Source organism: Chiloscyllium plagiosum, unplaced genomic scaffold, assembly GCF_037043375.1.
Source record: "Chiloscyllium plagiosum isolate Xiang-an unplaced genomic scaffold, Cpla_swu_hap1 HiC_scaffold_16, whole genome shotgun sequence".
NCBI lineage: Eukaryota > Metazoa > Chordata > Chondrichthyes > Orectolobiformes > Hemiscylliidae > Chiloscyllium > Chiloscyllium plagiosum.
In genome coordinates, this window is record NW_028270154.1 from 28,938,239 (window position 1) to 28,999,186 (window position 60,948).

Sequence of the window (60,948 nt, forward strand, 5' to 3'; positions counted from 1 at the left end):
TATTGTATAATATTGTTCTGTTCTGCCCTTTGTCTCCTTAAAATCACAAAAATTGGAAATCAGTGAAGAATTTCTTCTATTAATATAAATGATTAATATAAAGCCATTTACAAGCTTTAAATGACATTGTTAAGCAGTCACTGGTAAAATAATAAACTAATGATTTCTCTATAAAGATCCTTTAATCATGGTGAACATCTCATCATAGAATGACACCATAAACTGGTGTGGCTGCACTATTTGTTTTTGTTGCCCTTTCCTAACAATATCCATGATGGGGTAATGTATTGAAAACATTTCCATTTTAGCTTTTATAATCTTAAATTATTATTCTTTTTATTGATTGTATTTGCCTCCCAATAGGAGCAAAGGTGAAAGATTAATTGATAATCTATGTATTCAGGTCGATGAGGTTAAATTGAATTTCTGTGTTAATGTTAAAACCTTATTTGCAGACATTGCATACTACTGTTTCAGTGAAAGACCACATTTTTAAATATAAACAAAACAAAATACGATCTATCAAGCTAGACTTCAATCTGTGAGCTAACTTGTCCAGTAATAATATTAACTACTACAATAACAATCAGGAGCTGTATGGGATTTGAATTCACTCATTTTAAGAGGATCTGTATTCTTTCTAAAAAAAAGAAATGGGTACATGGAGGTTTGGAACATAAAACTGCTGTGTTGCGATACAGATGGCTTTGACTGTTGCTAAGAGTGAAGGATATAACATTGGATTTTTTGAAATTTTTCGTTGAAGCTAAATTGACTGAATGCAGAAGTAAGAGCAGGGTCTGATAAGGATGAGATACACCAAATGATTATTCAACATTTACAATTGAAAGAAAGAAACCTGAAAATGTGGTTTCATAGCTGGAATTAACTAAGATAATTAGAAAGGAAAAGAAATGACTTTCAGAGAGAAAATTAAAAGAAATGACTTGAGTTAGAAGAAAATGGAAGGACACGGAATTCATTCAATTTGAACTCCAACAAGATAGGGAAGGTGGATGATATGAGTTGATCAAAAAAAACACTTAGAGTAAACAAGGGAGAAAAAATATTAATTCAGAAGATAATTCTGATTCCAATGTGGAATTTGACTTAACTAGAAATCTATTCTTAGAGTGTAAGGTTATTCAGGATTGGGTCCAATAGTAGTTTACTTCATTTGAGAATACCTGATTCTTATCAGCTGGTTCCCAAAATTTATCAATTAAAATTTTAACACTATAAAGAAAGAAACCCAATCAGAGATTTGTAGAATTAACAAAGGAGAAAAAATTGCTGTAGGTCCAGTGATGTGTAGAGCTGGAGAAAACTGAAAATGTAAATGAAGTTATGATTATGGAAGAATTCATATGTATTATTCTGCAAACTTAAAAACTTTCTTAGAATTGTTAAAGATCAGCTGAAGTTCTGAAGAGGAATCCCATTGGACTCCTTGTCAGAGGATGCTGTTTAATTTAAATGTTATTTGTGGGTGCTGTAATTGCTGAATTATACATTTGAGTTATTTTATTTCTAATATTGTCCACAAAGGCTCATTGGAACTGTTTCCAAAGCATTCAGGCTGATAAACTGCACTCATTGCTCTAACACTGTATTGAAAGTATCCACAGGAATGGATGAGAACCCCATGTGTCTGGAAGCCCAGGGACAGTTCTCATTCCAATAGATGTCAAACAGCCTTCTAATGTGGAATTTCCAGTCAAAGGTGCCCTCAGGTTGAGGCAAAAATGCAGGAGACCCTCAGTCACTTATCTTTTATGGAATGTTGTGTAAATGAGAGAGGTGGAGTGGTGCTATATTCCATTTGGAGAAGGGAGCCCAAATGCTACGTAATGATGCTCATGACATCTTCAATGCAAGATTTTCTTCCTCAGGGACCATAAGATGTCTTTTCCACATCAGATATCCACAGGCAGAGCCTGCGTTAATGCTGCTTTGTCTGGGTAATGAGTTGTGAAATAAATTAGAAGGTTGGTCATGTTAGTGCTATATTTGCAGTGTTGACAATGGGAGATGAACGCAGCACTTGGTAATGAAACTCACTTGGTTACTGGGAGATGGAGGTTTCAGCATCACTACATTTGTTGTCTTGGTCCTCTCCTGCTATTTCCACATAGTGGAAGAGGAGACAAATTTCAGGCACCCTGTCTTGACTCTTTCTTCCCCATTGTGTGCCATTTTCTCCTAGAATAAGACAAAGGGAGGGATTGAGTGAGATGCAAGTGGCTGGCACAGGGAACTGTTAGTGGTGGAGAGGAAAGCTGATGAAATGTTGCAGGTAAGTGTATAGGGAGCACAGAGTAATCTGGAGATGAGCATGAGGGAAAATAACTTGTAAAATTGCGCAACCAGTATAACATGGAATCTTGATGGAAAGTGGATGCAGTCACAGAGTTGGGGGGAGTATGAAGAAGCAGAAAGAAGATGTTGGCATCACCCTTGTGCAGTGAAGTCATTAACCATCTTCCTGCATTGTTGGGCATTCCTCCAGACCATTGACATTGTACTGAACTGGGTGGCAATTGCAGAGCAAGCTGGAAGGGTCTGCTGTCCTGGTCTTCTCTGGCCAACCTGAGGAAAGAGGACAGTCCTTTTCTTCACCAACTCATCCACCAGGACATCCAGATCTCTGTTGGCAAAAACGGGTGCCAACTTCCTTTTTCAGACATGTCCTTTATAATTACGCAGCGATACTCTCTGAATGGCAGCCACTAGTTTGCACAATTTGACCTGGTGCACAGCTGCAATATAAATATGGCATCAACCTGGCCAGAATCCCAGATAGTCATGGCACTGGTGGGAGCTTCTACTACAGTTGACTACAAGATAGTGTGCTAGATATGCTATAGAAATATGGAACAGAGACAATGAGTTAGCAGCATCGAGTTGCCTGAATAAATTGCTAGAGCTGACTGCAACGCTGTCCACAAAATTACCTGAAATTGATACTTAGCCAGATTTTGATAAAATTAAGCCAAACAAGCTTCACAAAAATTCTCAAAGTGCATGACTATAAAAGAATCAGTTCAAATCTCTAGTGCTCCTGGGGAAAATACAGGTGCATCTCCTCTATTAACCCATCTCACTATCCCTGTGAGTTTCTGTCAGCTTTTTCATGATGTTCTGTGCTTAAGATTTATAGTCAAATGGGAAAAGAAAGGTTTGTAGTCACTCATGCCTATATCTTCCATGGGACATGTACTGTCTGCTGTACCATACCATTTTTTCATTGTTACCGCCTGGTAATTGAACAAAATAAGACATTAATCCTTAGCATATCATTATTTTGCCATTACCAACAAAGCACATTATCCAATCCCGGTCATACCCACATTGTGATTCCTATAGCCTTATTTAATCTAATAAAGCCAGGCTTAACTTCATATTATTTTCCATATAAACCGAAGCCCAAAGATTTGAAATTATCATTGATGTTCTGAACCCTGTTTACAGTTGATGTTTACATTTAGATTCTAAGTTCCCAATGTAGCCTTATCATTGATCTATAAAAGTCAAAAAAGATAATAACTTACAATTTTACCAATTGTCCTAATAATATTCAGAAGTATAATACTGCATGAACTTCCTTGTCAATATAATCATGGAGTACAGTTTGATTGCCTTTGTCTATAGTCATGTCCAATTGCAAAATCCATTATCAATTTAATATTTGAATACATCATTGTTCATTAGTCTGGAGACTAAAACATTGACACAAAGTGAAGGCTAGAATTAGTTTGGTGGAGTTTAGAAAATTTATTCTGTTTGTGCAAGCAGAGGTACTTGTAAAAATAGGAGCTGGTGAACTTTAAATCATTTATGGACAGTGCTATTTGTATTGCAGGAAGAAATATTTTTATGTTAACTTTTTTTAAAAATATAATGGTTTATATATTATAGCAAATTGATCTAAACGTAACTGAAGGGTGCTGCTGCTGATACAATGACTCAGGAGTTGACCAATAATTTAAGTTTATTATCATCAACTAGTTCAGTAGCAACTATAAGAGACTGAAATATATTCAAGAACTTGTGATAAACTCTATAATCCAATAAAATATCTTATGTCTCGCATCAGACCCTAATACAATCTTTTCAGGATTTTAAAGTTGTAGTATTCTCCTTTTGACCAAACAAGGCAATTATATTAAAAAAAAATGAATCATAATGCAATTACAGGTAACGTACATGGCACAGGTTGATGGCTTGGTCCTTTTTGCCTTTTCTCAAAATGTCTTTATATGTTTTGTCTCCTTTTAAACTCAAGAGTTCCGGCAAAGGCATTACTTTTGTTACAAATAATAGACAAACTGTTACAGTAAGAACGATATGATCAGAGACAGCAAATTTCAAGTAAATTTGTTTGGGTAGAGAAAAGATTTATTTAAAAATAAGAACAGTTCATAGCAATTCTAAAGTGAAGCCTGAGCGGGTCAAAAAGGAATACCACAGCCTTAATGGGATTTATTGCATCTGGGTACATTATATCGCTCACCATTTGACAAATGTACGAACGTCATTTGACGCTTTAGCTAAGTACTTGCCATTAGTCCAACAGTAATTAGCAGCCTTCCAATATAATAATTGTATTCAGCAAGGAAGACAAAATGATTTCAGAGAATAGGGGGTTCTGTCCAATTGTTTTGTTAAAAATTCCAAGCTTTCTGAATAAATTTGAATTCTGTACCTCACTTTACGTTTCAAAATTATTATTTAATATAATTGGAAAAAATGATCAACAAATGACAGAAATTGCAATTCAAAGCTTTCAAATCAGTCAGTGTTTACTACAACAAATAGAAACTATGATAGTCAGTTCCTAAGTCTTTAACACTCCTTTAACACTCCAACCTTCACTGACCGGGTTATTTCAAATTGGATTTAAAAGTTTGGGATTTTTTGTAATTTAACAAAACCCCCTGGTATCTGACTCTGCAAAGCTCTTTATAAAAGCTCAGTTAGGATACTTCAATTTGGTAAAGTGTATTTACTCTATACATTATTTATCAATTCACATTTACATCTATAAATTGAGAACGAAGAAGTGATACAAAGCAGTTATTGCATAGCAAAAAAAGCTGACTAATTTCATTAGATTATTCACAACAATGTGCAAAAGACGCATGAAGATATAGGGAGTAACACTTAGATAGCAGTGGTTCAAAACGACAGCATTCTTTTAAGATGAGACTGTCTACAAATAAAAAGAAACTTTTGAAACAGACAGCAAAAACGTCTGAAGCATTTACAAGAAAGAAGGAGCTGCCCCCACTCTCCACCAAATAAAATAAAATTCTATACAATTTTATCTACACAGGTTATTTAAAGTTATATTTCCACAGAAACTAGAAGCCCTTACATCTGAAGTATATTTTTCTTACAGCAATATTGCTAAAATATAAGGCAGTTATGAAGATGAGGGATTTTGTCAGCTTGACATTGTTATACTTTCGAGTCCTCCTTCAACACTGCACTTTTCAACTACAAAGGTATATTGTTTGTAAATAAATATTTGGATAATATATTTACAAACTGGATTTAATTAAAGGAGAAGTATGTATTACCAAATTGCACCTAAATTCTTAATTGTCAGAAAAAGAAATGCCTTGACACTAATTGGTGCCTTTCAGTCTGACAGAGCTACTCGTGTTTTAAGCTTTAGAATGAACTGTTCAGAGGCTGCCTGCAAACTGAAATTTTAAGCTGATCGCAAGTGACATGTCTATAAATTTTGCTCCATTGACATTAAAAATTTGGAGTACTTAGTATGGCCTTATCCTTCCTACGAAACGTGGCGCTGAAGTTACATCAAACTGAACTCTGCATAAAACACTGTTAACCAGGCTGTCTTGGTGCCAAAACGCAGGAATACCAATAAGTATTAAAAAGCTTCTTTGGATTATTTAGAAATGTTGGGGTAATTCATTAGAACATATTTTTCATCATCTTCCTTGAATTAAATGGAAGAGATAAGAATTATTTCACAATTTGTTTTTTTTTAAATCACTATAATATATGCCGGTGTGCCCAGTACTGATTTGTGCCTTTTGGTTTTCAATTGGTTTCATTGTTTGCTCTTTTTGATATAAGAAGTTCTGAAACTGCACAACATCACAGTTTTTTTGGTTGAAGGTACTCTCCAAAATGAATCACTCTACTAACTATAATTGCTATTTGGATATTAAAGAAAGGGTACCTTTTTCGAAACAAATTCAACATCTTTTTTTCCTGTGCTGACACAAATTTCCTTTCAGCTCAGGTTGATACATGGGGATCCAGCATTGATTTTTTAAAAAATCCTTGTATAACCAACATATTCAAGACTTGAACAAGACTTTGACCTTGAGGTTGATCAGTTGAACAAGGTGGTGATGATTGTGGGTGAAGATTGGAGAGCAAAAAGTAATTTCACAGAAAACAAAGCAAAAAAACATCCTTCAGTACTTTTAAAAAAGATGTTTTTGAATACTTGCGTCAATTAATAGTTTATCAGATTTCAATAGTAACTTCATAAAATTTAAATGTTGTGCAGTTCATAAAGCTAATATTAAAAAGCTAATTTATTATCTGATCTATGACAGTGTTCTCCAGTGATTTTGTTGAGAATTGAGCTTCCTTCCGCACTGATCAAACACTACCTTAAATAGATTCGTACTATTTACTGTGTATTGCAGTTTCCTCAGCATATTCATAAGACAGGAAGGATTCAATTTATAGAAAACAGAAGTTAAATCTTAGTAACACTTTGAAAAAGAATAATATCATCTCAAAGTTTTCAGACCTGTTATATTTTGTTAAAAGTTCTCAAATTATTTATATTCAAATTATATGAAGAATACCTCAAATTTTAACTTGAGTTCTCACTATTGATCAAATATGGATGGACCAGTCCATATTAGAAAATATTGAAATTTTGTTTAATGTTCTTGGAACATTGACCATAATCCATGTTAAATTATTTTGCAATTGAATGAAAGTTAAAGCATTTCATCAGCATGTAGCTCACCTCCAGCAATCTACACATAACTTTAGTGACAGCCCAATGCATGTTGCTGCATGATAGTTTTAGCCATATGGCTCCAAGTGACAACTCCTGAGATGTGTGCCAGAAGATAGACAGAAACACATGATCAAAAGGTGTCATTATTGTCAATGGCAGGGCAGAGAATGTACACATGATGTGATAAAATGATTTTGATATTCACAGGAATGCAGTGGATAGGGGGCTTGGGTGTGGAGATATGTAGATGTAATATAGACATGGTGAAACCAAAGACATAAGAATATGAATGAATAACAATATTACGTTACATCTAGAATATCCTTACAACCTGTTCAAAATATTTTCATTTCCTTCCTCGCCTGGTTTATGTTCCTGGATTTCCCATTGAACTGGGATTTCTCTCTTTTTCTTAAATTTTCATTGCTTTAATTAGTTCAAATTGTTGGTATGAATTAGAGTGGGTAGGATTTACACATCAAAGTTGAAAATGAGAGATCCGTATAGTACAATGTTACCAATGGCAGTGAAAAGGGTTTTGCAAAGTCATCTTTTTATTTAGAAAACTTATTTTTTAAATGTTTTTATGTGTTGGTGTCTAGCACCCTGATAAATATCTCTGTTGTAAAACATTGCCAAACAGTCTCCAGAGAAGGATTCATGGATGTCATTCAGTTTTCTTAGCAATACAAGTAATACCAATGGGCAAAAATGTAAGGTTCCACTCTTATATAGAAAAAAAACTAAGTACAATTATAAACACAAAATCTGGGGATGCTGGAAATCCGAAAATAAAGGAAAAGGTTCTGGAAATACCCAGCAAATGGGGCAGCATCAATGGAAACAGAAGCAAAGTTAACACTTTTTGTTAAATATGAGTCATATTTGACTTAAAACATTAGTATTGGATCTCCACAAATGCTGTCAGTAATGCCAGGTATTTTCAGCACTTTGTACTTTTATTTAATTACTACAAGCACATTGCCACCTGAAAGTCATGAAAATCAGTTCATTCAAACATGAACAAGGATATATTTGTGCAAGAAAACATTAATAAGCTTTGAACGGAAGACCACTTGGAGTGCTGTGCTGTTACCTTTTATCCTGTTTTTGTATTTTAAAACTAACAAGGGAAAAAAAAACAAGACATTAAAATAACATCATATTTAATAAGCTGAAATCAATGAAATAAGTCAATTTTGTGATCTCTTAATTTAGTGAGCTTTCAGTTTTCAGAAGAATGCTTGCATGGTTCTTTAACCCTTTCCAATACAAGATGTTTCAGTGGTTTTCATTGGTATCTTTCCTGGCTGAAGAAAACGGAATGAACGACCTTTATTGATATCTTTGAAACAGAAGTTAAAGGTTATGTAGAACTTTTGCTATCATATCCATATATCACTTAACATCATAGGGTATTTTGGATCTTCCAGGCTTTTATATAATGCTAATGTAAATGCTCTTGTCATTTAAAGTAAAGAAATAAGCAGCTAATTTAACAGTTTTTTGGAAGGAAGAGGGAGGATATTTCATAAATTAATCTTCGCTTCACTTCTCAAGGCAAGAAATTATTATGTACCAGTTGACAGCACACAGTCCTTACATTATGGTCTTATTATTCTATAATGAACTGCTCAGGTCATGAGCCCCACTGATTATTTTAATATCTATTGCCACTTTGGTGCATAAAAATTAATTGTATTCAAAACTATGTTTTGCTCATGTATTGTTATAAATGGTTGGTTCATATAACTTGAAAGGAAATATAACTAAGCCATATACAACCTTCACAGTATAAAGTTCTACATTTGAAAACTTCTTTCCTCAAAAGATCCTGAAAGTAAAGAAAATAATCTATATAGTCTGCAGCCAGTGTCGATCATGGACTTTACCTGACTATGGAAAAGCTTCTCACTATTCCTGGTCAAGAGCCAGAAATGATTAAGACTATTTTACATAAACCCTGCTGTGAGAATAGTTAAAATTCAAATTTGTTCTGTTATGGACACGCTGCAAAAAGGAAGTACTTGTAAAATGAGAATAGCTAATCAATAATAATTCTGTTCGGTCAGTTGCATCACAGAAATAGACTGGTCTCACCAAAGTATAATGCTTTATACACTTATCGAGAGAGAGCTTGTGAGTTCTTTCTGACACTGTCAAATAAATATTAGTATTTTTGTCTCGGAAAGGGCTAAAGACAAAGATAATATGCAACAAATTGAATGGCGAGCTATAATTTGTTAGAAGTTTCATAGAATTTCCCAACAAGTGAAATTATTTTCAAATCTAAACTTTTTTTCTTTGCTTCCTAGTTATGCTCATCATCACCTTTGATAACTAATTCTCGATTCAAGTAAGTAGCCCAATAAACCAAGTTGAAAATGCCAAACATTAATGGAAATGCTATTCTGGCCAGTCTGTCAATTTTGCTGACACTGTTGAAAGTTTTCTTCGGTTCTGGAGGCTTTTGCTCTGGTTTGGGTTCTTTGGATTCTGCACCAGCACTCTTCGCAATAGTTGCCAGACCTGCATCCTTTGCAATGTTTGGTGCAAAGTTCGCTGAGGTTGCTGTGTAGGTGTTGTTTTTCTTCAATAGAGCCTCTCGATCTTTTTCCTTTCTCTGGGAAACAAAAATCAAAAAAGCTGGGGTCAATAAATTGTCAATGTGGTAATTTCAAAAATATATCCAATTTTAACTATGCCATGACTCATTACATTAATGCAGCACTCACTTTGATCTTTATCTCTCAATTATGTTCACTTTCTTTTCAAATAGAATACAAAATCCCTTTTAATCTTAGTCATGCTAAAGTAAGACATTTCATTAATTCAATGACATTGCGCAAAACATAGGGAAAGGTTACTGAACCATTTAATTTTCTCCAGTATTCAAGTCTCATTTCTGTGCCCAGCCTGAACCGTTAACACATTTTTCTCCCGCACAAAAAAATTCCCGTCTCAAGGTTTAGCCATAATATATTTTACAAAAAAGCTTCTCAACAATCTGGTTCATATTATGTAAATAAAAATACAAAAGCTCATTTTACCTTTTCAGGAACTAAGCTTTTTCCATCCCAAGCCCAACTCCTCTTTGTGAAGTAGTTCACTGTGGCAAATTCAATAAGTGCTGAAAACACGAAAGCATAACAAACAGCAATGAACCAATCCATAGCAGTTGCATATGCAACTTTGGGGAGTGAGTTCCTGGCACTGATGCTCAGAGTTGTCATGGTCAATACAGTTGTGACCCCTGAATAAAACACAAAAAAAAACCCTGGAATAATTTATTGTAATGTCTAACTTTGCTTCATTTAACACAATGAAAAAAACACACCGTATTTATTAATAACATAATACAATTATGATCACTGCAGATTGAATCTTGTAATTTAGTTGCATGCACATATTATTGTGAATTTAGCACTAGCCTTGCTTTCAATTTTCATACAAATTATTTTAGCAATGCATAAAATGTATTTCCAAACAGCAATATGCTTAGTAATAAGTGGGTCTATGGAATTTTTTTTTATTATATGCTACTAATTCATACTGTACCATAGGAGTTAAACTTCTTTCAGTGATAACTTTAGCACAAAATTGTCATGTTTCTCCCAATGTCAATTTTTAATTTTATCAACACAAAAAAAGTTATTGGTTATCTTAACGATCTGAGATATACCTTGATACTAAATCTATATGTCTGTTATAAGATGGTTGGTGCAATGATATAGAGGAGATTTTCTAGCTAGAATTGTGCTGAACAATATTGATCTGGATCTTCTAAACAATGGCAATCATCAGATTGAAGCTCCACTTTAAATTTTCTCTAAGATGGCAGTGCTCCACATTTCTTTGTCTTCCCAACCCGGCTTCTCCAGAAATGCGGAGTGCAGCATTCATGGTGAGCTCTATTGGATTACAGTAGAATCAGCAGAAGACAGGACACATTCTCTTTTTTATGACATTGGTTGTCATAAAGCAAGCTTCAATGCCAGTAAGAATAAGTGAAAAGGTGTATGAGTGAATGGAAAAATGCTGGGGTAGATAGGTGGATAGGTTCGGTTGGTGAGGTAAGTAGTTAGGAAGGCAGGTTATATCAGAAAGATGATGGAGGGAAACTCAGGTATTATAAGCCTGTTAAACTATCAACCTTTCGAAAATTGTTATAAGTATAATTAATATGAGGTGACTGAATAGCTTCATGACTTCCAGTTGAACTAACATGATTTTGTACATAATAGATCATAAGTTGATGAAGCTAATTGAATTTGTGGAAGAGATGACTAAACTACTGGATAGGGTAAATCTCTGGATATTACTTAGATGAAATGGCAGAAAACATATAAGCTGAAGTTTGTAAAATTGAATGAGAACTGTTGACCTAGTTAGAAGTTAATTGAGCAAGAGGAGACAGAACGTGGAGCTAATGATCTGATATTCTAATAGGAAACATGCAAGTGGTGGTGTACCACAAGGATGTTTGGACCTCAACTATTAAATGTACAGCGAAATCATGATGGATCAAATTCAGGTAAACCAAAACTCTAGTTATTTCAAACCATCAGCCAGCCATTCCATTGGCAGCAAATGCAAGTGAAGCCATAAGAAGCCATATTCCAAACTGATAAATCCAGATTAGCTGAATTTGTGAAAGCTTGAAGATGAAGGGGTTTTGCCCGAAACATTGATTTTCCTGCCCCTCGGATGCTGCCTGATCTGCTGTGCTTTTCCAGAACCACTCTAAGCTGGTTTCCAGCATTTGCAGTCCTCACTTTTGCCTAAGGCTTGACATATGACAAGTCAGAGCAGAATTAGGGGTCACAAGAGTGTGAAAGCATGAATCTCTGCAAGCCATCATTGACATCAACATCTTTGTGTGAAGGGATATACAAAGACTGCGAACATGGCTCAAGCTGTGAGCAAGTTAAAAGTGTTGTCAATTGGTGAGAAGGTGAAATTGACACAGCAAGTGGAAAGAGTTGAAAAGTGTGGTGTTGGAAAAGCACAGCAGGTCAGGCAGCATCTGAAGAGTTGGAGTGTCAACATTTCAGGCATAAGCCCTTCATCAGGAATGTTGGAGAGGGGGAAAGGGGCAGAGAGATAAATAGGAGGGTGGGAGTGGGGGGGAAGGTGACTGGGCAGGTGATAGGTAGATACAAGTGGGGAGTGAAAGTGATAGGTCGGAGGGGAAGGTGGAGTGGATTGGTGGGAAGGAAGATCGACAGGTAGGACAGTTCAAGAGGGTGGTGGTGAGTTGGAGGGTTGGATCTGGGATGAGGTCGGGGAGGAGGAAGGATGAGGAAACTGGTGAAGTCAATATTGATGTTGTGTGGTTGGAGGGTCCCAAGGCGAAAAATGAGGCATTCTTCATCCCGTTGTTGGGTGGCTTGGATTTGGTGGTGGAGACGGCCCATGTCCTTAGCTGAGTGAGAGGGGGGTTGAAGCCGTCACTACAAGTGGAAAGCTATGGCATGAAATGAAAACTGGATGCAGCAAAGTACTGGGAGATTCCACTATCACATTTGTCAACCATTCTGAAACACAAGGTAATCATCTCAGAACAATTTGGCAGATCGGCATTCTCTTGAACAAGTAAGAAGATATGAACGGCTGCTCATCCCATTTTGAAAAGACTTAGCTAACATGGTTCAAGGCAGCCCATGCAGAGAATGTATCTATCCTGAGTCCATTCCTGCAGGAAAGGGTGGCCATCCTGACAAAGTGGGCCCACAAGGAATTCATTTGCACTAATAGATGGTTGGACTACTTCAAGACAACATATAGCTTCATCTTCTACACAGTAAGCTGTAAGGGTGTAGTGGTTACAGCAGCAATGACAGACGTTTGGTTCCACAATGGTCAGCTAGAGAATGAGAGACATTGCAATCGTGAATGAAACTGGACAGTTTTAGCATCTTTTGCTAAATCACTCCTTGATGATTAAAGCTGAAACATGTAATGATAGAAATCAAAGTAAGGAACACTGCACTGAAAAGCAGCTATGGCTTGGTAGGAAAATCCAAGAAGCCACTATGCTTCTTCATGAATGTGAAGACACTACTCAAGCAGTACAAGGCTTACAAATCCAGGTGAATGACCTCCAGCATTTGTGAGGCATGTATCAAGAAAGTGGACAAGACATATCAAAGCAAGCTCCAGTACAAACAACTGCCCACACATCCTGATATTCATGGACTCAACAATGTCAAAGTCTTGTCTCCCAACACCATGACCAACCAATGGATTAGGAACCTGAAAAGTAATTTCCAATGGTGGCTGATCTTTCAGGTTATTGAAATCATCAGTAAGAAACAGGAATACAAATGTTTGCGAGGCCATGCTCATGATGAAGGAAGTGTGGAAGATGGTGACAGAAGCTGCAATCGCCAACTGCCTCTGCCACACCTAGCTCAATGAGCTAAAATTGCTCAGGATGGCTAGAATAAAGGTGAGGACAAGCAACTCATTGACAAGGCTCTTTTCACTCAGCTGTAAGAGGCAGACATAGATGTTCCAGCAGAGACTTATACTGAGGTGGTTTACACAACAGAATTGACAGATCAGGCATCTGTAGATATATTGTACAATCTTCAGTCAAGGAGGTGGATCATCCAGACAAGCCCAATGAGTGCCAGCTCATTCATTCATTAGTTTCCCTGGCTGAAACCATGAAAGCCATAAAGAAACTCTGGAATTTCACACAGTAACATGAAAACACTGAAAACGTGTTTGACTCAATTAGAACATAGAACATCGAAAAGTACAGCACAGAACAGGCCCTTTGGCCCACGATGTTGTGCCGAGATTTAATCCTAATGTAAAATATAGTAACTTAACCTATGCACCCCTCAACTCACTGCTATCCATGTGCATGTCCAGCAGTCGATTAAATATCCCTAATGACTTTGCTTCCACCACAAAAGCTGGCAACACATTCCATGCATTGACAACATTATGGATTGAATCACTCTCACCCAAAGACAGCACATTATGCAGAAAGATTTATCAAGTGTTTTTGCAGCCAATTCCCAACATTTTCCAATTCTGCAAGGTCAAGCAACTGTGAGTTGTGGAGAAAGTGCAAAATTGATATCACATGTTGACTGTTTTATTGTGTTTTCATGTGCTTTTTATTTTGACACAGAACCAATTTGAAGGCAAATCAGGTTACACAGAGATCTCCTTTTCTAGCTTGAAGAGATGTTTAACACAAATTTGTGAGCAGATACCCCTGTTACACCCCAGACATCCCTTATCAACTTATCAGGATTTGACTGTATTTGTGCAAACTAGAAAGTCACACATCCTAATTAGCTGGTAACACAAAAATTGTCAGCATGGTAAGCAATGTAGATGGAAGCATAAAATTATAAAGATTGATATTGAAAAATTAAATGAGTCTGCAAAACTGAGGTAAATGGATTTCAATGCAGGCAAAGGTGCAATATTCCAGGATCTAAAAATGGTAAAACAGGATATTATGTGTTCTCCTTGTTTTTAAGAGAATTTGCCTTTAAGGATGCTATGTACTGTGTGTATATAACATTGCAACTTTGCCTGATAGTCTGCTTTGGGTTTATAAGCTGTGTACACACAGACATTAGTTTGCTGTGACACCTGCTTCAGAACTTATAATGTGTTTTATTTTGTTTTAAATAAATCAACCCATGGAGTTAGTCAATCCCTAATGAGTGATTGATCATTAGGCCATTATCATTAATGCTACATGTTGAACAATAGTGGGAAACATCATACTGATGAGGCCTATAATGCTTGATCAGTCAACAAGAAAGCTAATCTACAGCTAAAGCTAATCAACAGTCAAACTAATTTATAGTTACATGGGTAATTATATCAAACCACATTAAGGAGGGATCTTATGGTGCAGTGGTAGTGTTCTTTATCTCTGAGCCAGGAGGCCTGGATTCACATCCCTCCTACTCCAAAGATGTGTAATATATCTGAACAGGTTGATTGATTAAAAATTCCTATAAATCATGTGAAAGTGCATGAGACAGCCCTCAATGTCTTTGTTTGTTACCAACATATTTTGCAGGTAAGCAGACTAATCTTTATCCAAAGGCCAGTTTAACTCCCTTGAAAAAGGCAAGTAATCAGGCTCTGTTTGATCAACAGCTATCAAAGGTCACATTATCTCTATGTTCCACAACATTCCCCAGTTTAAGAAGGAGAAAACCTCTTAACACAATTTAAAAAGCTTAGAAAGCATTAAAGCTACATTTTCTGGATTCCGCTATGTCTAACACAGAAAAAAGCAAGCTGCTAATGTTTATTTAGCAATGACACAAATACTGGGGGGAGCTGCAGAAATTGAGGAAGATTGCTAGAGGTTACAGCAGGTTATAGATAGCCTGGAGATTTGGGAAGAGAAAGAGTAGAGGAATTTAATCTGCATAATTGTGAGGTAAGGTATTTTAGAAGGTCTAATGCAGGAAGGAAGCATACAGTAAATGGCAGAACCCTGAGAAGCATTAACATACAGAGGGATCTAGGCATACAGATCCACAGTTCCTTGAAAGTGGCAACACAAGTTGATAAGTTGGTCAAGGCAACATATGGCATGCTTGCCTTCATTGGTCAGGGCATTGAGTCATGTTGCAGCTATATAAGATTTTGGAATTTTGGAATATTGTGTAAAATTGTGGTTGCCATACTACCAGAAGGCCGTAGAGGCTTTAAAAATGGTGTTGAAAAGGTTTATCAAGATGTTGCCTGGGTCAAAGAATATTATCTATGAAGAGAGATTGCACAAACCTGATTTGTTTTCACTTGAAAATCAGAGGCTGAGGGTGACCTGACAGAGGTTTACAAAATTATGAGAAACATGGATACAATGGATTGTGGGAGTGTTTTTCCCAAGGTAGAAACGACAATTACAAAAGGGACAGAAGTTTAAAGATGTTTCTACACAGATGGTGGTAAGTGCCTGGAATGTGCAGCTGATGAGGTGGTATAAGCCGAGACGATAGCAATATTTCAGTGGCATCTTGGCAGATATGTGAACAGGCAAGGAATGGTGGGAATTGGACTTCATACAAGCAAGGGGTTTTGAGTTTAAAAAGGCGTCATGAATCAGCACAGACTTGGTGGTCCAAAGGGCTTATTCCTGTGTTGTACTGTTCATTGTTCTAATTAGGAGCAGTGGTCTCGACAAATTTAACATATCAGGATTAATTTAGCCAAAGACTAAATTAAAATCCCCAAAAGATACACATCACATTTAAAAACCAATTTAAGTGAGACAAAATTTTCCATATTCATGGACGACAATACATATTATTTAAACAGAAGCCAAGAGAATCCACAACTCATTTTGTAAGCAGATGGAGATAAACTGACTCATTACATGATTTTTCAGATGAGGAAGTAGAAAACAGAATCATTGTGTCAGTGATCACACACACCCTCACAAAAGCTTTCCACCAAGTTTTTTCTGGCAAACTGATCATTTCTAGTGTGGAAAAAATAATGAATAATGAACGTAAGGTGTGGCCTTCTGCATTCAAGAAGAAAGTGCCCAGATTTCAATCACTTTTGATCATTAGTAAATGCCATCGGCAGAGGCAGTAAAGTAAAGCAAAGGCTGCTGTAATTCCAAAGAGCTGGGCTCTGATGCCAACAGATTGTATACAAGTAGTACTTTCAAGCTACAATAAAGACCAACTGCAGTCATGCCAGAGGCATACTCTTGAAGTGATTAATGAATAGGAACTTAAGACATACATGATGAGACAAATAATGGTGAACATGTTGCATGTTGTCAATCTCATTTAAAAAAATCAACGTCATCACATGAACTGAAGTGCTAAAAAAAAATTGAAAATCATCTATCCTTAGAAAACTTGTGACTGTTCATTATTAGCTATGATTGACAGGGGATGAGCGCTAATGTACAATTGCTGAGGGCTCCAAAAATCATGTCTGAGAAGCAATGATGAAACCTACGAACATAAAATTTTAACATTCAATGATTCTCCAACTACACGTGCAGGATCAATGGTACTGGAGTACAAGTATAATCAATCTACCTGGATGTTACAGTGTCATAGGCATTACTGGATCAGCAATTGCAGATATACAAGCATACTGTGAGATCATTCTAGTCACCATTTTTGGAATCTGTCAAACATCAAAGACATAACAGAAACCAGAGCAGACTATTCAAAATAGATGAGTAGAACTGAATATGAAAGAAAAATGGAAGGCCACTTTCTTCTGAATGAATGGAGCTAAAATCTCAGCTCTCTGGTTTGGGGGGAAAAATGAACACTTAAGAGGTAAAGGTTGAACTACTAGCTCAGGATAAATCCAAACCTGATATCTTGGAGTTGAGCAAGTTTTGGAGGTTTACCCTGATTAAACTCACAAATGTGAATGAAGAACTGGTAGAGAAGAAAGTAGGGAGGACGAGCATCCCGTATCATAAATCCAGGAATAGATTGCTGGTTTACAGAAACATTTGCAGCAATTTTCCTTTGAACAGTTCATATTCAGCAGAAGCAGCTCCAGAAACATCACATTGAGCTCAAAGTGATGCTAGATAACATGTTCATCTTGCAAATATTCTGTTATTATGCAATTTAATGCTACACTTTGACTTTGGGTTCAAGGAGAAGGCAAAGTCAAGAATTATCTTCAAGCTTCAAAGTAACTTTGTTACACATTTAAACAAAAGACTGATAAAAATGGGAACCATAGATATAAACCCTCTGACATATTTATATTAAGGACAAATCTATCTCACTCAAATCCATGTGATCATGTCAGTCTTCCACACTAGGATGATGTTGAGTGTCCAGTTCCCCTGTAGAATCCAAGTCAAATCTAATAAAATGACCCATACTGTGGAAGCTGTGCTGAATGGTGTGTGCTACTATGACAAGATTCTCTAGGGTCCTGAAGCCCTAACACAGTGCCTGTCCAGATGGATTTTGCCCAATTATAAAGTTTGATATTTATGTACACTCTTAAATGAGTTATTTATTTTACTTATTTCTACAATGTTAAAAATCACACAACACCAGATTATAGTCCAACAGGTTTATTTGAAAGCACTAGCTTTCGGAGTGCTCCTCCTTCATCAGGAGGTTGTCATCAGGGGAAGGAGCAGTGCTTCGAAACTAGTGCTTCTAAATAAACCTGTTGCACTATAACCTGGTGTTGTGTGATTTTCAACTTTGTCCACCCTAGTCCAACACCTCCAAATCTTTCTACAACATTCACTTTTTATCTTTCCATCCTTCAATAGGTAGATCAAGAAAGTCTATGGCCAGGTATAAAAACACTTGAAGTAACGTTGGTTAATCTTCACGTTCTCTCTTGGCTTCTGATATATCAGACATTCTTGCAAAAGTAACTTGTGTTGACTGATTGCATGAATGCATGGAAAGTAGAATTGATTTTATCTCTTCATCAGTAACACCTGGATCAAGTCTGAGAAGACTGATGTTGTTTGCCCATTGATAGCTGTTTTGTATATTAAAAGTATATTCCCTTGCAGTATTGACCCATCCTCCAAAGTTCTGTTCAAATGTATGAATGTGTATGTTGAGTTGTGAACAATTTGACTTGTTGCTTGATATGCTCTTCAGGCTGTAGCACATTTCAAGGGGCTACCTTTTTAGCTACAAAAGAGAATACTGACATTGGATGGCTGTACAGTTTTGTGTTCACTAATGTGGGGTTTTGAAGCCACATTTGAAACAAAATACTGTAAAATAGATTCTTTACAATTGCACATTGATTGTCACAGACGGTATATTGTTCAGATGAAGGATCTGTCTCTTCTGGGCAGATAGTTTATTCTGCATTTAAGCAGTCAATACATCCCGTAGAATGTTCGGCATTAAATAGAAATTCTGCTGTATAAGGCTTCCTAATTTGGTAGAGTCTGTATCATGGGATATGGGCCAGCATCTATCCATCCCTAATTGGCCCTTGATCAGAGTAGCTGAGGCCATTTTAGAGGGCAATTAAGGATCAACCACATTTTCTGTGGGTCTGGAATCATGCATTGGCTAGACCAATCCTTCTTCAGATATAGCAATGAAGTAGATAGATTCCAAGTAGTTTTCAATTCCAGATTTTTTATTGAATTCAAATATTACCATCTGCCATCATGTTGGAATTTGAATGTCAGAATATTGGTCTGCAGTTCTAAATTATTAGCCCAGTGACAGTACCACTGCCTCCCCAAGAGACCGCTCATTCAGAAGTTAGATCTGCTTTGGATTGAAGAAATTCAGTAACTGATTTACCTAAAAGACTAACTGCAATTCTGTTACAAATGAGTACTTACGAATTTCAGTGCCTGGTTCAGATAATGCATCACACAGATCCTTAACAATGATATGTGCAGATTGTTTTAGAAATTTGTATCTGCAATTGAAGTGTAATCTTGAACTAAGATCGTCAGGTTCTGAAGAAGAATTTCTAGTTAACCTTATTTCTTTCTTCACAGATGCTGCCAGATATGCTGACCTTCTCCAGCATTTGATTTGGTGTCTAAGTCAAAAGCTGTTCCAAATATTAGAAATTCTGCCTTCCACATCTGTGAATTCATTGATCCACCAAATATATCTGAAAACTTATATTTTCTGGTTGGAAGGTTGATACCAGTGAATTTTGTTGCATTGCTCAGAGTGACATTTGAAGTTGTTGATTATTTTACTGATTTGAAAGAATGTTATTAGGGTTTTGATCTCCATGTACTGCACACTTTTCAGTGTTTTGCAGTATTCTTCATGATTAACATTGTTGTTGTTGCAAAGATTGCCATTGTAGTACTGAAACTGTTGAAGTTTCTGCTGTTTTATGGTATCTTCACAGAGCTGAATGAAGATATTCATTTTTCATGATGGCTGAAGAATAGTCAAAGGATTTATAAGTTGAAACTGCTACATTCAAGAAGATTCAACATTTTTGGGAGTGCAGAGAGCTGTGATTCAATTCTTTTTGACTGTATCAAAGATGACTGCTGTGATATCATTTGAGTTGATCTCTGCATTTGAGGATTTTTCACATCAATTTCAATATCTTGTGGTCAGAGTTTTACTATTTGTCTTTATCCACATATTTGCATTTTAATAAATTAAATCAATATGATTTGTTACTGAATAAAACTTTGAATTTATCATTTCTACCATTGAAATAACAAAGATTTCACTAACATTATTGTTCAGGCTCTGATAATCCAAATTTCAAATTTTTTTTTTCCCAATTGATTTTTCTTGTAGCCTTAGCCTGATGTATTAATGTAACTTGCTATTGTTAACTTTTTCACCGAGTAGATTGTCCAGAAATTTGTGAACGAACCATTAAAGCCTTAACTGTGCTCCCAAGCCTAGTGTTTTTTGTCCTTTCCCTTAAAGAGGTAAACTTTGCTTTGGGTGTTCACCTATCAGCCCCTTTGAGATTATTCATATTTGAGCTGTTTCTCGGGTGAGTTTTCTATTTAAGCGATGTTTCCTTCATGGCAGCTATTCAGCTCTGTGGCTTTTCTGGTTGCAATTATTTCTCGATAAAAAATATGCTTCTGAATTCTTCTCTTCTCCAGATGTCCTCAGATCTGTTTTTGATCTTCACCGCTGACAGAATTTTCTAGGCAGTGAATCCTAAAGTTGTGACCACCTTTCAAAGTGTGATTTGATCTCACACTCTGAGTTTAGGTTCTGAACAAACTGATTGAGGAGAAGGCAAATTCAAGAACCAGCAAAGAGTTCAAATATGAAATAATTACTATGGAATACAGCAATACACGGTAATAATTGATATACCAGGTACTAATATTAGGTAAGGAATAATCTGCCATCTTCGTGTGTTCATGGACAGGTGCTCATGTGAGTCTTCCACACTAGTGCTGTGGAGAGCCCAGTCTCTAGTGTAGAGTATAACCTAATGATGTCTAACTCCACCCACACTGTGGTATTTATATTTGGAGATGTTCAACTCTGTGTCAGGTGATGTTACAAGGAATTAAGGGCTACGGGGAGAATGCGGGTAAGTGGAGTTGAAATGCCCATCAGCCATGATTGAATGGCGGAGTGGACTCGATGGGCCGAATGGCCTTACTTCCGCTCCTATGTCTTATAGTCTTATGGTCTTAGGTGGAGTTGCACAGCGCATTAAACAAGGAGTTGTAAATCACTCATGTCACAGTCTTTTCAGAAGTAAATGCTTCCTAGGATGCTGTAGTGAAAACACCAGAAAGGCAAGAGGAAATGAAACATTCACAGAAGCAGCAAATGGAAGCAAAACAGGCTTTAAAAATGCATTTAAAAAGTTGAAGAGGCTAGGCTGTTATTAGAACAGTTACAATTAATTGCTAAATTTGTTAAATTGTTAGATCTGTCATTGATGTAATTTTGTTTACGTTGAAGTGTTACAGGGCATAAGTGATGGGTATATTATGGCTGGAGACCTGATATGATCTTGCAGATTGTCCAAACAGACTTTACAGGTTGATTGGTGTACCTAGTTCTTACCTAGCAATGATCGACGTAACTGGCTTTGCAGAAAATACTGCACTCGCGATAATATTGCTACAAAATGCTATGCTTATACTAGATTTCAAAAATGCTATTCCATTTGAAATTCCACTCAATACAAAAATCTGAATGAGGAACAAGAGTAGGCCATTGGGCCATTCAGTAAGATTATTGCTGATGTGATTACTCCACATTCTTGCCTACCCACAATAACTTTCAGCCATTTTGTTTAAACATTCTATCATAGGATGTGGGTGTCACTGGAAAGACCAACATTTGGTGCCAATCCTTAATTGCAATAGAACTTTCACTAAAGTTCACCACTAGCCTCAGCACATCACTACTGTTGTTCTCGGATCAACTTGCACACCATTTTAGCTTTCGATGCTTTACTTTGGAGTTGAGGGACGCACATGACTTGCACATTTCCGCTAGGTCACAGGGACACATGGTAGAATGGTGACCATGGTAGGGGCAATCGAAGCTAGCATAATGAAGCCAATTGTGAATAAGAGGAGACTAGAGGCTCTACAATTGAGGCACCTTGGGAGACAGAGGTGTTCTAGTTTTGGAATCTTCCACAAAAGGAAACATTCTTTCTACATTGACCCTTTCTAGGCACTGCAGGATATGTCAATTAAATAATCTCTTGCTCTTCTAAACTCCAATGGATACAGGCCTAGCCTGTTCAACATCTGCTCAAAAGCCAACCTATCCATTCCAGGTATTAGAGTAGTAAACTTTTTCCGAATTGCCTCCAGTGTCTTAATTAAGGATGCCAATACTATACACAATAGATGAGATTGAGATTAGATTACAATGTGGAAACAGGCCCTTCGGCCCAACAAGTCCACACCGACCCGCCGAAGCGAAACCCACCCATACCCCTACATTTACCCCTTACCTAACACTACAGGCAATTTAGTATGGCCAATTCACCTGACCCTGCACATCTTTGGATGGTGGGAGGAAACCGGAGCACCCGGAGGAAACCCATGCAGACACGGGGAGAACGTGCAAACTCCACACAGTCAGTCGCCTGAGGCGGGAATTGAACCCGGGTCTCTGACGCTGTGAGGCAGCAGTGCTAACCACTGTGCCACCGTGCCGCCCACCATTCTCTACATTCATTCCACTATTTCCCTGTAGAGTTGAAGCATAACCTCCTTACTACAATTCCCCTAGCAAAATACGGATAACATTCTATTAGCTTTCCTAATTACTTGCTACATCTACATGCTAGCCTACTTCAATTCATGCATTAGTACACCATGATCCCTCCACATCTCAAAGTTCTGCAGTCTTTCAATATTTAAGTAATGTTTCTTTATTTGCCTACCAAAATGGTTGATTTCAGTTATTTTCATTGTTATATTGTATTTGCCAGATATTTGTCCACTCATTTAATCTATCTCTTTGAAGCCTCCTTTTTCCCTCAGCACAACTTAGTTTCCTACCTGCTTTTGTGTCATCAGCTAATTTAGCAGCCATACTCTCTGCTCCTTCATCTAAATCATTTATATAAATTACAAAACAACTGTAGTCCCAGCACGGATTCCTATGACACACCACCTGTTACGTGTTGCCAACCAGATAATTATCCATTTTAGCTAGCCGGACTTCTATCCATGCCTCTACACCAAGAGCTCTCAATTTCTATTAAAATGCCTTTAAAATCCTGAAACTCCATCAAAAACAGTGTTGTAAATACCCTTACATCCTAAGACTGCAGTGGTTCATGACATCAACTCATCACTACCTTCTCAAGGGCAATTAGGGAAAAGCAATAAATGCTGGTTTAGCTAAAAATGCCCATATCTGATGAAAGAAAAATTTTAATAAAACACACCCCCAGTTCCCATTTATCCACACAACATTACTTCTTCAAGTAATGTTGTGTGGATAAATGGGAACTGTTGGTTAAACAGAGGTGGAATTTTCCCTTCCCTGCTGTGCCATTAGCTACGTTGAGAAAGATGGGAAAATACAGACAAAATGAAAAAAATAAGAATTTTAATGTGATAAAATCTTTTGTGGCTTTTCATCTTAAGCCTGAAATGGCGTCCTCAGGGTCTTGTCAAAGGCATTACTTCCATGTATTTGCACCTCATTAATATCCCAACTTGTCTTATTTATGGACCACTTCCAACTCTCCTCTCCATCCTTGAGAAACGGAATGGCTCAAATTCCTGATGTGTTGATCAGAACAGGTACCTGGTGGCAGCAGCTCACTGAATGTCTGTCCTGACAATCAAGCAACTGGTTCTTCACAACAAGTGTCCCTGCATGCTCCTTAGCAATCATATTGCACAACCTTACATTCACTAAAGTTCACCACTAGCCTCAGCACATCACTACTGTTGTTCTCGGATAAACTTGCACACCATTTTAGCCTTCAATCCTTTACTTTGGAGTTGAGGGACACACATGACTTGCACATTTCTGCTAGGTCACAGGGACACATGGTAGAATGGTGACCATGGTAGGAGGCAATGGAGCTAGCATAATGAAGCTGATTGTGAATAAGAGGAGACTGGAGGTTCTACAATTGAGGTGGGTTGGGAAACAGAGGTGTTCAACAGATCACAGCAACTCTGGCTAATACATGCAGAGCACCAATTAAAGATTCCTAGTCATCATCATCAAACTGTCATCTGCTGCAGCAGGATTTGTACTCAGTAGAATTGAGTGGCAGTCACATCTCAGTAGTTGTAAAGATCACAGTTGCCCTGAATTTTTATGATACTAGCTTGTTTCAAGAAATACCTGGGTGCCTGTGTCGTGGTTCCTAATCCTCAACTCATAATGCATCCTGAAAGATAACAGAAGACATTTCTCCATCTTACAGCTTTTCATTTCCTTTCCTCATGAAGAGGAGAGTTATGCAGTTCATGCAATGGGATATTCCAGCATGACTGGCTTTCCCCAGGTTCAGGACACTCTTAGACTGAACTCATGTTGCTTTGAGAGTGCACTATCACCAACCTGCAAAGTTCATTATTGAAAAGGTTTTCACTTCATCACTGCTCAAATTATCTACGGCCATCCATCCAACTTTTGGAGGTGTGTGCTAAATATCTTGGGATCTGCCATAACTCTTTACATACTAGAGAACTCACAGGTTTCTGTAGCCTTGCAATGTCCTCATGCTATACAGGGATGGCTACTGGGAGACAAGAGGTGCCTCCACTCAACATAACTCATGGCACCTTCACAAAACCCTCAAACAATTTCAGATCAAAAGTATAATGCTACTCATGGTTCCACCCAACCACAATGGAACAGACATAAGCCACCGTAAGATGAGATCTCATGCATGGACCGCTTCAGTGGGATTTTGTACTCTAGCCCAGAAAGGATGTGTCATGTCACTATTGGAGGCAATAAAGGTAGATCCTGATGCTGATAAAATGTGTGATCTACCACAGTCTTCTGAGGATGAAGATGAGAGGTTCAAAGGTTGAGCAGAAGAGCCATCCAAAACAGCATGGCAGTGCAGTGCAACTTTGAACTTGAGCAGTCCAAGATAACCTCACTGAAACTCATTTCCAGATTGAATGAGCTGGGTCTAGAATGGTTTAACTGTTTATCTTTCTGGCAAGCAGTCACCACTTAGTACAGTTAATATGTATTACTTTTCCAGTCTTTGACTTGTATATTTGATATGTTTGGCTATTTTAAAGTACCTACACATTACACATCCTAATCACCATTTGGGAATAAACAGTTATTGTTCAATGATTTAAAATGGATGACAATAAGGTTAGGCAGCTCTTAAGACTTCAGTGAGCATACCATATCTGAGTGTAATGCAGTTAAGTGTCTCATGATGGCCAGTAGTTTGAGAGGTAGTTTGCCGAATCTCCTTTTGACTCTTCCATCATTAGTAAACTTTAATGTTTCAAAGTGCCTGCAGACTGTTAAATTATCCTGAAATGCTGGAATATCCTGAGGGACAGCTTTGAACCTGCAAGTGGCAGTGTTTTGTACAGCTTTTCTCAGCAGACAATGCACTATGAGGGAGAATGTACATGTGAATTGTCCATTGTACATCTCCCAGCATTAAACTGCAGCGTAGTTCCTTGACAAGCTCATATAAAATGATGTAAGGAATGATCATATTATCCTATGTGGTCACTCTCAAGGTAGGTAAAAGTGTAGAACGGGGTGTACAAGCAAGGTCCTAACATAATCCTTGGCAGCATCCGAGGAGCAGGAAAATCGACGTTTCGGCCCAAAGCCCTTCATCCTGATGAAGGGCTTTTGCCCGAAACGCCAATTTTCCTGCTCCTCGGATGCTGCCTGACCTGCTATGCTTTTCCAGCACCACTCTAACCTAAACTCTGATTTCCAGCATCTGCAGTCCTCACTTTTGCCTAACATAATCCTTGCACATTGCATTTAGCCTTGGAGTTGTCCTTATCAATGTGCAATGCCTTGGCTCCAGTGCTCAGTGCCACAATTCAAGATATCTAAGGGTATCAGCAGTCAAGGAGTTGGGTGCTTGTGAGAATTGAGAAATGCTTGACCATTACAACGTCTCTCATCCTTGGAACATCTGAAGAGGCTGCTTATCTCTCACATGGGTGTGAATTAACAAGGTACAACAATGAAAATTACACTAGAATAGACATGGTCCAAGTGAAGGTATTTTTACAGAAGCAAAAGGTTATTTATAATAATGCGCCAATGACTTCAGTAAGTTTTCTGTTTTCGCCATCTTATCATAATCGATACTCTGTTCTGATTTCCACAGATGGGTTGAGGGAGACTATTCTGTAGCTCAAGATTTCCGAAGAAGACTTATTGAAATATTAACTGTGTTTTTCACTCTCCACAGATGCTGCCAGTCATAGAGATGTACAGCATGGAAACAGACCCTTCGGTCCAACCTGTCCCTGAGTTTCTCCAGCACTTTCTATGTTCATTTCAAATTTCCATCATCCACAGTACTTTGCTTTTAAAAGAGTGAAGGTCTGTGCATATAAATAGTGGACACAGACTGTATTGAATCTAGGTCTTCACAGCAGCCACCAGCTCCTACATGGAGGCAGTTAGATACAAAACATGGAGCCAGCACAATGCTGATAATATTGGTGGGCCTATCCATCCTTCAAATTAGTTTACTGACTTTTTCAGGCAAAATTGCTGCCAGCGATTCCTGTGCATTATGTCAAAGTCATTAAAGGCCAAACCTATCAGATTTGTCTTTAGCCTGAGGTTTAACAGGTTTCTAGTCTCCAACAGTTCTCATAGTGTCAGAGACCTGGGCTGATTCTTTCATAGCCAGCTATAGAGACATGTCAGTGATGTACTCATTGGATTATTGCTCCTGAGTCTAAACTAGAAAGCATACCCACTGAAGTGCAAGGTGAAACAACTCTAAACTGATGGAGGGTGCAGGTGAATGCCTTTCGGAAACATCATCTGAGGATTTAGTGGCTTCCTTCTCAAGAGGTGGTGGTGGAGTTGTGTGTCTCCAACACGAGAATCCTCTTATTCAAGGTTCATTGGGTGCCTGCAGTTGTCTACAAGGATAAACCCTTGTGCAGGATGAATTAGAACTGGTAGTAATGGGAGTACAATTCAGCAGAGCAAGAAAAACTTTACTAGATTGGTTTCTCATTTAGATCTCTCTGACCCACACAATTGTTCCTCTCTGGGATATTTCAAGAATGTCATCTCATGAGGAATCTGGTACTGTGGCTCAGTGAGAAGGCAGTAAGGCTTATTAAGTTGGAAGGATGAAAGGCTTGAAAGCCGTTCAGTGCACATGATGCATGCAATAGTGAGAGTTGTAGTCCATGAGCCTTGGTCAGAGGTGTGTGTAGTAGCAGAGTTAGAGTAAGTGGTGGCCCTTTGAATGGAAGGTAGCAGAGTGAAGAAGGTGGAACTTATCCTTGCAAAGTGCAGATCATTAACCTTCTCTCACTGCTTGACATCTCAACTTGCCCATGGCACAGCACTGACCTGGGCAGCTATTTAGGTCCAGGCTGGCTAGGTTTGTGGGTGTGGCCTCTTGTGGCAGCCCACAAAAAAAAGAACAGACCTTGTCTCCTCCACCTTGTTCATCAGCACTTTCAGTTCACAGTCCATGAAGTAGGCAGCAAGTGTCTCTGGGCCATCACATTTGAGTGGCACAGTAGGAGGGCCAGCTCTTATTTGCAACTGGGCTTTTAACATGGTGACAGGTGTGCGAAAGACAGAAGGTTCCAGCAGTGATAAGTGCTTATGCTTCTCCTGTTGTGAGATTTTTCTCAAAAAGGCACTGAAGACATGGTACCATAAATAATGAGATTCAGAGCAGATGATTAATTGGGAAAAGTCACTCAGAGCCCTGGCAGAACAGCCAACATCAATGGCATTCAACAAAATCCTTTAACTGCAAATGGAAACATTCTGCCTAGGATTTCCTTTTCATAAGCCCAAATAGAGTGCTTTGAATTTTCCAAAATGCCCTGCTTTAACATCTTTAACAATAGCTTTAACATCCTTCCTGTGACCTATAATTTCCTACTTTCTGTCTCACTCCCTTTATGAATAAAGCAGTCATATTTGCTATTCTCCAATCCAACACAACTTTCCCCAAATCAAGGGAATTTAGAAAATTTAAACAACTCAAAAATTATTTCATTGGCCACTTCTTTTCAGACCCTCAGATGAAGCTCATCAGGACCCAGTGAGTGATCAGCCTGCAGCTCTGACAATTTGCTCAGTACCACTTCTTTGGTGATTGTAATTTTCGAGTTCCTCACTCCCTTCCAATTCTAGATCTCAAGCTGCTTCTGGATGTTACTTATATCTTCGGTACTGAAAACTAATGCAAAATATCTGTTCAATTCATCAACCATATCCATGATGAATTTCCTGCACCCGTTTCTATAGGGCCAATGTAATGATTTGCTTTTTTAAATACAGTATTTGTTGAAACTTTTACCATGCTTTTACATTTCTTACTAGCTTTCTCTCATTCTCTGAGATTTCACACCTTACTAATCTTGCAGTCATTCTATGCTTTTTTTAATATTCTGTCCTATCTATTGATGGGTATTTTTTAAAAAGGATTGGCACAATCTTTAACTTTTTTAGTTTACCAGAAATGGTGGCTCCTCCACTTGAAATTTTTTTCTTGTTGGAATATATTATTATATATATATTATATATATAGTGCATTCTAAACCAGGTCTAGTATAGGTTGCTTTTTAGTTTCTTCAGAATATACTATTCTATGAAACTATCCCAAAATAATTCTATAAATTCCTTACTTAGGCTACCTTTACCCAATCTGACTTCTCCAACTTTATGGAAATTAGAATCCCCCATGACTGTCACTATACTTTTCTAACAAGCTCACATCATTTCTTCTTTTATACTCTCTCCTACCATGGGATTTCAGGTAGGGGGCCAATACACTACTCCAGGAAGTGATTTCTTGCCTCATATCACCCAAACTACTTTCTTGAACTTACACAGAAAATAGGAATAGGCCATTCAGCCCTTCAAACCTTTTCTGCCATTCAATATGATCGTGGCTGATCATCCAACTTGACAGACGGTTCCTCTTTTCACACCATACCCTTTGAATCCTTTATCCCTAAAAACTAAATCTATTTCCTTCTTGAAAAGGTTCATGTTTTGGCTTAAACCACTTTCTATAACAGAGAATGCCACAGGCTCCCTCTCTCTGGGTGAAGTAATTCCTCCTCATCTCAGTCCCAAATGGTCTACCCTGTATTCTTAGACTGTGACCCATAGTTCTGAACATCCCAGTCTTGAGGAACATCCTTCCTTCTTTTTACCCTGTCTAGACCTGCTAGAGATATGTAGTATTTTCTGAGATCTTCAACCATTCCTTTAAACTTCAGTGAGTATCAGTCTCTCTTTATAGGTCAGTTTGACCATCCAAGGAACCAATCTGGTAAGCCTTCATTGCACTCCCTTCATTATTTAGGTCATCACTTTCTATTATGATAATTAATTAATTAACTAAATAAGTAAAAGAAACATCCTTCTACTTTTTCCTCACTTCCTGTCCTTCCTAAATGTTTTTCACCTTTCAATATTCAGGATCTAATCTATGACATTCTGAAGCCATCTTTCAAGCATGGTTATTAGACCTTACATATTATTTCGATTTGCACTCTCACTTCATCTCTTTTATTTTGAGTGTTATGTACATTTAGGCACAGATCTTTCTGCTACATCCTTTTATTATTTTTCTAACTTCTAGCCTTATCTGTTGATTTTCTTTTAGGTGTGTGATACCTATCCCATCCTGCCGCAGTCTGTTTTTCATTTCCCTTATTAATAACTTTCTCTGTGTCTCTACTCTTTGATTTATCACATCTTTCTAAATTTGACTCCTTGCCTCCAGTATTTAGTTGATTTGCCTCTCTACTTTTTTTTTACACACCAGTCCCAGCATGCATCAGGTTGAGACCATCCTAACATTAAACATTTCCTAGTACTGGTGCTAGTGCCCCACAAAGTTTCACCCACTCCTACCACACCTATCTTTCAGCCATGTATTCATTTCTCAAATCTTGTTCTCCCTATGAAATATTTCCTAGGGCCCAGGTAATAATCCAGAAATTATTACTTTGAGATTGTTTCTTAGTATGGTGCCTAGCTTCTCCTACTGACAATGCAGTATCCTTGTTCTATATCATTGGTAACTACATGGATTACAAATAATTGGATATCCCTGCTACTGAAGGTCCTCTCCAGTTCTGATCGTATCTCCTGAAGCTTGGACTAGGCAAAGAACACTGCCTTCTGAACTCTTACTCTTTGCTGCAAAGACCTACATCAACCCATCTGACTATTTTGCAACCTATTGTTGCTACATTTCTTTCCAAACTCTCCATTTGAATGTATTCCTATAATATGGTGCCATGGTCAGTTAGTTCATCAAAGCTGCAGTCCTCACTCTTATCAAAACAAGCAGAAAGAACCTCAAACCTGTTGGGCAATTTCGAAGGCTGAGGCTACTTCATCCTTACCATTTAGGTTTCCTTACCTCCCTCCCTTGCAGTCAAACCTCCTTTCTAAGACTAGAGACCCAATCATGTCCAAAGGGATGTCACTGCCTCCTGGTATAAAACAACCATATAACTTTTCCCCTTCTTGATGTGTTGCAGCTTCTGTAGTTTAGCCTCCAGCTCATAAACTCTGAACCAAAGCTGTGTAAGCAGCAAACATTGACTGCAAGTGCATTTGCATGGAATATATTTGCACCCAGAAGCTCCCACATGCCGCAGCCATGACACATCACTTGTCCTGGCATCCTTAATATATTTTAATTTATTTATTTATTTATTCTGTTATCTATTTTCCTTCTTTATACATTTTATTAATCCTGCATCAGGACCCCATTATCAAAATTCTGTTTTACATTTAAATTTGATTTGAATAATCTGCTCTTCAAAATGTGCTACTATGTAAATAGCTTAACTAAACCTAACTGGATGAAATATTTCTCAGCATCTCTAGGCTAGCAGGAGAAAGTGAGGACTAGAGATCAGAGTTGAGAATGTGGTGCTGGAAAAGCACAGCAGGTCAGGCAGCATCCGAGAAGCAGCAGAATTGATGTTTCGGGCATAAGCCCTTCATCAGGGATGACGCTTGTGGGTCGGGGCTGAGAGATAAATGGGAGGATTTGGGGTTTGGGGAAAGGTAGCTGAGAAAGCAATAGGTGGATGAAAGTGAGGGAGAAGGTGAGTCTATTTAGGTTACTTGGACAGAAATAAGTAGGACCACAGAAATTTTAACTCATTAATATATTAAAGTTTAGTGAGATATTATCCAAGCTAAATTCAAACTTTTCAGCAATTAAGTATTTTATCCCCTTACAAACATATGTTTGCCGGTGACTTTCATGTGCTCATTGAAGCAAGAATTGTTACGCTAAAGTTGGGTGTGAATCAAAGGTAAAATAATCTTCATTTGTAGGAGTCATTTACGAGACTTTCATGAATGACGTAAAATCTTATCCACTGGTTGCTCAGGTTGGGAATCTGTGTGTACACTGTCCTTAATTCCATTTTGAAAGGCAGTAAACCAAAGCCAGTAGACCCACAATCTACACAACTGTCCGGCCTGTGTTCCTGTCAGCAATAAAAATTCAAGAAATTCCCCTTGTGGTTTTTACTTTCAGTGAGTCAAGATAGATCCATCAGAGGTTAAATGCAATCCTAAGGTATGACCAATTAACTTCGAAACGCGTCACATCATAATGACACACCCTTTGAATTATGATTGCTGAGTCAGTCGAGAAATGTGACTGCAGTCAAATTTGTGCTGGTTTTGTGCTAAAGGTTTGGACAAGTGCTGAGCTTGAGCATGTCTTAACTGAGTTCTTATTTATTCTAATCCATAACACGAAGATATTAACAAATAAATAATAATGCAACTCAGTAAAAAAGGAACAGTATCATGAGAAACAAATGCACTTTGTAAAATGGGGTCGCAACTTCTATAGAATTGATTAAAATTGACATTACATGTATAGTTATAATTTTTTACCATGAGAAGTAGAATGTTTTTTTAAAAATAAGAACATAAAAAATTTTTGATTAAACTTATCTTGATATAACTTAAGATAAACATTCAAGTATTTGGAAAATATTTGAATAAAAAGATATTCAATCTGTTTGTTGGCAGGTTTTTAGAAACAACTCACCAAAGACAGTTCTTGCAGGGACAGACTCCCTGTTTAACCAGAATGATACTTGGGAGAGAATAACTGTCATGATGCATGGTAAGTATGTTTGAATTACAAAGTAGCCAATTTTTCTCTTCAAGTGAAAATGAGCAGTCATAACAACATATTCACCTAGAAAGTATAAAACACAGAATTTTAACAATATAAGAGACAAAATAACTCCCCCCCACACAGACATTATTGCTCAGTAATAGCAAGCGTAGGTTGTTCCTTCACATAAACTATCAATTTGGTAGACATAAAATGTTCCATTTAAATAAAATATCTTTTAAATTGTAATATAATTAAGGCTAACAATGCTATAAATGTTCAGTCTCATTATTATAACTGTAAATTCAATCAGAAAGATCACGTGTAGAAAATATTAAAATACTTACAGTATAAAATTTATATAATACATTTATCTATAATATAAAGAGCAGAATATATACAAAAGTGCTACATAAATAAATGAATTATTTGTGAACCCAAATAAACATTTTGGGTTCTGAAAAGCTAACTCACAGGTTAGATTGGGTATTCTATATCCCCCATCTATACATCTTAGCTGCCAGTTGTGGCTGAAGAAATTGCACTCTCACATGTGAATCACAAGGTGTAAGTTGAAGGGCAGCTTCAGATAATTGAGTACAATGTCTTGATGACACTTGGCTCTGTTGATTGTGCCATCTTTCAGAAAAGATTTTAATTGAGAACTGATCTACCCTCTCAGATGAATGCTATAAATCAATGCTACTATTTTTAAGAGGTGCAAGGGAGTTCTTCCAATGTTCTGACTGCTATTTATTCATCAACTAACTCTACTGAACAGATTATCTGGTTAATATCATAATATTGTCCGTGAGGACTTGCTGAGAGCCAACTGACTAATGTGATTCCAACCCACTGCAGTGACCACATTTCAAATTTATTTAATTGGTTGTGAAATCGTTTGGGACATCCTACTACCTACAAAAGCAAGCTTTTCTTTTATTTCTAACACCTTTTTCTAAAAATGTTCTACAATGTTTCTGAAATATACTGCACATTGATAATCTGGAATTACAGTGAGTTAATGCACCCAAGATAGGATCACTACTTTATATCAGATATTTATATCTGGAGCTTGATTTCTGAAATTGAAAGATCCCAGTGCAGTGGGATTTGACAATGTCAGATTTTGCTTCAACATTCTGCTGTTCTGGCATCTTTATGCTCGGCTAATAATTAGAGTATTGTCAACCATAGAAAGCAGTAAGTAAATGGGACTGAACAGTAAGATGTACTGAAAATGTCACATATATCAGAACTGAGTGATGTCAAACTGTTTAATAATATAATGATTTTAAATGCCTATCGAGTTCACATTTAACATATCTGCCACTTGATCTTTTCTTCATCTCAATCAGTCACTCAGCTCAGATTATCCTGTTATTGTCAATGTGATCGCTGCTGAATGTAATATCTATAAGCTTGTTTTAATTATTGAATTTGCTTGTACTAAACACAGAGTGGAAAATGACAAACTTTGAAGTTTGTATTAGTTCAATAACCGTGTTACCAAATGGACGATGACCCAAGCAACATCCTCAGTTATGGCTGGTGAAAGTGAGTGTTGCACATCTCTTGATTTTACATTCATTTCATGTTAAATTTAGCAAGTGGATTTGGTTGATGCTGTTCCACAATTTGAGAAAATTTGGAAAGTATCATCACTCCTGCTAGCTACCATAGTCCTCAATCCTTGACATTCTTGGAAGTGGCACTTCCCCAACATCCACCTCATCCCTAGATCCCACCCCAACGCCCCATATGGACTAACCTGAACTTACATTTACATGTAACTCCCATTACTGCAACCTGACACCCACCCCTAATTTGATCCAACACCTGCCAAACTTCCCCTCAGCCTCTCCGACCTGACCTCACCAGACACAAACCAGCACCCACTCTTGACCCCAGCACCCCAATGTGACTGCCAATGCCCAGCCCAACCTATCTTGTCCTACTGAGATGAACCCACCCACCCCAACAACAAACCACAGCCCAAACCAATCCGAGACTACACCCATCCCATCCTGACCACTGACTCAACCCACATCCTCTCAATACTACAATGTATGGCGAATACCCTGCCACCCATCCCGCATCCCCACGACCAACTTAACCCAACTCTGTACATTTCTGACTTAACCTCCCTATCCAATTTGACACCCACCATAATTCATCGACCCAACCTCCTCAACTCAACCACCACCTAACTTGACCTGACATCCTGATCCATGGACCTGAATCCCGCTGCCCATGCTCCCCACCCTTCATGGTGCAATAAAAGTTGCATGGTTCTGACAACGATCTTCCCTGCTGCTAGATTTGATAATACCTGGACAGGTAGAAGTCAGAAGGCCACTATCCAGGAATCTTCAGTGCAGAAGTCAGCAAAAAGTAATTTTAAGTTGATTGGAATTTTTCAGCCAATATCTTGGTTCATAATGAATTTTATTAAACATTTATGAGGGCTTCTCGGAGTCATAAACGAAAGTATATTGTATCAAGCTTTCATTGCACTAGATTGTGATGGTCAGATTAGAGGGACTTCTGCATTTACAGACGTAAGCTCATAGGCAAGTTATGTTATTAGTATAAAGACTGTGTTACTGAATAAGCATATAACGTTCCTGAATAATTATATGACTCCTGTTTATAATATGACTGAATATGCATGTTCTGTGTTGCTAGGATTCTGAAGAGGAGGTACTATTCATTTTCACTCTTTCAATATAACTTTTAAAAACAGAAATTAAATCACACAAAGACCAGTGAAAAGAACAAGTAAATACAAACCTGTACTGGATTTAATAATGACTGTCCCCACGCTTTGTCCCATTAAGTCATATTGATTCAGACGGGAGCCATCTTCAGCTACAACAACTGATTGGGAAGCTCCGTGTGTCCACGTGTACATGACCTCTGATGTTGTGTATGCATCTATTTTGGTAACAAAAGATGAAAAAGGTTAATTACAGAGTTTCTCATAACATGTGAATGCACAAAAGCTAAATTTGCACAGTTGACAATTGTAATAATGCAGTCCACTGGCTAATTCACATGATCTGTCACAACTCAACAGTTTCTTGTTTCCCCACACCAATTTATACCAGACACTTAAAGAGCAGCTAAACACAAATGAGGGACTTCCCAAATAGATAACAGAAAAGAGTATACTGATAGATATAACAGCAGCATAGTGCATATTGTTTTAATTAGCAATTATATTGAAGTTATAGTATAAATTTGGAATCAGTGTCAGAGTACCATAAAACCATTAGGCATAGGAGCAGGAGTTAGGCCATTCAGCTGTTCAGTCTGCTCCATCATTCAATCATGGCTGATAAATTTCTCATCCCCATTCACCCGCCTTCTCCCCATAACCATTGAATCCCCTGGACAATCAAGAACTTATCAATCTCAGTCTTAAATACACTCAATGACATGGCCTCCATAGCCTTCTGTGGCAGTGAATTCCATAGAATCACCACTCTCTGGCTGAAGAGGTTTCTCCTTAACTCGGCTCTAAAAGGTCTTCCCTTTATTCTAAGGCTGTGCCCTTAGGTCCTAGACTCTCCTAACAATGGAATCATCTTCCCAACATCCACTCTGTCCAGGCCATTCTGTATTCTGTAAGTTTCAATTAGATGCCCTTTCATCCTTCTAAACTCCATTGAGTTTAGACCCAGAATTGTCAACTGTTCCTCATATGTTAAGAATGGTCCTAGGAATGAAAAACTTATGAATCTCCTCTGAATACAGTCCAGGGCAAGTATATTCTTCCTGAGATCTGGAACTCAAAACTGCACATAATACTCCAAATGTAACCTCGCCAGAGCCTTAAAGAGCCTCAGAAGTACATCACTACTTTTATATTCAAGTCCTCTCAAAATAAATGGCATCATTGCATTTGCCTTCCTACCTACAGAATCTGCAAGATTACCTTGAGAGAATTTTGGACTAGAGCTCACAAGTCTTTTAGCACTTCAGACTTCTGAATTCATTCCCCATTTAGGAAATAGTCCGTGCCTCTATTCTTCCTCCCCAAAGTGCATGATTTTATGCTTTCCTACATTTTACTCCATCTCCACTTTGCCCACTCTCCTAACTTTCCAAATCCTTCTGCAGCCTCCCCGTCTTCTTGCTACTACATGTCCCTCTATCTATCTATGTATCATCTGCAAACTTAGCCAGAATGCCCTCAGTTTCTTCATCTACATAGTTAAAGTATAAAGTGAAAAGTTGTGGTCCCAACACCGAGCCTTGCAGAACACCACTTGTGACCGGCTGCACCCTGAGAAGACTGAAACTCTTTAGAAAAGAGAACCTAATCATCCCTACTTCATTCAGGTAGCTTCAGTACTGAATTTGGATTTAGAAAACATGTCAGCAGGAAGTGCAGTGTGTGCATATGTTCTTTCTGTTTCTCCCTATTTCAACATTTCTTTTCCCTAGAGTGCAGGATTTCAAGACTAAGGAGCATATTTTTAAGGTAAGAGGAGACAAAAATTTAAAAAGACATACGGGGCAATGTTTTTTTACACAACCAGTGGTTCATGTGTGCAAAGAACTTTCAGAAGAAGTGGTGGATGTGGGTACAGTTACAATGTTTAAAAGATATTTAGATAGGTACATGAATAAGAAATGTTTGGAGGGATATGGGCCAAGTATAGGAGGGTGGGAGTAGTTCAGGTTGGGATTATGATCGGTATGGACTGGTCGGATCAAAAGGTTTGTTTCCATGCTGTATAAACCTATGACTCTATAAAAGAACAAAATGCTGAGAACCATTCAGTGGTTCATTTTTCACTGCAATGACTGATCCAAGTTCAATGTGCCTTGTTTAAAATCTGAAAAATCTTTACTTGAAGTTAACCGTCAATCATCATTAACTGCTGCACTGTCTCCAGCAATACCCCTACCAATCAGATTCTACTTGACAAACAATCAGTATCCTCCCCTCATACAATGTAAATATTTTCTCCTTAACTTGTATTCTTTAAAATTGTCCTGATGTGCACCAGATAAAAAGCATTGACAAAATGTCTCTATTTTAACAATACATAAGAAACTGAATATTCTAGCACTGAATAATCAAACATATTTATTACAACTCACATAACTACAGCTAATCCTTTAAGAGCCTCCTAAAATTGTCAATCACATTGTGAACTCATACCAGTCACTTTTTGCTGAGAGAACTGGTTTTGGAGCTTTTGAAACTGAGTAAAACTGAACTTTCAGGAACACATAGCTGCTATTTTCATAATCTACACCAGTTGGTGTGTCAATTACTGCAGCCCAGCAAAGGTTTTGGTTCTCCTGCACTGACAACTGGAACCATCTTTCATGTTTTAGAACTTGAAATTTAAATAACTTCAAATCATGACACTTACTCAGTCATACCTACCCATTACAGCAATTCACATCTCCTCCATAAATGCATGATGCCCAAATTTGTTCAAGGCAAATAGGAGCATGTTCATGTTTTTAAAGGGTTCCACTGTGTATACAGATGATAGCTAAAGCCAATCTGCACCCAGAAAGTGCTGCTACAAATAGGTGAGGATACCACAGGTGACTGAATTTCAACAGGTTGTTGGCATGAGATTTCCATTCCTTTAATTTTCTTTCTCTGTCTGTTATGTGCCTGCTTTCAAAGGTAGCTGCACAATTTTTTTTTAGTTGCACAAGGTGCAGCAAGCCTAGACAATTTTCTCCCAAAACTCAAAAGGTTCTTCCACGTGAAGTACTTTCCTTCCACAGCCATTAGTGTACACCCTGACTTAAGCTTTCGGTAGAATACACACTTTGGTGAGCCAGTCCAGGGAATTCTGGTTAAATGACCAGCCCAACTCAGTTGTGGCTGTCTCAAAGTGGTGTAAGTGAGCAGGTCAGCATCTGAACATATGTCCTGCATATGATAAATCATTGACTCTCTCTCTATAGGTGTTAGGCCACTTGGTTCATTGTTTCTGGAGCAGTCAACAAAGACCTGACTACACTAATCCTGTTTTCCAGTTTTTGGCCCATAGCTCCGGAGGCTATAGTAACAGGAATGAATATCAAAGTGCTACTTAAACGTTACAAGAGTTTCTGACTCAAACAACCTTTCAGGCAATAAGTTTCAGACTCCCACACCTCTAAGTGAAAAAGACTGCCTTTAACTCAACTATGATAGGATTTGAGCCACATTTTCAAAGCATGGGGGTGGGCTGCTAGATTACAAGTCTCATGACATTATTACCACCCAATCTCCTGCCTCCATTGACCTCACTATCAATGCTCTTGATCCCGAATGAAGGCTTACCATTGACTCGTACTAAATGCTCAAATAATACAAGATCAGGCAAGCTTTTCAGTAAAGAGGTGATGCAGGACTACACTTGCCCTGCAGCTGATGACTAAGACCACCACTGAAAATTAGACTCCTGATTTTCTAATATACTACTCAATAATAGAGTCACAGAAATGTACAGCATGGAAACAGATCCTTCAGTCCAACTCATCCATGCTGACCAGATATCCCAACCTAATCTAGTCCCACTTGCCAGCACCCGGCTCATAACTCTTCAAACACTTCCTATTCTTGCCTTTTAAATATTGTAATTGTACTAGCCTTCACCACTTCCTCCAGCAGATCATTCCATATACGTACCACCCTCTGCGTCAAAAAGTTCCCCTCTTTCATATCTTTCCCCTGTCACCCTAAACCTATGCCCTCTAGCTCTGGACTCCCTCACTCCAGGAAAAGATTTTGTCTATTTATCCTATCCATGTCTCTCATGATTTAATAAATCTCGATAAGATGGGCCGCACGGTGACACAATGGGTGGCACGGTGGCTCAGTGGTTAGCCCTGCTGCCTCACAGCGGGTTCAATTCCCACCTCGGGCAACTGTCTGTGTGGAGTTCGCACATTCTCCCAGTGTCTGCGTGGGTTTCTTCCGGGTGCTCCGGTTTCCTCCCACAGTCTAACAATGTGCAGGTTAGGTGAACTGACCATACTATGGGTTGCCCGTAGTGTTAGGTGGATTAGTCAGGTGTAAATGTAAGGGAATGGGTCTGGGATGGTTGCTCTTCGGAGGGTCGGTGTGGACTTGTTGGGCCGAAGGGCCTGTTTCCACACTATAGGGAATCTAATCTAATCTAAAGATCACCCCTCAACCTCCGATACTCCAGGGAAAGCAGCACCAGCCTATTCAACCTCTCCCCATAGCTCAAATTCTCTAACCCTGGCAACATCCTTGTAATTCTTTTCTGAACCCTCTCAAGTTTCACAACATCCTTCCGATAGGAAGGAGATCAGACTTCCGTGCAACATTCCAAAAGGGGCCTAACCAATGATCTCTACAGCCACAACATGACCTCCAAACTCGTATACTCAATACTCCAACTAATAAAGGAAAGCATATCAAACACCTTCTTCACTATCCTATTTACCTGTGACTTTATTTTCAAGGAGCTATGAACCTGCACTCCAAGGTCTCTTTGTTTAGCAACACTCCCCAGGACCCCACCACCAAGTGTACAAGTCCTGCCACGACTCACCCTCCCAAAATGCAGCTACTCGCATTGTCTTTGGCCTTATGGGACTAGATGTCCTATGAGGTTAAGGAGCCAGAATTCAGGATTTGCTTAATTTTATTTTCCTGTTCATCACCCTCCTGTCTCATCATGAAGGTGTTTAAACTCAAAGCAGATTGACGGCAAGTCGTTGCCATTTGCACTATTGTTTCAAACTCCCTCCAGTTATGAATGTTTTATTAATTTATTAATTTTATTAATTAATGATGCTTCTTGCTTTATGGAGGGCTTCAGGTTTTCTACTTCACATTTTCTTTGTCCTTCTCTGAAAAGACTAATATGTCACCAGTTCTATTAGCTTTTAAATAATGATGGAAAAGGATAGACCGGATCCTGGATGACTAGAGAAAATAAGGTTCCAAGAATAAGAAGGAAGGATTTGTCAGGTATAAACAGCAGAGAGCAAGTAAATCCCTAGAAGAGTAAAAAGGCAGTAGGAATATAGTTAAAAGGGATATCAGGAGGGAAAAAAGGGGAGATAGCTTTGGAAAATAGGGTTAAGGGAAATCCAAAGGGTTTCTACAAATATGTTAAGGACAAAAGGGTAACCAGGGAGACAACAGGCTGCCGCAAGGCAGTCTATACGTGGAACCAACGCCTTACTGAAATCTATACAGGAGATGGGGGAGATACTAAGCAAATATTTTTCATCAATATTTACTTTGGAGAAGGATGTGGAAGATAAAGAATACAAGGAAACAAATAGCGACATCCTGATAAATGCCCATATTTCAGAGAAGGTGGTGTTGGATGTCTTAAAATGCATAAATGTGGTCAAATCCCCAGGACCTGATCGGGGCATCCTCGAATTCTGTGGGAAGTTAGGGAAGTGATTGCTGGTCCCCTTGCTGAGATAATTGTCTCATCGATAGTTACAAGTGAGGTACTGAAAGACTGGAGGTTGGCTAATGTGGTGCCACTGTTTAAGAAGGGTGGTAAGGACAAGCCAGTGAACTATATTCCAGTGAGTCTGACATTGGTGGTGGGCAATTTGTTGGAGAGAATCCTAAAGGACAGGATGTACAAAAATTTGGAAAGGCGAGGACTGATTAAGGATATTCAACATGGCTTTGTGCATGGGAAATCGTGTCTCACTAACTTGACTGAGTTTTTTGAAGAAATAACAAAGAGGATTGATGAGAGCAGAGCAGTAGACATGATCTACATGGACTTCGATAAGGCGTTCGACAAGATTCTTCATGGGAGACTGGTTAGCAAGGTTAAATGACATGGAATACAGGGAGAACTAGCCATTTGATACAGAAATGGCTCAAAGGTAGAAGACAGAGGGTGGTGGTGGAAGGTTACTTTTCAGACTGGAGGCCTGTGACCAGCAGTGTGCCACAAGGACCATGTTGGATCCACAGTTTTTCATAATTTACATAAAAGATTTGAATGTGAACATAGGAGATATGATTAATAAGTTTGCAGATGACACCAAAATTGGAAGTGTAGTTGACTGTGAAGCTTACCTCAGTGTGCAATGGGATCTTGATCAGATGTGCCAATGGGGCAAGGAGTGGCAGATGGAGTTTAATTTAGATAAATATGAGGTGCTACATTTTGGAAAGGCAAATCAGGGTAGAACTTATTCATTTCTTGGTAAGGTCCTGGGGAGTGTGGCTGAACAAAGAGAACTTGGAGAGCAGGTTAATCATTCCTTGAAAGTGGAGATCCCAGTAGATAGGTAATGAAGATTGCATTTGGTATGCTTGCCTTTATTAGTCAGTGCATTGTGTAAAGGTGTTGGGAGGTCATGTTGCAACCGTAGAGGACATTGGTTAGGCCACTTTTGGAATACTGTGTGCAGTTCAGGTCTCCCTCCTATGGGAAGGATGTTGTGAAACTTGAAAGGGTTCAGAAAAGATATGCAAGGATGTTGCCAGGTTTGGAGGGCTTGAGCTATAGGGAGAGGCTGATTAGTCTGGAGCTGCTTTCCCTGGAGCGTCAGAGATTGAGGGTGACCTTATAAAGGTTTATAAAATCATGAGGGTCATGGATAGGTAAATAGAGAAGGTCTTTTCCCTGGGGTGGGGGAGTCCAAAAGTAGAAGGCATAAATTTAAGATGAGAAGGTAAAAATTTAAAAGGACCTAAGGGGCAACTTTTTCATGCAGAGGGTAGTGTGTGTGTATGGAATGAGCTGCCAGAGGAAGAGGTGGAGGCTAATACCATTGCAACATTTAAAAGGTATCTGGATGGGCATTTGATGAGGAAGGGTTCAGAGGGATATGGGCCAAATGCTAGTAAATGTGACCAGATTTGTTTAGGATATCTGGTCAGCATAGACAAGTTGCACCGAAGGGTCTGTTTCCATGCTGTACATCTCTAAGACTGTAATTAGTGAATACAGCTCAATAATAAATCATGCTTCCATGAAACTCATTAAAATATTTCAAGCATAACATTTTAAATATTTATCCCATTAAATATATTTCAATTAAGTATCAAACAATGAAAAGTTGAAGCCAATTATATTTGATACTTTTCTTTAAAATAAATGATAATAATTACTTCTAGTAAAAAAAGGTATCAACCTCCTAAAATAAAAGTGAACCTGTCTCCATTAAAAAGGCTACTGAGGAGATGGCTTTCTCACATTTGTCCTAATAGTGAACAGTACTAATTAAAAGGGAATTATGGTAATATTTCTTTTTTCAAAACAATTAGGGCTGGACTTGAATAGTCCATACCCTCTACTACTAAATTCATTAACTTAAGAGCCTGTGCTTGCACAAAATATACACAGCAAAGAACAGAAATTAACAGAAATTTCTTTACTTACAACTGCCAAATTTTAGAGGACATGCATGAGCATCCATTGGGAAATCTTCCAAATGCATAGGACACTCAGCACGAACTGTCAATCTACAAATAAAAAAATACACGATGTAAATACCTAATCCACACTTTGAAATCATACAAACAATTTCAATCTGCATTAACTAAACATAGATATTGTTTTTCTCTTTGAAATTTGATATTCTTGCAATTATGTCCAGATGATTGCAAGAAAATAAGCTTCAACTGCACTTTTCAACAAAAATCAAATGTAAGCATCAGTGAAATAACAAATACATTTGAAATAAAAAAATTCATACTACACAAGAAATAAAATAAAGCAGGGAGATTTTTGTTTTGTAGCATAACTTTGAAAGCTGCTGATCACTCAGCTGACAGTGCTGCCTGCACCCAGGCATCCTATTCATAGTAGTGCTCCATGAACAAATTTCTCCTCCTGCACATATGAGAAAAAAAAGCAAGATCACATGGAGTAGCAATGTTAATTTGCGTGATAATATTTAATTAATTCAAGCATTTGTAATTTATATTTCCAGTAAGCACACAATCAAAGATGTATCTACCTAGGCATTTGGGGGATTCTATTGCTCCAAAGTAACAGATGAAGCAGTTTGGTTACACTGGCCCAGATCTTCTAGTCTCCAGATAGTCAGAGACTGAACATATCAGTCAGGTATGCTACAGGAACTGTCAAGATCAGATACACTGAATACATGGTTATTACCCCAGCAAGTTCAACCTTCCTGATGAGCATTAAACAACATATATAACTCTGACAAAGCTTCCAACCCTGAGTTACAGTCAAAGGATTCTAATGTACCTACCTGAATTATTCATCAGAAAATGTTAGAGGAATTGAAATCTAGGTAACCATAAAACTGACACTCTTATCAGTTACACTGACGCCCCCTCTGAAACCCCCAAACCACTGAAGTTTGATGCTCCCCAACATCCAACATGGCAGCCTCACACCCTGATTCACACCTGGAACCCAATTTACCCCTCCAAAAATCAAACCACGCCCCTCCCACCCTCACAGAAATCTAATACCCTGCATACTCTAAACACCTCCAAAACTTGATTACCCAAATACACCCCTTTAATACGTGATCCCCTAAAATCAAACCTCAACTGTCTCCCTAGATAACCCAGCATTCCCCCTCTAAAGCCCAGTCCCACTAACTTGAACCCTTTCAATCTGACCCACTCTACCCCATTATCCAGCTATTAGCCAGTTGTACCCTGTCATATTCTATCCTACCTACTCATCTACCCAGTTGTCACTCTATGCTCATCCACCTATCTGCCACACATATTCCACACTCATCTGCCCTCCTAATCCCTCCATTTCCTTTCTGCCACTCTATTCCCTTATCCATTCACCTATCCATTCACCATCCAACCTACTCAACCACCTGCCACTCTACTCCCCACATTCACCTACCACCATACTTTCTCACCTATCCACCTGCCACCTTATCTCTTACTCAATTGTCATGTCTCCTCCTCACCCACATACCTGCCACACTACCCTCTCACCCACACTGCACTCTACCCCCTTATCCACCTTATACCCTATTCCCTAGAGCACCTGCCATCATAATCACATTGTCCACCCTGCCTCCTACCCTGTGACCCATTTTCCCACCACTTGCCCCTCCTTCACCTGTCACCAGAGCTCATCAACCACACACTTGCCTCCTTGTTAATCAACAACCTTCCTCAGTACCCTTCACCCACCTGCCTCTATGGACTCTCACCCACTTTACTTCACACAGCTTCAACCACTCAACTGGCACAATTACCACCATATTCCCCTCCTACGCTTCACCTTTACTGAGCAAACTGGCACCCTACCTCCTCATCCACCCACCTGCCATCCTAGCCCCCTCCACTGTCTTACCTTGCACACTTATCTTCTCTCCTTGCAAAAGATGCTGATTGATGCTGCTCAGAAGATTCAGTTCATGGTTTAACCACTGTGATATCCTATCAATGCAAATATAAGTGGGCCATAAATTGCAGTGCCAGGGCATTGAACAGTGTCTGTCATTGATTAGACTTGCCCTTTTATGTTTGCATGGAAAAATGCTAAACGTTCGAGGTACTGATGGTGCAAGGAGAACCTGAGCAAACAGGCAATTATCAGGGTAACTCCTTATCAAATAAATTCAAAGAATGTGAAATTAACAATGCTGAGAATGAAAGTAAAATTTGATTTGGCCAACTCAATCTCTAATCAGGCACACAAAGATAATGATGAGGTGGAGAAAGAGGATTGCACAAAGAGCGATTGACAACAAGGGGAAAAGAAAATTCTAAATAAAAATCTTTAAATGTAGTAGATAATCTGCAGTGCCAAAGAGGCTGATTGGCAATAATTAATACTTAACATGTCATTAAATGTGTAAAATTTAGTGTAAAATAACCAATGCTTAACACTCTATGATTAGCTTAGCTCATAACTATTGTGCAATAGTGATAATTTCACATCAGTCACAGGTTAATAGTGAACAAGAGGTGGTGTTTTCAAGATACAGCCCACCTCTGACATTAATTTGAGGATACCATGCATCAGTCCCTTGCCTAAAATTGTTGTACCATTTGACATAAATGTTAATGAGTGCTAAAACCTTCAATATTATTTTGACATCAAAATATGGGACACTATTTTTAATAGTACCTGCAAGTCTAGGAATATGAATTACATAATCAGAATATAAATTGTTGTGTACATTATGCATTTTTGCTATAAATATAAATCTAATTTATATTTCACAGATTGGAAACAACAGATAAAACTTGAACTTTTCAAGTATTGCTTTGTATGTAATCATTGATATATATTTTGTCCTACTCATTTTTGAACATGGATAGATTTGTTTTTCCTGGGCTTTGAATGTGAGTTATTCCTGATCAATCATTTTAAGCCGAATCAAAGAATTATACTGTTATTTTCCAGTTGAAGAACTTTGTAAAATTACTTGTAATTAACCTGTTTGCATATTTAGTATATCTGGAATGCTATTAATGTTTTATATCATGAAGACTGATGCAAAATATTCAACTGTGTTGCAATGTCCTTGCAAGAGTCTTACTGTCTGTCTTGGTATTATTTGCAAGTTGCCTCTCAAAGTTTATTGTCTCCTTTTTTTATTATTTCTTTGATCATCTTTTGTTGGGTTTTAAGACCTTCCCAATCCTTTGCCTTACCACTAATCTTTACCCTATTTAATGTTTTTTTTCACATTCAAGTTGATATGATCCTTAACTTCCCAGGTTAACCATGATTAGTTTATTCCCTTCCCAGAATCCTTTCTGGTCAATGGGATATATCTTTACTGTGACTCAAACTATTTTTGTTCAATGTTTGCCATTGTTCCTCAACTGTCCTTGCTGCTAATTTTCCTTTCCCAAATACACTCCAGCCAGCTCTACCTTCATTCCTTTGTAATTATTCTTAACTAAATTTAGCACAATTGTTTCCAATCCAAGTTTCTCACACAAACAGAATGTTAATTCCTACCACATCATGGTCATTGTTTTCAAAGGGTCCTTCACTCTGACATCATTTATTAAACATGCCTCATTGCATATTACACGATTAAAAATAGCCTGATCACTGGTTGGGATAAAATTTTGGTATGGGAAATTCTAAAATACATTCTGAATTCTTCCTCAGGCTTCTTCTGTCAATCTGCCCCAATCTACATGAAAATGAAAATCACCTACATGTCTAAGTGTAAGCATGAGGAAAGGGTGACAGGCTGTGCTAAAACAAAAAGTGAAATGTTCTTCCAATATATTAATATTTAAAGTTTAGTGAAGGGTTGAGTGGGGCCTGTAAGAAACAAATAAGATAAGCTGCTCACTGAAACAAAGAGAATGGTAGAGGTACTAGATCAGTATTTTGCTTCTATCTTTAACAAATTAGAAAGTGATGACAATAGTGGAATTGAAAATGTGGGTGTTGAGCAACTACACAGTAGAGTGATTGTTAAAGAAGAAGTGTGAAAAAGCTGGCAGCACTCCAGGTAGAGAAATCACCAGACAAGGAGAGGATGCATCCTAGATTGCTGAGAGACGTAAAGGAACAAATTGCAGATCTACTGACAACCATTTTCCCAGGCCTCTCCGAACAGAAGATTAGTGCCAAAAAACCAGAGGATTGGAACTGTGACAGTTGTTTAAGAAAGAGGCAAAGGATAACCCAGGAAATTCCAGACCTGTCAGTTTGATGCCAACAGTGGGAGAACTGATGATAGCCATAGTACTGGATGAGGTAAATGTACACTTGGAGAAATATAAGTTAATGCTTATAAAGGGGTCAGCACAGATACTCTTGGCACATATATGTCTACTATAAGGTTGTGAACACTGCTACAAGATGTTAGAAGTAACTCAATAATTTATGCTTCAGGAGAAGATTAGTCAACTTGCTTACTTTTGTAATTGCTGACAAGAATTTGCAATGTGGCGTTGTCAAGGACAGTTCATGTCTGACAAATTTGATTGAGTTCTTTGACAAAATAACACAGGCAGTGGATAAAGGTCATGCTATGGATGTTGTATATTTGGACTTTCAGAAAGTAAGTATCTGATACATTGTCACAGGGCAGGTTTGTTAGCAAATTAGAAATGTTTGGATTGATGGGTCCTTGGTAGCATGAATTAGAAATTGGCTAAAAGACAGGATTCACAGGAGCGGCATAGATGGGCATTTCTCAGATTGGAGACAAGCTTAAAATGGAGTTCCCCGGTGTTGGGTACCTTGCTTTTTCTGATCTATATAAATCTCTAAATTTGTAGATAATACTAAGCTAGGGAGACTAGTGAATTGTGAGGACAATGCTGAGGGACTTCAGAAGGATGTTGACATGTTGGTCAAATGAGCAGACAGCTGGCAGGTAAGTTTCAATGCAGACAAATGCAAGGTAATGCATTTTGATAGAAGAAACACCAAGAGACAATACAGGCTCAGTGTTACAACTTTGAGGGGATTACAGGAGCGGAGGGACCTTGAGGTTCAAGTACATAATTCTCTGGAGGTGGTCAGGCAAATTGAAACAATTGTTTAGAAGGTTTATAGAATCCTTGTGCTTATAAACAGAGGCAGAATATAAAAGCAAGAAAATGATGCTACACCTCTACAAATCATTGATCAGACCACATATGGAGTATTGCGTTCAGTTATGAGCAACTTATTTAAGAAATGATGTTAAAGCCCTGGAGAGAGTGCAAAGGAAATTTACTGGAATGATACCAGGAATGAGGGACTTAAGATACAAGGCAAGATTAGAGAAATTGGGCTTATTCACCTGGGAGCAGAGAAAATTACAAGGTGATCTTATTGATGTGTTCAAAATTATGAACAATTTTGACAGGATAAAGAAGGATATTCTATTTCCATTAGTTGATGTGTCAGTAATTAGGGGTCACAATTTCAAGGCTGTCGGCAACACAGCCAGAAATAAAATGAAAAGAAACTTCTTTTCTCAGAGATTTGCTAAGATTTAGAATGTGCTGCCAGTGAGTGTAGTGGAGAAAGATTCCATACGAGATCTCAAAACAGAGCTGGATATACATCAGAAAGTGATGAATTTTGAGGACTATAAAGAAAGGTCTGGAGAATGGGACTAGCTAGTTACAGACATAATGGGTAGAATGCCCTCCTTCTGTATTGTAAATTCTATATTCTGTGAATTAATTCACTCCTTTTTTATATTCCCTCCTTACACTTTGTCCTACAGTATAACTAACTATCAGGGGCTAATAGATTACACTGATCAGTATCTTCTTCCCCTCGCTCTAATGATATGGATTCTACAACTTCCATACCAAGATCACTTCTTGCTATTGTGTACTTATTTCATCCCATAGACTTCCCATAAAAAAAACTACTCCACCACCCTTCCATTTCTGTCTGTTCTTTCAAAGATTCACATAGCCTCAAATGTTTAGTTCCCAACCTATATCTCTAATGGCTATATGATCACACCTATTAACCTTTATTTGTGCCTTTAGTTTGCTTACTTTGTTGTGAATATTATGTCCATTCAAGTAAAGAGTCATTCATGTTGTCTTTTTGCCATTTCTCACCCTCTCTGTGTTCTTGTTGTTTTCATTTGTGTCTGGGTGTGGATTTGTACTGAAACTGAACATTTCACATCAAGAATCATTCTTTCCATTGTCATTTTTGTAAGATTCATTCACGTCCATTGTTTAATTTTCAGACCTATCATAAACATGTGTAGGAAGCATCTCTTGATAATCACTTTCTCCAATTGCTAATCATGCTATTACCAATATATAAAATTAAATTCTTGGCAGCAATTACTAAAGTACATTGACTAACCTTCTCTTGAATCCTAATTTATTGAGTTACTTATAATATTTTATCACAGTGTTCAGAACCTTATTCTAGTCATGTATGTACCAAGAGTATCTATGCTGACCCCGACTCTTCAGGATTAAAAAATGGTTCCTGCATTATCTCTTGAAGTTGGGTTGAGCCAACTCAGTGGAGAAAGATGTTCTGCTAGAGCTATTAGAATGGCAAACTGAACTTCCAAATGCAGGATAAAATAAGGTTGGAGTAGTCCCAGTGACATTCTGTGGGAAAAAAGCATCATCTAATAATTAACCACCAGGTAAAATGGGGTGAGGTCACTTCTTCACACATCCAAGCTATAACCCTACCTGGTTTCCAAAATTTCTGCTCAACATCCTGGCATTCTTACTTTCTCCAGGCACATCAAAGGGTGGGAATCTGGAAGCTTCCAAATTAGAGGCTTCCTGTACAGGACAGGTGGAGGCTTTTCTTCTTTCAAGTGAAATGGAGATTTTGGAGACCTAGATGGATACAGGTTCCATCCTCATTTGCTATCCCTCAGTGACACTCTCTTTAACATTAATGTGCCCTGTGAATATTTTCTTCCATGTTTTTCTCATTAGTATCAGATAATGCTTGCTGATATGTTTTCCCCACTTCAACATTTTCTATGCTACTATAACAATGTATCTTTAAATAGAATGTATTAGTGGCAAATTAATGTCAGACTAACTGTAAATTATCACAAACAATGCAAGTTTCAGACAAAGTTGAATTCAAAATCTTTTTGTCTCAACACTACAAACATTTGCAGTCCTTCGCAACACCCATCATCTCCCCCAACCATTGAAAGCCCGTGCCCAATCCATTACAATAAAAATTTGAATTTCATGAACAAATATCTGTCCACTACAGATAGGCTATGGATTATAATGTATAATGTTTCATTGATAACATCATGTTTGCTCATTACTATGCCCAGAAAAATATATCAGCTACCCTGCAAGTACAGACCTTTAATATCTATTAACATATAGACCACTATTGAAACAATATGACAGTTAAAGCATTTTATAATGTATATCATAAACATGGCAAAAACCTGATAGTGATTCTATCATCTACATAATCAAGTTACTAGCTAGAAACTATGCAAACATCATACAAGCCAATACATCCAAATTTATAGGAGCAGTCTGTCCCCAATTCATCAACAATATCCCTCTTGACCAGAAATTAGGAAGCATGAAAGAGCACGATTGTGAAAAAAATGCATCAATTTCCCTCTCCTCTGCAGGGAGACATCTGCTCTGTTCAATCACTTTGCAGCACAGTTAAAATCAGATCTCAATGGGCTGGGGACCTAAGATTGCAGCCCATTGGTCTTTGAAGCTGTCCCTCTTTGGTTATTATGATGTAAAATTCTCATATATAAAATGCCTTTCTAAATACTATCACTTTTAGATTTCTAGTTTGCATCCTGTATATGCTATTAGGTGGAATTTGAAGGGAAAGACCTCTTTTGGAGCACTTTTACAGTACAAAACTCTAAATCCATGCCATTTCCTAACCTATGATGCTGAAACACAATGAGGAAGAAAATTTCTCATTCTTTATAACAGAATCATTTCAATTGACCAGGCTAGGATCAGGTAGTTTTATAAAACTGCGCTTGTATGAAGTTTTATAATGTTGCATTCAACGGGAAGCGGCAGTGACAAACCACTATAAATGCCGGAGGAAAGATCACAGAAGCGCTTCACAGGAGGCTCCCAAGCACTGAGGATGTCATCTAGACAGGGGTCGAAACGTCTGCAACACAAATTCCCATCTTGGCAAACAGAACCACAACAGTTCCATTCCAGTGACAATATGAGTAGCTGAGTATAGCATTTTATATCCACAATTTCATTGGGATGGACAAAAAATTGTCACCTACGTAATATCTTATTCCATTTTTCAGAAGCATCCCAGAACAGCTTCATGTAGAATGAATTAACTGTTGTTATGTGGGTAAACATGGCAATCACTTTGTGCACAGTGATATCTTATAGAAGACAACCTTGTTTAGGACTGCTAATTATGAGGAAATGTTCGTAAATTCTAGGAGAACACTTATTTTTTAGTAGTATTGTGAAATGCGTAAAGTACACCTGAATCACTGGGTCAAGCGGGTGATTGTTTAGTTTAATATTGGAGACGCCAATAAAGTAATAAAAGGAAAGGAAAAAAAAAATCTGTTCCCAAATTGACATAACAGTTCAATGCAGTTAAAAAAAAAATGGAGGACAGAAAATGGCCAACATATATATAGCTTAATTGTTTTTTCACAAATGACTGAGGGCATTCAGTAGAATTAATCTTGCTTAGACAGAAGTTTTTCTGTCTGCTAAATTAGTTACTTTGAATGCATTCAACACATGCTGACCAGAAGAAATATGATTAATTTTAGGATTATGATTGGCCTCCTCTATATTGGGGAGACAGGCTGCCTACTTGCGGAACGTTTCAGAGAACACCTCTGGGACACCTGGACCAACCAACCCAACCACCCCATGGCTCAACACTTCAACTCCCTCTCCCACTCCACCAAGAACATGCAGGTCCTTTGGACTCCTCCATCGCCAGACCATAGCAACATGATAGCTGGAGGAAGAGCGCCTCATCTTCCACCTAGGAACCCTCCAACCACAAGGGATGAACTCAGATTTCTCCAGTTTCCTCATTTCCCCTCCCCCCACCTTGTCTCAGTCAAATCCCTCGAACTCAGCACCGCCTTCCTAACCTGCAATCTTCTTCCTGACCTCTCCGCCCCCACCCCCACTCCAGCCTATCACCCTCACCTTAACCTCCTTCCACCTATCACATTTCCAACGCCCCTCCCCCAAGTCCCTCCTCCCTACCTTTTATCTTAGCCTGCTTGGCACACTTTCCTCATTCCTGAAGAAGGGCTCATGCCCGAAACGTCGATTCTCCTGCTCCTTGGATGCTGCCTGACCTGCTGCACTTTTCCAGCAACACATTTTCAGCTCTGATCTCCAGCATCTGCAGTCCTCACTTTCTCCTTATTCCACATGTAAACATCATTCTTAACAAATATGGAGAAGTAAATGCTGGGAAAAAACTTAGCTACTGCTGCAAATACAGAAGTGAAAATTGTTTTCTCTCCTCTGGGAAGTGACACACGACTAGTTTTAATGGAGATAATGAAAATGAACATATTTAATTATGCATATTTAGTACCTGTCTGCTATTTTTATGATCTTCCCATTCCATTCCAAAGTCTTTGTACCACTTTATATATAACATGACCAGAGAAGGACTTTTTAAAAAGCTAGCAAACATAGTTTTCTGAAGTACAGGCAGTGACATCTATTTGTTTAATCAAACATGTCACAAAGAATGACCAGCAATGTTTTCGGGAATGTAATTCTGCGGCAGAAAGTTTTCTTCTCTCACCTCATTGTGTATAAGAGTGTTCCATCTTCAGTTATCCTCAACAATTTATTAGGCATAGTCATGTTATGCGCTACTGATTTTTTTCCATTGTGGAAGAAAGTGTCTGGTGTCCATATTCTGCTAGCCATCAAATTATTTAAACGAAGTATAGTCATGGGTCCTTTGAATTTTAACCTTTCATCTTCCCAGCTCTGGCGAAAAAATACATCTATTGTATATTCCTGCAAAAATGGACAGACCAGAATTATTTACATTCATACAACTATGACCAAAGAGATCACCACAGAAAACACAGGAGAAAAATGATGAAATAAATTAGACGGTTATAATTAAAACACAACTCTGTCACTTCCAAAATAATTCAATATCAGTTACATGAATTTCCATAATGACCATGAGAACTGCATAATAACACATTCATTTCTGAGTTCTGAGGACACCTATTTCCCCTTGATTTCACTGCTTCTCATTGAATCTTTTGACAGCATATGAATCATAAAATAATGTTTATCTATTAATATTTTTCATGGATTCCACTGACTGGTTGGTTTGTAATGTATGCAGGATGACTACCGATCTCTTTTTCTGAAACAGCAGAATGTGTTAAATAGAGATGAATTACATTCACACCACTCTCTAAAATCAGAGATGTTCCATTAATTTGCACTTCTGAAGATTTGATAAATATTGTGTTTCCTAGCATGAATCAGGAAAGCAAGGTTGGCCCTGGAAAACTAGTTTTAATTCCAAATGTTTTAATAATAGGAGGGAGAAATAAAGCATCTCAATTAACTTATTTTTTATGATTGGTAGAGGTTTTTTATTATACAACAAGAAAAATTGACACTTACCATATCAGTATCTGAAACAGGCCCAAAGCTTGTTACATAGATATCAGTCTTGACCTGTGTTATCCGCTCTGAAGCATCAAAATAGGATAGTTATTATCTATCAGCATTTTGATCTGCTTCAAGTGACCATCAAGAGTATCCTGAATAGGAAGTTCCATTACTTTATGAAGGCTATTTAGTATTTATCACTAACATTTCAAACATTCATCATTCTCAAATTAAAGCAAATATTTGAAACAATGATTGTCAATTATTATTTTGTGTTGTCTCAAGTCATTAGGCATGTTAATAATTGTTAACAAAATTGAAATGAGGGTGGGGTACATTGATTATAAAGTAATCTTTGTACTAGCAACATAAAAATGTCTAAGCACTTAAGATTAGTGAAGCACAAATGTATCAATGGGCTTCTTCAGAAAAGAATGAAGCTGAGGAATGACCTTGTTGAATGACATTGTCCAGAAAGTGATCACACTTGCAGAAATTAAGGGGTATAAGTATAAAATATAATTACATAATAGTAAAGTAATATTTTAAAAGTCAGTAAAATTTATGAAGATGTTTTTCTTTACCTGGCATGTAGTTATAATGTGGAATTCATCACCTAATGGTGTGATTGAAGCAGAAAATTAAAAGGCATTTAACAGGAACCTAGATAAGCATATAAAGGATATAAGAATAGAGAGGACAAGAAGGGTGTGAGTGCTGCATAAAAGCCTGCATAGACAATGATGTAGATGAGCCAGTTTCTGCACTGTATATTTTATGCACTGCTGGACCACACATGTTTAAATCAAAGGGAATTATGACACCATTCATACAATTTAACACATGCACGAACATGAAATTACATTTAAACATTCAAGTATACACCAACAACTTGAACCTAAACCAAATTGTACCAACATGTCCATTGATAATTTTAACAATCAGTAATTTATTTTCCTGGTTCGTTTGAAAACGTTCAGGATAATTGCCATCCTTCAGCTGTTTTGAGCAGTGCATGACTCATATGTTACTCTGATTAGAAGGCTAATGATTGAAGAAAAAGTGGGATGTGAAAGTGACAATGGACTTGTGGAAATCATTCCCTGACGTGTTTCTTGTTACATTGATCCCATGTCTCTTCGTGGATTTTAATTAACCATTTCGAGGCTGATTCCGGAGTTACCACATAATATTGCAAACATTTTGATGGGATTTCTCTATCACCATCTTTCTCTTGTACTTTCGACATTAAAACGCTTGCACAAGGCTGATCTATAGAACATCTGCCGTGTGTCCCGCGTGTGAAAACAGTACTCAAGGTGTGCTCAGTCCAACTCCATAAACTCTGGACATGTTCAAAAACGGGGCTGTTTCTTGGGAATAATGATGTGGCTGCCCGTAAACTGTAAATCGCGTTAATAGGTCTGTTGTTTAATACTCGACTACAATTTAGCATTTGTGCAACTGGACGTAGTTGTAATGTTATTTTGCCGCATTATTTTGCTGCACCTTGATATCAACTTGTGTGGTTTCCATAAGCTGCATTAGTCAGAATCCTAGTTTACATCTGTTTATTACTGCACCATGTGTTAGCAAAACTCATTACAGACCTCCCAAGCCTGGTCTCAGACGGTTGTCATATCCATCCAGAAGACTGTCGAGGATTCTTGTGAAGATTGTGATGTTGTTCTTGGCTTCATCAGACATTGCAAAGCTAAGAGGGAGCGATCAAATAAAAACAGGAACCAGATAAATGAAATTAAACAGTCCGCGAATTTTCCAGTAGACTGTCGCCGTTCCTTTCTTTTAACCCCAGTAAACTATATTGGAGGACATCACGCAACTAAAAACCCACCCGCCGGTCACTAACCCACTACATAACCACTTCGAGAAAATAACCTTCCATAGCTTTCAATCACATTTTAGAGTACTGGACATTCAGCCTTAAGCTTGCTGAGCAATGGAATAACAATTAACTCAGTGGGACAGAAGATATCACGTACAGGTTCAGTTAGGATATTTTTAAAAAATAAAATTACACTGAAAACCAAATAGTGTTTTAAGAGATGAGACTGAAAAATAATCCTTGATATTAAAGTGGAGAGAGTCCACTGATAAGGCTGGTATTTGTTGTGAAACTGAAACAAGAAAACAAATAGTTTTAATGAAATAATTTTCCACCATTAACTTTTTTTCAAAGACCAACTGTGATGGCAATTCCAAAATCCTTTGACTTTGCGAAGTCCTGGAGTCAGTCATCAGAGACGCTATTACAAGGCAGGTTTTGTTTCATGCAAATAAAGATGGGACTAAGACAGGTTGGGTTTGTTGGGATGGTGTCTGGTTTACTTACCGGTGTCCATGAAGTTATGTTTTAAATCCCTTAGTAAGTTACTGAATGTAATTTTAAAAGGACGAAAGGTTGGAATGTCTCGCATTTTAAAAGTAACAGCTTCGACATTACTTGAGAAACAAAACCTTACAGTAGTCCTTCACTTTCATTTCCATAAATTAATAAAGAGACCTTGCTCTACTTTAGATGGTATTTTCATTATCCTCAGCATTGTTATATTAGGAACTGTCTTGTAAATAATTTAGCATGAAAATGAAACACTGCTGATACTTGAAAGCAAACAGGGGAATGATAGAGAAACTCAGCACTTCCGACAGCATCTGTGGAGAAAGAAACTGAGTTGACGTTTCAGGTTTGTGGCCTTTTATCAGATTTTTAAAAAAGTTTTGCGCCTAACAGAAACTTATATATTATGAGTTTTCGGACGCCAGATGTCTTAAAATCACAACGGAAAATTTCTCAGTAAACAAAAGCTAAACATAGAAGCAAACAAGAAACTTGCTCCAGTGCCCCAGCCTACGCCATTAATTGCAGTTGAATTCCTAATAACACACATTGTTTTTTAAAAATCGTGTTTGTTTTAACATTAGTTATGAGAAGCAAGGGGCTTTCCTTTGCATTGCGCCTTAAATGATCTGAAGACCTCTCAGGTTATTGTACATCCAATAAAGTATTTTCAACGTTCAGTAACTTTTTTTCCCAATAGTCGAAAACCTGTGAACCAATTTTGGCTCAGCAAAGTTCCACAAACGCGGGAATGAAACAAATAACCAAATTGTCTGTTTCAGGTATTAAGTATTAAAATATTTCCGAAAAAAGATTGCTGGACTCGAAACGTTAACTCTGTTTTCTCTCCACAGATGCTGCCAGACCTGCTGAGTTTCTCCAGTAACTTCTGTTTTCATGTCTGTTATTAGGTGTTGCTTTATGAATCAATGATAACTAGGTAACATCCCTGTATTTGTTTTTCAAATAGTGGGATCCACCTGAAAGGATACAGTCGTTTAACGTTTAATTAAAAAGACAGATTGTCTGATGATGCAGCACCCACTCTGTATTACATGGAGTACCAGCAGAATTTGTGCGATCAAGTATCATCTTACCTGTGACGTTTTTTCGAACTTTGAGACGACAATTAATAAACTTTTGGGAGTACCAACAATGGTCTGCTAGCTGCAGGGACGTTTATTTTCCAGCAATTGAAAGTCGTAATATGGATAATAGCTGAATAATGTTAAATCAACGCTTCAGGGAGCTCAAATCTGTTTGCAGTTTGATTTGGTTGATACAAAATGGCGAATGACAATAGAACAAGCAAAATGAGCATTGTCAGGCCAATATTGATTGACAGCACATTTTTTAAAAGAATCTGCAAGAATATTCAAAACGCATTTTGTGCCTTGTTAGTAATATATAATATGCACGTATTATTGAACTGCATATTGCAAAGAACGAAAATAGCGTTGAAGTTGCTTTTATTCTGTCTGTCATAATTTGAAGCGTTCAGCAGGGGACTATTGGCCATCTTAGTATATTTATAAAGTGGATTCAAATATCTGGTATAAGCGACTGGTGTGTGTGTGGCATATACTGTACATCAACCTGTCAGTGTTCAGAACCACTAATGGAAGAGCAGCTCTGGCAAATCAATTGACCTTTCACGGGAAGAAGAGGTCACGAGCCTCCTTTGCAAGTCGTATGACTTGTTTTGGAATAGACCATTGCTTTATGAAACGGCTAAACTGTACAACAAAAATAGACAGGAAGCAACGCCCTAATGGACCAAATCTTGGATGCAGAAATTAACGCTTTGCAGTCTCGGGTTTGTGTCACTGACTCTTAAACTGATATTTCACTTTTATTGAACTGTGAAAAGAGATCTAATCTGATCTGGATTATAGGTTGTAATGAATGTTTTACACCCCAGCAAGGCCTTCTTTTGTGGAATATTGTACAGCAACTCCATCTACAGGCCATGGGAATACTGACAGTGGAATAAAGCCTCAATACATAGTATCATGTTCCACTCATTTCCAAACAAAAGAAAACAAGAGACTCACTTGAGCACAAACATGAGAGCGAAAGTTGCGTGTGTGTCAGGGGAGGGGGAGGACTGGGGGGAATGATCATTTTTCTGGCTGTCATTTAACATAACAATGAGTTGCCCATGTCCTTTCGAAATTTTAGTGCGGGAAATCCTACCTTTAGCCTTGCACGAAGGACCATATACAGTAAATGCTCTTAACCGCACTTCAGTTAAACAGCTGCCAAATGGCAGGGTGTATGTGAGCAACATTTCATGATGCCCATTCGAAGTTTCCGAATATTGCAGTTCCTTTCTTTGGGCGGAAAGATTTTTTTTTTAAATTTAGAATCAAGCACTAGCTAGAGATAATTCCCATTTCCCACTTTCCACCTTCTGCGCGGAATAGTTCCACACCACTTAGATTAACAAACACCAATGCGTGAATATACTGCTGTTATGAAGTTAGCAATCATCTCCACCCCCCCCCCCCCCCCCCCACCACCACCACGTCTGTTTCCCATCGAACAAAATCTCTGTAACTCCGTTTTAACTCACGTTATTTAGCCTATTGTCACTATCATGAAATGGCACGCTAAATGATTCCCGTGAATCGCTCAAAATAAAAACAGATAGTCATTCAAACTGGTTGCCCACAGCTAAGTTCAGACGGCAAGAGGCTGCTCACCTTGGGCGGAATGCTGCGTTTAGGAACAGAAACCAGAATATCGTCGACACGCAGCTGGTGAGGGCAGTAATTCGCTCCATAGCAATCCACGAAGCAAACACTAATAAATAAATGATACAGAAATAAATAAAGATACAAATGCATATACAGAATGCACACACACACAATCCTGTAAAGTTACTGCGTCCACAGGTACCCCTCCCTCTCCGCTGGAAGGGAAGATTGCTATAGAACATACACTTTCCGTTTCAAGTGAAATAATTAGAAACCCCCTTTTAAAAATATGTATGGTCGAGGTTTCTGCAAGACTGTCGAGGGTGCTCTAGGCGGGGAGAATGGCGTAAATCACTGAGGGTTCGCCCATGGAAAAACTGGAAATATATAAATACATCTCCATATGCATGTTGGCATCACTTTGGGAGAAAGGCAGCGGCCATTCCTTATGGTCGAACCGAGTTTACCTTGTTGCATTCGACTGCGTTACTTAATACGGACGTTTGGTACGGCCACAATAACACAATCGTTTTGCTTTGATTAAGACATGTGCATATTCTCACACTAAACACCTGACTAAGGTGAGCTGATCCTAGTTGTGCCACATCCTTAAAACATTCAAGGAGCAATCGAAGGAATGCACTCTCCACAGCAATTATAAACCTTTTACATCGCTACCGAGCCCTTAATGCATATTATGGATTGATCTCAAAGCAAACAGATTAATGTCTATTGGGTCTCTGGCCAAGTTTCAAATAAACATCACTTGGAGAAAGCATCTCTCTCGCATATATATAGGCAGAAATACATTAAACCCTCTTTTAACAGTCAGGGTATCTAAATGGATCCGATACGTTACCAGCTAAATGTGAACCGAGTTTTCAAACCATAAACTACATGCGGCATTTGCTGCTACAAAATCAACGCTATCCAAAGCGATGCTGTATCTTGCAGAGAATGGAACAAAATACACAGTGCCTAAATATTCAAACAAAACACGAGCTCTCCTGCAGGAGAGACAGGATAACGTGCACTACACCCAGCGGCTCTGAACGGGTTAACCAGCGACAGGGGGATATTGGAATAAACCGTTTCTTCCGATACAGCGGTTAACGACTCGGAAAGTTTAAAGTGTGAATTACTAATTTGATTACAACACACACAAACAACAAAGCATCGGAATGTCGCGACGCAGAGACAGAGCTGAAGCATCCTTTTAAACCAACAAACCGATGTGGATTCTTCCAGTATTGGGAGCGGCGCTTCTCACCCCAGAAGATTGGGTTGGTGTTGTAAACTTCTCTGCTGAGTTGTTAAGCTGCTGACTTGAAATGCAAAACGCATAGGTCTCGCTGCTTGTTGGCTTTTTCTTTCCCTGCTCTCTCTCCCTCTTTGATGTTTTTTTTTAAGGGGGGACCAACGTCTGAATCAGAAGCAGCAGACACACGATGCAATCTCTCCTGGCTGTGATCAGCATTCCCCTGCGGGAGCCGTCACAGTCTCGCTGCCTTCTTGTACGTGTAGGAGAAGCGGCAAATTATTTCATTTGCACGGGATCTACAGGATGGAGGGGAACTGCAGGTTGCAGGAAGCTTTACTCTACCGAACCTATACTAATGTGCCCGTCTGTAAACCGGATGTGAAATAAGCCGTGACTTCAATTCAGGCAGGTTTTTTTCTCTCTCTCTGGTTTTGAGTGAGGGAGAGAGGTGGATCCCAACTGAACGTAAACACGTTAAGAACCAATCCGCTGCCAAACGTAGATGTTCTCTCTCCGCCGCACAATTTAACTTGTCCTCGCTCATGTTAATCTATTGCCAGTTGATGGATATCATACCTTCCTAACTTATAGTAAACCCAGGCTTGAATAGAGTGTTCCACACTGGTAATTGTAACTGTAATCTAAAACGCACATAAGCGCGCACACAGACCTACAAGGGTCGAAATCATGTTCTCTGCCTTCAAACAGTGTGGTGTCCAACATTGGGTATATTTAAGGAGATTGTCACATGCTCATGAGTAAATTGGACAGTTTACCCGAAGCCTAGTTGTTGTTTGAAATGCATTTAGTGCAGCTAATTTGAAATCTCAACACGTCACTTCAAACAAATACCCAGCACAGGGACCAATGAGACGCTACTATGTTGCAATGTTTAAAACACTGTAATTTGAGACAGCTCAAGGTTCGGCCTTGTCCCAGATAATAATCCGATCAGGATTACCATGCAAACAAAACCTCCCGATGGTTCCACAGAATGAAGAGAAAATCAAGTCCAAGCCATTGTCTGATACGCATGCGCTTGGTTTTCAGCCCGGCTCTACAACGGCATGGTTCCTGGGTCCTAAACTCCGCCGATTACTTTTTCTACTTCTGAGCTCTCCTGCGACTTCCAACCTGAGTGACCTTCACGGGGGTAATGGGGGGAGGAGATTAAGGCTCAGACAAATGCCTGAAGAGCAGAAATTGCTGGGAAAACTCAGCAGATCTGGCAGCATCGATGGAGGGAAAGAAGAGTTAACGTTTCGGCTCCCGTGACCTTCAGTATTTCTTAATCAGTCACTGGACCCGAAACTTTTCCTCTGCTTTCGCTCCACA

At 38.3% G+C, this 60,948-nt stretch overlaps 1 protein-coding gene across 3 annotated transcripts; it reads right to left on the reverse strand.

Moving 5' to 3' along the window:
- Positions 1-3,973: 3,973 nt before the first annotated feature.
- On the reverse strand, positions 3,974-60,223 carry LOC122556556 (gamma-aminobutyric acid receptor subunit alpha-1-like). 3 transcript variants are annotated; one of them, XM_043703351.2, is made up of 10 exons: positions 59,623-60,223; positions 58,359-58,458; positions 54,905-55,008; positions 53,307-53,374; positions 52,456-52,676; positions 42,649-42,731; positions 35,075-35,218; positions 32,210-32,362; positions 10,069-10,271; positions 3,974-9,641 (listed from the first exon to the last, which is right to left on the reverse strand). In XM_043703351.2, exons 2-10 carry the CDS (start codon positions 58,436-58,438, stop codon positions 9,330-9,332), a joined length of 1,368 nt encoding a protein of 455 aa, XP_043559286.1. In that variant the 5' UTR covers positions 58,439-58,458; positions 59,623-60,223; the 3' UTR covers positions 3,974-9,329. The 3 variants fall into 3 exon arrangements, with proteins under 3 accessions (XP_043559286.1, XP_043559285.1, XP_043559287.1); XM_043703350.2 differs by having other exon boundaries at positions 59,583-60,222; XM_043703352.2 differs by lacking the exon at positions 59,623-60,223 and adding an exon at positions 59,212-59,345.
- Between the last annotated feature and the right edge of the window lie 725 nt (positions 60,224-60,948).

Coding starts and splice junctions, on each gene's coding strand:
- LOC122556556 (XM_043703351.2), bottom strand. CDS start 58,438: ATGGAGCGAATTACTGCCCTCACCAGCTGCGTGTCGACGATATTCTGG. Junction 55,009..58,358: donor AACGCAGCATTCCGCCCAAG/GTGAGCAGCCTC, acceptor GCTCCCTCTTAG/CTTTGCAATGTCTGATGAAG. Junction 53,375..54,904: donor TCTGAGACCAGGCTTGGGAG/GTCTGTAATGAG, acceptor TTGATGCTTCAG/AGCGGATAACACAGGTCAAG.